Source organism: Cherax quadricarinatus, chromosome 96 (assembly GCF_038502225.1).
Source record: "Cherax quadricarinatus isolate ZL_2023a chromosome 96, ASM3850222v1, whole genome shotgun sequence".
NCBI lineage: Eukaryota > Metazoa > Arthropoda > Malacostraca > Decapoda > Parastacidae > Cherax > Cherax quadricarinatus.
In genome coordinates this window covers 10,577,501-10,649,589 of record NC_091387.1, presented here as the reverse complement: position 1 = coordinate 10,649,589, position 72,089 = coordinate 10,577,501, and the positions used below count along the sequence as shown (strand labels likewise).

The window sequence follows — 72,089 nt, the reverse complement described above, 5'->3', positions numbered from 1 at the left end:
CCTGGGGCAGAGTGCATGGGCATGTCATTTATCGCCTGTTCGAAGTCATTTGGCGTCAGGATAACATCGGATAGGCTTGTGTTAATCAAATTTTGTGGCTCTCTCATAAAAAATTCATTTTGATCTTCGACTCTCAGTCTGGTTAGCGGCTTGCTAAAAACTGAGTCATATTGGGACTTGAGTAGCTCACTAATTTCCTTGCTGTCATCTGTGTAGGACCCATCTTGTTTAAGTAGGGGCCCAATACTGGACGTTGTTCTCGATTTTGATTTGGCATAGGAGAAGAAATACTTTGGGTTTCTTTCGATTTCATTTATGGCTTTTAGTTCTTCCCGCGATTCCTGACTCCTAAAGGATTCTTTTAGCTTAAGTTCGATGCTTGCTATTTCTCTGACCAGTGTCTCCCTACGCATTTCAGATATATTGACCTCTTTTAGCCGCTCTGTTATTCTTTTCCATCACCTGTAAAGGGAGCGCCTCTTTCTATTTTACATCTACTCCTCCTTTTTCTTAGAGGAATAAGCCTTGTGCATACATCGAGTGCCACCGAGTTAATCTGTTCTAGGCATAAGTTGGGGTCTATGTTGCTTAGTATATCTTCCCAGCTTATATCGGTTAGGACTTGGTTTACTTGGTCCCACTTTATGTTTTTGTTATTGAAGTTGAATTTGGTGAATGCTCCCTCGTGACTAGTCTCATTATGTCGGTCCGGGGCTCCACGCATACATGTCTGAACCTCAATTATGTTGTGATCTGAGTATATTGTTTTTGATATGGTGACATTTCTTATCAGATCATCATTGTTAGTGAAGATGAGGTCTAGTGTATTCTCCATTCTAGTAGGCTCTATTATTTGCTGGTTTAAATTGAATTTTGTGCAGGGATTTAAAAGCTCGTGTGAGTGTTAGTTTTCATCAGAGCTGCCTCCTGGTGTTATTACTGCAACAATATTATTTGCTATATTCCTCCATTTTAGGTGCCTTAAGTTGAAATCCCCCAGGAGCAAGATGTTGGGTGCAGGAGCTGGAAGATTTTCCAGACAGTGGTCAATTTTTAACAGCTGTTCCTGGAATTGCTGGGATGTTGCATCCGGAGGCTTGTAGACTACCACAATGACTAGGTTTTGGTTCTCGACCTTTACTGCTAAGACATCCACTACATCATTTGAGGCATTAAGCAGTTCTGTGCAAACAAGTGACTCTGCAATGTACAGGCCAACCCCCCCCCCTTTTGCCTGTTCACTCTGTCACATCTGTACAGGTTGTAACCTGGGATCCATATTTCGTTGTCCAAGTGATCCTTTATGTGGGTCTCAGTGAAAGCCGCGAACATTGCCTTTGCCTCTGCAAGCAGTCCACGGATGAAAGGTATTTTGTTGTTTGTTGCTGGCTTTAGACCCTGTATATTTGCAAAGAAGAATGTTATCGGACTGGTGGTATTGTTGGTACTGGGGGAAATTTTTTTTCCGGCATTAGTATCTGTATCTGTTGGTTTGGAGTGGAGGCCATCGACTGTGGTTCCACTCCAGGAATGACTGGATTTGGTGTACGATTTCTGCCATTTCCTGCCAGTTTTTTTTTTCTTCCTGGCACTAAAAAACCTCTCCCTCTTGAGTGGCTGTTGCTACCCAGGTTTTCCCATGGCCTGGATGTTTTGTATCTTTTTGTCCCCTTTAGATGGTATGCCTGGCAATTTAAGTTATAGCACAGTCTTTCCTGTACTGAAGAGGTACACAGTTCAGGGTGAAAAAGCTTACAGGAAGGGAGTTTGCATTTTCCTGTTGTCATATGGGCATGACATTTTCTAGAGTGGTCATAGTTGCACGTCCCATCTGTTTTTCCAGATTTCCCATGCCAGCAGATACCAAGTGCATAGTATGTGCACAGGCTTGGTTTCCGTTTGCCTTGGGTTTCTGTGACTGTATTCCCTGTTGGTGCTTGTTTCCCTGTCTTACTTCTATCCTCCCTAGCACCAAAAATGGAGCTCCCACCAGTTGTTTTTGGTAATATATCCTCACTATTGCTAGTGGAGTCCTTTTGTTTGCTATTTCTTGCGGTATTTCTAGTTTGCAATATTGGTTTTATCTTATCTTTGACTACACTTGTTTCCCTACTATGGCTCCTGTCCCCTATGAGGTCATTTATATGTATTCCTTCCTGCGTATAATTCCCGACTACCTGGACAAAATCTCCAGCTTCACCATTACTGTCTCCCAGGACAGCATCTCCAGCTTCACCATTACTGTCTCCCAGGACAGCATCTCCAGCTTCACCATTACTGTCTCCCAGGACAGCACCTCCAGCTTCACCATTACTGTCTCCCAGGACAGCACCTCCAGCTTCACCAATACTGTCTCCCAGGACAGCACCTCCAGCTTCACCATTACTGTCTCCCAGGACAGCACTATCAGCCCCACATTTACTGACTACCAGGACTTCATCTCCAGCCTTACAGTTTCTGACTACATGGCCAGTATCAAGGGCAGTACAATTCAGCTCAGACTTTTTATGTTCCCATCTGTTGTAGAAAGCTTCCAGGTTTTCTATGAAAGCAGCTTTGATGTTGTCCTCCCTTGTGATTTTAGTCGACAGATTTATCTCATTTGGGCATACCGAAAAACACTTCCCTGTTTTAGCTTGTAGCTAGGTCTTGGATATCTGCACAAGGTGCGTGACACCAATTTCCACAAAAATGACAATTTACCCATGTGGAAGCCCGTTTGTTTGACTGACCACAGACTACACACAGCTTCATAATGATTTGAATGGTCGATTTACTGCAATTCTACTAGCAACCTCTTGAATATTCTATTAAAAACCTCCTTAAATGAAGCTCTAGCTATTTGTATTTCTGTTTCTAACTGTTTTTGTATATTGGACAGGGGGATTACCAACAGACCCCTGGCAGTCTTCAAGCTGGCACTGGACAAGCACCTAAAGTCGGTTCCTGACCAGCCGGGCTGTTAGGTAAGACACATATGCAACAGTTAGACAACTTTATTCCGAAACGTTTCGCCTACACAATAGGCTTCTTCAGTCGAATACAGAAAGTAGGCAGGAACAGTAGAGATGCGAAGACGATGTAATCAGTCCATCACCCTTGAAGTCGTACAATTTGAGGTTGTCAGTCCCTCAGCCTGGAGAAGTTCAGTTCCATAGTCAGGAACTAACTGAAGATCAAGCGACAGTGCGGAGACTTAAATACTGTCGGAAGGAGAGGTGCAGAGTAGTAGTAGCAGTAGTGAGAATGTAGCCACTGAGAGGTCATGTCCCTCTCAGATCCAACACTTCTCATTTGAAAAACTTGTCCAAGATGTTTTCTGTACCAAGATGCCATGTGTTGCAGTGTCTGACAAGATGAACATCAAAATGGTATACAATACCGACAGGTTGTTAGGTAAGACACATATGCAACTCAGAACTCTAAGGCACGTGCCTGATAACCCTTTGTTGGCACTGTATAATCTCAGTTACATTGAGGGCGTTCTTCCTACTTCCTGGACCAATAGTCTCATTGTGCCTATCCCTAAGCCCCAACAGCCTGATACATTTAGGCCGATCTCCTTAACTAGTTGTCTTTGCAAAACTTTTGAAAGAATGATGCTTAACAGATTGTACTACAGAATCAGACATCAACTTTCCCCCTACCTCTATGGGTTCATGAAAGGTAAAAGTGTGCAGAACTGTATTTCCACCTTTCTCACTGCACACACATCTACTAGTTTTACCACTTTTCTTGATCTAAAATCTGCATTTGATATTGCAAACAGAACCGTTATACTACATGAACTAGCCAAAATGAATATTGGTGGTAGCTTACTCTGCTGGATAATAGGATACCTGTCAAATAGAGTATCCTCTGTCCTTTACCAAGGCTTCAGAAGTGATTCTAAAGAAACGTCTTTAGGTACACCGCAGGGAGGAGTTCTTAGTCCCATGCTATTTAATATTCTGATTAATGATCTCCTAAATGCTCTACCTGCCTCACCTAAACATATAGCTATAAGCTATGCTGATGATATCATGATCCATACAACAGGGCATAAGAAGATGAATACCATTCTTAATGAAGTTCAAGCAATTTGTAATCGACTAGGCCTCATAATATCTTCCTCTAAAACAAAGATCTTAACAAGCAAACGACATCCCCCACCCATCTATTTGCAGGGTGAAATCATTAGCTACGTTAAAACTTACAGATATCTTGGTGTAGATGTACCCTTTAAGAAATCCACTATACCACAACTAAACAAGAAATGTAAAGCTAGGCTAAATGCTCTCAAAGCTTTTGCTGGCTACAATCCCAACTATGGTGCTAATGTGAGAATCGTGAGAATGATGTACATAGCCTATGTTAGGTTCTTAATTGATTATGCTGCTCCCATGTTGATATTAGCTTGAGAAAGTTCCCTCCGACCCTTGGAGCTAATGCAAAATGAAGCTCTCAGGACTATTCTTGGCTGTCCCAGATCTACAAAAGTTCTTAACATGAGGAAGGAGCTTGGTATTTCTAGTATCAGTGATAGGATTGTTGAAATTAACACTGTGCTCGGTATTAGAATGTTGAGAAACGAACCAGACACTGTCACAGTGAATCTTACCAAGTGTCTAGAGGTAAATACACACAGATCTAAATGGATTGTGAAAACGTGCAATTACATTAAGTTTTATAACCTACATGAACTGTATCACTGTAGGGAACAAGAGCATTTCACCCCTCCATGGAAGATGTGTTCATTTAATATCACATACCTACAAGTCCCTCCCAAGAAGCTCATTGCTAGTAATCCCTTCCTTAAATCTCTTGTTAGAGCAACTGCTCAAGAAGAAAATTTTCGCCTAGCTGGTAGTAATAAGTTATCACAAGTTATATACACTGATGGATCTAAACAGGAGTCTTCTGGTAGGGCTGCATCTGCTCTTGTTGCCACCTCCCTAGTTAAGAACGATAATAAATTTGTTGAGTTAGGCATAAGAATTAACAACTGGGCGTCTACACTGCAAACTGAATTGTTTGCAATCCTAATGGCGCTAAAGCTAACCTATGACACTGAGCTTGACTCTATCATCATTACTGATTCTATGTCATCATTGAAGGCTCTTGGCTCATATAATGACTCCAACAACATGCTCATTGGGGAAGCCAGGTATAGATACTCAAAAATTAGGGACAAAGGAATTAATGTACAATTGCTATGGATCCCATCACACATTGGATTACTCCTTCATGATAAAGTTGATATGTTAGCCAAGAAGAGTATCCAGAAGGAGAACGTAGAATATAACTTTGGTATAACTGTGTCTAGCATTAGGAATAATATTAGGAGAGAAGTAAATAATGAAGATGATTGTTATAGGAATGCAGTTAGAAGCCTGAGTAGATCTATAACCCACTATGATAACATGAACGTAGATAAGTATGTTTATGGAGCAACTTGCAATGTGAACAGACTGACTGATGTTGTAGTGGCCAGGCTTAGGCTTGGTTACAAGTACTGACTGGTGTTGTAGTGGCCAGGCTTAGGCTTGGTTACAAGTACTTCTGGTAGTTTGGGAGACACACAGATGATGATCAAACTAAATGTAAATTATGTGATCAGGCATATGGTCACTCTCTTGAACACTATGTGCTTAATTGTCCACTTATTGAGGAATACAGAGACAGACAGTATAATAACCTATGTGACATGTCAAGATATCTTATTAATGAAAATAAGATACCAGATATACTAAGCAAATTTCCTAAATTTGCTTGTAACAGATAAGTGAACTATAGATATGTAGATATAAATCCATATGTATTCCTGTTAACCCTTTGGGGCCTAGTTCCTAGGCCTTTTGTGTATCCACATGCTCTCGCGCTACCGTCCACAGGATGGATATGGGGTGCACACTAAACTAGCCACTTCGGTGGCAAAATCTAAAAAAATATGCAACAGTTAGACAACTTTATTCCGAGACGTTTCGCCTACACAGTAGGCTTCTTCAGTTAGTTCCTGACTATAGAACTGAACTTTTCCAGGCTGAGGGACTGACAACCTCAAATTCTACGACTTCAAGGGTGATGGACTGATTACATCGTCTTCGCATCTCTACTGTTCCTGCCTACTTTCTGTATTCGACTGAAGAAGCCTACTGTGTAGGCGAAACGTTTCGGAATAAAGTTGTCTAACTGTTGCATATGTGTCTTACCTAACAACCTGTCGGTATTTTATACCATTTTGATGTTCATCTTGTCAGACACTGCAACACATGGCATCTTGGTACAGAAAACACCTTGGACAAGTTTTTCAAATGAAAAGTGTTGGATCTGAGAGGGACCTGACCTCTCAGTGGCTACATTCTCACTACTACTACTACTACTACTCTGCACCTCTCCTTCCGACAGTATTTAAGTCTCCGCACTGTCGCTTGATCTTCAGTTAGTTCCTGACTATGGAACTGAACTTCTCCAGGCTGAGGGACTGACAACCTCAAATTGTACGACTTCAAGGGTGATGGACTGATTACATCGTCTTCGCATCTCTACTGTTCCTGCCTACTTTCTGTTTTCGACTGAAGAAGCCTACTGTGTAGGCGAAACGTTTCGGAATAAAGTTGTCTAACTGTTGCATATGTGTCTTACCTAACAACCTGTCGGTATTGTATACCATTTTGATGTTCATCTTGTCAGACACTGCAACACATGGACTCTTGGTACAGAAAACACCTTGGACAAGTTTTTCAAATGAGAAGTGTTGGATCTGAGAAGGACATGACCTCTCAGTGGCTGCATTCTCACTACTACTACTACTACTCTGTAAAGTAAAAGGACACAAGTGCAACTAATGTGACATTTATTGTGGCAACTTTTCGCTCTCCAGGAGCTTTATCAAGCCATTACAAACAATACATGGACAAAGAGGGTATATAAAGGCTCAGAGTGAGGTGCAATACTAGTGAGGTACCACTTCGATGTTCACTAGTGGTAGTAGTAGTAGTAGTAGTGACAAAAGTAATACAATATGGTAGAGCAATTAATTCGTACATGAGTAAAAGGATATAAAAGCTATTACTTGGGTAACATAAAAATAGGTTGGACAAAATTGACTGGAAAGATGCAGTTTGTTTCAGTGTTCACTCTCTGTAGTGTGCTTTGTGTAGTATAACAGGAGAGACTATGTGATGGCAGGGTTTACTGTTTTCAGGAGGATTCTTGCTAAGACTTCGGAGATGGTGAAACTGCCGTTGTTTTGTTTAATTGTATTCGAAACAGCGATCAGTGCTGATTCGAGGCACTTGCGTCTGCGGAAATTAGTTTCTTTGATCACTAATTGGGCGTCTCTGAATTTCATGAGATGATTGGTGGAATTTCGGTGTTGTACACAGGCGTTGTTCAAGTTATCATTCCTACATGCGTGAATGTGTTCATTGAGGCGGGTGTCGAGGTTTCTTGCTGTTTCACCTACGTAAATTTGTCACAGCCTCCACAGGGTATAGTGTATACTCCTGCATTGACTGGTTCGTGGTGCTTGGATTTTGTCCTGGTTAGATCCTTTATTGAAGTGCTAGAAGCGATGGCGACTCTGGTGTTAGCTTGTGAAAGTACTTTTGAGACGTTCAGTGCAACCTGGCTGTTGGGAAGAATTATAACTTTGTTGGGAGTGGTGTTGATGCGTAGAGAGTTAACGATATTAAGAGCTCTTTTCTTGCAGTCTTTGATGAAAAAAGAAGGAAAATGTAACTCAGTGAATGTTTGGTGAATGTATGTACATTCCTCGTCAAGAAACTCAGGACTACAAATTCGGTATGCTCTTAGGAAAAAACCGATGATGATGCCTCTGTTGGTCTTGGTATCTTGACTGGAATAGAAGTGTGTGAGATCATTTTTATTGGTGGGTTTCCGATAAACTTGAAATCTTAGGTTGTTGTCTACTTTGTGAATGAGGACGTCGAGGAAAGGTAGCTTGTCATTGGACTCTTCTTCTAGGGTAAACTGGATCGCCGTTTCAACTGCGGTGAGCCTTGCCTGAAGATCCCGTACATCAAAACGTTCGGGAGTTATTACGAGGACGTCGTCCACGTAACGTAACCAAGTGACGCTTGAAGGGATGATGTTGGCGAAGTGTTCGGACTCTAGGTGTTCCATGTATAAGTTGGCTAGGACGGCACTGATGGGGGACCCCATTCCCATGCCGTAGGTTTGTTTGTAGAGCTTGATATTGAAAGAAAAACAGTTGAAACTAACACAGAGTTCAATCAAGTCAACAAAATCTCCGGTAGGTAGAGGAAGATTAAGGTCCTGATTGAATTTACGTCGTAGAACCTCGATGGCTTTTTTGGTAGGTACTTTTGTGAAGAGGGAAGTCACATCCAAACTGCTTACTTTCTTGTTACGGATGGAGAGGTTACGGATGCGGTTGAAAAGGTCGCCTGAGTATTTAAAATGAGCGGGGCTGATGGTCCCCAGAAGGCAGGAAAGATGTTTGGCAAGAACTCCGGCTAGTTTGTGTGGAGCACTGCCTATTCCTGACGTGATTGGTCTGAGAGGAATATTGTGTTTATGGGTCTTGGGTAAACCATACATGTGTGCTGGTTTAGGGTTGCTTGGTAACAAGTGTAGAAGTTTCTTCCCTTCTCTAGTGCGTTTGAGTATTTGTCTGGTTTTGTATAGAAAATCTTTGGTGAGCGTCTCCCACTGTTGAGTGCTGATGGGTTCGTATGTAGATTGATCATTCAAAAGGTCCATCATTTTAGTGTTGTAGTCACTAGTGTTGAGTATGACGACTCCACCTCCTTTGTCGGCGGTGGTGACGATAATATTGGGGTCGTTGGCGAGGTTCTTAAGGGCAGTGATGTATCGTCTAGGAAGATTAGAAGAAGAAGGTTCACATAAAGCTGCAGTGAGAAGGCCCTGTATATAACCCTTCTGGAAGTTGCTGTCACTGTGTCTATGGTTCCTGGTGACTAGATTGAGTTGATAATTTCCAGTAGGAAGATTAGAAGAAGGTTCACATAAAGCTGCAGTGAGAAGGCCCTGTACATAACCCTTCTGGAAGTTGCTGTCACTGTGTCTATGGTTCCTGGTAACTAGATTGAGTTGATAATTTCCAGTAGATCCTTCATGTGTTAGCTCAAATCACCGACCAGTATGTTTTAAATAAGTGACCCACTGATCAGATCAGATCGACTGGTCCGAACCCTTGACTGGTCCGAACCCTTGACTGGTCCGAACCCTTGACTGGTTTCAAACGGTTTCGTTGGACAATAAAGCAGACTGTAAATGGATGGGTTTGTAGGCGCCCTTATAAACACAAACATCAAATATAAATCAGGAACGTGCACGGTAAGCTGTCCAATATACAAAAACAGTTAGAAACAGAAATACAAATAGCTAGAGCTTCATTTAAGGAGGTTATTAATAGAATATTCAAGAGGTTGCTAGTAGAATTGCAGTAAATCAACCATTCAAATCATTATGAAGCTCTGTGTAGTCTGTGGTCAGTCAAACAAACGGGCTTCCACATGGGTAAATTGTCATTTTTGTGGAAATTGGTGTCACGCCAATTGTGCAGATATCCAAGAATTAGCTATAAGCAGTGTTAAAACAGGGAAGTGTTTTTGGGTATGCCCAAATGAGATAAATCTGTGGACTAAAATCACAAGGGTATTAAAAGAGGACAACATCAAAGCTGCTTTCATAGAAAACCTGGAAGCTTTCTGCAACAGATGGGAACATAAAAAGCCTGGGCTGAATGGTACTGCCCTTGATACTGGCCATGTAGTCAGAAACTGTAAGGCTGGAGGTGATGTCCTGGTAGTCAGTAAATGTGGGGCTGATAGTGCTGTCCTGGGAGACAGTAATGGTGAAGCTGGAGATGCTGTCCTGGGAGACAGTAATGGTGAAGCTGGAGTTTTTGTCCATGTAGTCGGGAATTATACGCAGGAAGGAATACATATAAATGACCTCATAGGGGACAGGAGCCATAGTAGGGAAACAAGTGTAGTCAAAGATAAGATAAAACCAATATTGCAAACTAGAAATACCGCAGGAAATAGCAAACAAGAGGACTCCACTAGCAATAGTGAGGATATATTACCAAAAACAACTGGTGGGAGCTCCATTGTTGGTGCTAGGGAGGATAGAAGTAAAACAGGGAAACAAGCACCAACAGGGAATACAGTCACAGAAACCCAAGGCAAACGGAAACCAAGCCTGTGCACATACTATGCACTTGGTATCTGCTGGCATGGGAAATCTGGAAAAACAGATGGGACGTGCAACTATGACCACCCTAGAAAATGCCATGCCCATATGACAACAGGAAAATGCAAACTCCCTTCCTGTAAGCTTTTTCACCCTGAACTGTGTACCTCTTCAGTACAGGAAAGACTGTGCTATAACTTAAATTGCCAGGCATACCATCTAAAGGGGACAAAAAGATACAAAACATCCAGGCCATGGGAAAACCTGGGTAGCCACAGCCACTCAAGAGGGAGAGGTTTTTTAGTGCCAGGAAGGAAAAAAACTGGCAGGAAATGGCAGAAATCGTACACCAAATCCAGTCATTCCTGGAGTGGAACCACAGTCGATGGCCTCCACTCCAAACCAACAGATACAGATACTAATGCCGGAAAAAAAATTTCCCCCAGTACCAACAATACCACCAGTCTGATAACATTCTTCTTTGCAAATATACAGGGTCTAAAGCCAGCAACAAACAACAAAATACCTTTCATCCGTGGACTGCTTGCAGAGGCAAAGGCAATGTTCGTGGCTTTCACTGAGACCCACATAAAGGATCACTTGGACAACGAAATATGGATCCCAGGTTACAACCTATACAGATGTGACAGAGTGAACAGGCAAAAAGGGGGGGGGGGGTTGGCCTGTACATTGCAGAGTCACTTGTTTGCACAGAACTGCTTAATGCCTCAAATGATGTAGTGGAAGTTTTAGCAGTAAAGGTCGAGAACCAAAACCTGGTCATTGTGGTAGTCTACAAGCCTCCGGATGCAACATCCCAGCAATTCCAGGAACAGCTGTTAAAAATTGACCACTGTCTGGAAAATCTTCCAGCTCCTGCACCCAACATCTTGCTCCTGGGGGATTTCAACTTAAGGCACCTAAAATGGAGGAATATAGCAAATAATATTGTTGCAGTAATAACACCAGGAGGCAGCTCTGATGAAAACTCACACTCACACGAGCTTTTAAATCCCTGCACAAAATTCAATTTAAACCAGCAAATAATAGAGCCTACTAGACTGGAGAATACACTAGACCTCATCTTCACTAACAATGATGATCTGATAAGAAATGTCACCATATCAAAAACAATATACTCAGATCACAACATAATTGAGGTTCAGACATGTATGCGTGGAGCCCCAGACCGACATAATGAGACTAGTCACGAGGGAGCATTCACCAAATTCAACTTCAATAACAAAAACATAAAGTGGGGCCAAGTAAACCAAGTCCTAACCGATATAAGCTGGGAAGATATACTAAGCAACACAGACCCCAACTTATGCCTAGAACAGATTAACTCGGTGGCACTCGATGTATGCACAAGGCTTATTCCTCTAAAAAAAAGGAGGAGTAGATGTAAAATAGATAGAGACAGGCGCTCCCTTTACAGGCGACGGAAAAGAATAACAGAGCGGCTAAAAGAGGTCAATATATCTGAAATGCGAAGGGAGACACTGGTCAGAGAAATAGCAAGCTTCGAACTTAAGCTAAAAGAATCCTTTAGGAGTCAGGAATCGCGGGAAGAACTAAAAGCCATAAATGAAATCGAAAGAAACCCAAAGTATTTCTTCTCCTATGCCAAATCAAAATCGAGAACAACGTCCAGTATTGGGCCCCTACTTAAACAAGATGGGTCCTACACAGATGACAGCAAGGAAATGAGTGAGCTACTCAAGTCCCAATATGACTCAGTTTTTAGCAAGCCGCTAACCAGACTGAGAGTCGAAGATCAAAATGAATTTTTTATGAGAGAGCCACAAAATTTGATTAACACAAGCCTATCCGATGTTATCCTGACGCCAAATGACTTCGAACAGGCGATAAATGACATGCCCATGCACTCTGCCCCAGGGCCAGACTCATGGAACTCTGTGTTCATCAAGAACTGCAAGAAGCCCCTATCACGAGCCTTTTCCATCCTATGGAGAGGGAGCATGGACACGGGGGTCGTCCCACAGTTACTAAAAACAACAGACATAGCCCCACTCCACAAAGGGGGCAGTAAAGCAACAGCAAAGAACTACAGACCAATAACACTAACATCCCATATCATAAAAATCTTTGAAAGGGTCCTAAGAAGCAAGATCACCACCCATCTAGAAACCCATCAGTTACACAACCCAGGGCAACATGGGTTTAGAACAGGTCGCTCCTGTCTGTCTCAACTATTGGATCACTACGACAAGGTCCTAAATGCACTAGAAGACAAAAAAAATGCAGATGTAATATATACAGACTTTGCAAAAGCCTTCGACAAGTGTGACCATGGCGTAATAGCGCACAAAATGCGTGCTAAAGGAATAACAGGAAAAGTCGGTCGATGGATCTATAATTTCCTCACTAACAGAACACAGAGAGTAGTCGTCAACAGAGTAAAGTCCGAGGCAGCTACGGTGAAAAGCTCTGTTCCACAAGGCACAGTACTCGCTCCCATCTTGTTCCTCATCCTCATATCCGACATAGACAAGGATGTCAGCCACAGCACCGTGTCTTCCTTTGCAGATGACACCCGAATCTGCATGACAGTGTCTTCCATTGCAGACACTGCAAGGCTCCAGGCGGACATCAACCAAATCTTTCAGTGGGCTGCAGAAAACAATATGAAGTTCAACGATGAGAAATTTCAATTACTCAGATATGGTAAACATGAGGAAATTAAATCTTCATCAGAGTACAAAACAAATTCTGGCCACAAAATAGAGCGAAACACCAACGTCAAAGACCTGGCAGTGATCATGTCGGAGGATCTCACCTTCAAGGACCATAACATTGTTTCAATCGCATCTGCTAGAAAAACGACAGGATGGATAATGAGAACCTTCAAAACTAGGGAGGCCAAGCCCATGATGACACTCTTCAGGTCACTTGTTCTATCTAGGCTGGAATATTGCTGCACACTAACGGCACCTTTCAAGGCAGGTGAAATTGCCGACCTAGAAAATGTACAGAGAACTTTCACGGCGCGCATAACGGAGATAAAACACCTCAATTACTGGGAACGCTTGAGGTTCCTAAACCTGTATTCCCTGGAACGCAGGAGGGAGAGATACATGATTATATACACCTGGAAAATCCTAGAGGGACTAGTACCGAACTTGCACACGAAAATCACTCACTACGAAAGCAAAAGACTTGGCAGACGATGCACCATCCCCCCAGTGAAAAGCAGGGGTGTCACTAGCACGTTAAGAGACCATACAATAAGTGTCAGGGGCCCGAGACTGTTCAACTGCCTCCCAGCACACATAAGGGGGATTACCAACAGACCCCTGGCAGTCTTCAAGCTGGCATTGGACAAGCACCTAAAGTCAGTTCCTGATCAGCCGGGCTGTGGCTCGTACGTTGGTTTGCGTGCAGCCAGCAGCAACAGCCTGGTTGATCAGGCTCTGATCCACCAGGAGGCCTGGTCACAGACCGGGCCGCGGGGGCGTTGACCCCCGGAACTCTCTCCAGGTCTCTCCAGGTCTCCAGGTCGATAGTTAGGTTTGCGTTTGTTGGTGGTAAATTTGAGTCCCAGACTCAGTGCTTGTTTTTCGTAGTCGGTTAAGGTGCGTGACGATAAGTTGTTTATCAGGGATTCGCGCCCCATTTCCTTCCATCGACTGTTGGTGCAGAGGTACTGAAGTTTGCGATTGAGTTTGATCTTCTGTTGGAGGTAACTGTGGTGACTGTGCTGAGAATATGCTCAGCAGTGTGTTGGTCAATCTGAAGATTGGCCCTCATATTCCTTGCAGTTTCAAAGGTTTCCTTAGCGATGTTAGAAAGTTCTTCGGCACATTCAGTTAAGTAAGCTTGGGTAGCTGGAGAGAAGGGGTGCTTGGAGTTGGAGAGTTGTGCAGGAGTAGACTTATAAACACAATATTCCTCTCAGACCAATCACGTCAGGAATAGGCAGTGCTCCACACAAACTAGCCGGAGTTCTTGCCAAACATCTGTCCTGCCTTCTGGGGACCATCAGCCCCACTCATCTTAAACACTCAGGCGACCTTCTCAACCGCATCCGTAACCTCTCTATCCGTAACAAGAAACTAAGCAGTTTGGATATGACTTCCCTCTTCACAAAAGTACTTACCAAGAAAGCCATCAGGACCTTAATCTTCCTCTTCCTCCCGGAGATTTTGTTGACTTGATTGAACTCTTTGTTAATTTCAACTGTTTTTCTTTCAATAACAAGCTCTACAAACAAACCTACGGCATGGGAATGGGGTCCCCCATCAGTGCCGTCCTAGCCAACTTATACATGGAACACCTAGAGTCCGAACACTTCGCCAACATCATCCCTTCAAGCGTCACTTGGTTACGTTACGTGGACGACGTCCTCGTAATAACTCCCAAACGTTTTGATGTACGGGATCTTCAGGCAAGGCTCAACGCAGTTGAACCTTGAACCGGCGATCCAGTTTACACTAGAAGAAGAGTCCAATGACAAGCTACCTTTCCTCGACGTCCTCATTCACAAAGTAGACAACAACCTAAGATTTCAAGTTTATCGGAAACCCACCAATAAAAATGATCTCACGCACTTCTATTCCAGTCAAGATACCAAGACCAAAAGAGGCATCATCATCGGGTTTTTCCTAAGAGCGTAATACCGAATTTGTAGTCCTGAGTTTCTTGACGAGGAATGTACTTACATTCACCAAACATTCACTGAGTTACATTTTCCTTCTTTTTTCATCAAAGACTGCAAGAAAAGAGCTCTTAATATCATTAATTCTCCACGCATCAACACCACTCCCAACAAAGTTACAATTCTTCCCAACAGCCAGGTTGCACTGAACGTCTCAAAAGTACTTTCACAAGCTAAGACCAGAGTCGCCATCGCTTCTAGCACTTCAATAAAGGATCTAACCAGGACAAAATCCAAGCACCACGAACCAGTCAATGCAGGAGTTTACACTATACCCTGTGGAGACTGTGACAAGATTTACGTAGGTGACACAGCAAGAAACCTCGACACCCGCCTCAATGAACACGTTTACGCATGTAGGAACGATAACTTGAAGAACGCCTGTGTACAGCACCGAAATTCCACCAATCATCTCATGAAATTCAGAGACGCCCAATTAGTGATCAAAGAAACTAATTTCCGCAGACGCAAGTGCCTCGAATCAGCACTGATCGCTGTTTCGAATACAATTAAACAAAACAACGGCAGCTTCACCATCTCCGAAGTCTTAGCAAGAATCCTCCTGAAAACAGTAAACCCTGCCATCACATAGTCTTTCCTGTTATACTACACAAAGCACATTACAGAGAGTGAACACTGAAACAAACTGCATCTTTCCAGTCAATTTTGTCCAACCTATTTTTATGTTACCCAAGTAATAGCTTTTATATCCTTTTACTCATGTACGAATTAATTGCTCTACCATATTGTATTACTTTTGTCACTACTACTACTACTACTACCACTAGTGAACATCGAAGTGGTACCTCACTAGTATTGCACCTCACTCTGAGCCTTTATATACCCTCTTTGTCCATGTATTGTTTGTAATGGCTTGATAAAGCTCCTGGAGAGCGAAACGTTGCCACAATAAATGTCACATTAGTTGCACTTGTGTCCTTTTACTTTACATATTGTCGGTAATTCTACCAACTTTATTACTACTACTCTGCACCTCTCCTTCCGACAGTATTTAAGTCTCCGCACTGTCGCTTGATCTTCAGTTAGTTCTTGACTATGGAACTGAACTTCTCCAGGCTGAGGGACTGACAACCTCAAATTCTACGACTTCAAGGGTGATGGACTGATTACATCGTCTTCGCATCTCTACTGTTCCTGCCTACTTTCTGTATTCGACTGAAGAAGCCTACTGTGTAGGCGAAACGTTTCGGAATAAAGTTGTCTAACTGTTGCATATGTGTCTTGCCTAACAACCTGTCGGTATTGTAGGAGAAACTTGAAGAACAGGAGGAGAATGAGGTAATCAGTCTCTCAACCTTGAGTCGATGTGTTCAGTCCATCAATCTTGAATAGAATACGGCATATGAGCGGAGAAGCAGCTTATAAACCGTATGGCAGGAGAGGAATAACAGGAAAAGTCGGTCGATGGATCTATAATTTCCTCACTAACAGAACACAGAGAGTAGTCGTCAACAGAGTAAAGTCCGAGGCAGCTACGGTGAAAAGCTCTGTTCCACAAGGCACAGTACTCGCTCCCATCTTGTTCCTCATCCTCATATCCGACATAGACAAGGATGTCAGCCACAGCACCGTGTCTTCCTTTGCAGATGACACCCGAATCTGCATGACAGTGTCTTCCATTGCAGACACTGCAAGGCTCCAGGCGGACATCAACCAAATCTTTCAGTGGGCTGCAGAAAACAATATGAAGTTCAACGATGAGAAATTTCAATTACTCAGATATGGTAAACATGAGGAAATTAAATCTTCATCAGAGTATAAAACAAATTCTGGCCACAAAATAGAGCGAAACACCAACGTCAAAGACCTGGGAGTGATCATGTCGGAGGATCTCACCTTCAAGGACCATAACATTGTATCAATCGCATCTGCTAGAAAAACGACAGGATGGATAATGAGAACCTTCAAAACTAGGGAGGCCAAGCCCATGATGACACTCTTCAGGTCACTTGTTCTATCTAGGCTGGAATATTGCTGCACACTAACGGCACCTTTCAAGGCAGGTGAAATTGCCGGCCTAGAGAATGTACAGAGGACTTTCACGGCGCGCATAACGGAGATAAAACACCTCAATCACTGGGAGCGCTTGAGGTTCCTAAACCTGTATTCCCTGGAACGCAGGAGGGAGAGATACATGATTATATTCACCTGGAAAATCCTAGAGGGACTAGTACCGAACTTGCACACGAAAATCACTCACTACGAAAGCAAAAGACTTGGCAGACGATGCACCATCCCCCAATGAAAAGCAGGGGTGTCACTAACACGTTAAGAGACCATACAATAAGTGTCAGGGGCCCGAGACTGCTCAACTGCCTCCCAGCACACATAAGGGGGATTACCAACAGACCCCTGGCAGTCTTCAAGCTGGCACTGGACAAGCACCTAAAGTCAGTTCCTGATCAGCCGGGCTGTGGCTCGTACGTTGGTTTGCGTGCAGCCAGCAGCAACAGCCTGGTTGATCAGCCTCTGATCCACCAGGAGGCCTGGTCACAGACCGGGCCGCGGGGGCGTTGACCCCCGGAACTCTCTCCAGGTAAACTCCAGGTAGAAGTGCAGCAGTCATAGGTGGTGTCACATTTGTTCAATGTGGAAGTAGGTCGTGCCCAAGAATTAGACAAGCGAAGAATTCCTAAGTATTAAGATGTGCAAGACAGGTATACAATACCGACAAGATGAAAGTTAAGACACTTGTGCAACATCTGGTTATCTTTATTGTAAACGTTTCGCCCTCCATTGGCTTTATCAATACAAGTGCACAAGTGTCTTAACTTTCATCTTGTCGGTATTGTATACCTGTCTTGCACAACTTGTCAGGCACTGCAACATCATGGTATCTTGATTCAGAGAACATCTACATGACCTTCTTCACGACTTCTACAACTAGCCCATCAATTTGGGAAGGACCTACTTCCACTGGGGAATCCCGCCTACCAGTGACTATGCCCTCGTCTGCTGCACGTCTCTCTTCACTGACGCCTATATAAGTGCCAGTCTCCTTACCTGTGCTTCAGAACCTCTACAACCACGGTGTTGTAAACACCACCTCCAAGGCTGAGGGACTGATTACCTCATCTTTTGTATATAGTTCTTCTGTTTTCTAATTATGTCCAAGAATTTGTATTGATAAAGCCACTGGATGGCGAAACGTTTACAATAAAGATAACCAGATGTTGCACAAGTGTCTTAACTTTCAAGTATTAAGATCCCAAGAAGTTGCAGTGTCTGACAGCTTTGTAGATGAATGGTTCAGAGAACCGACATGTTGATAAATTAGACACATGTGCAACTCTTGGGTATCTTTATTGAGGAAACGTTTCGCCACACAGTGGCTTCATCAGTCCAATACAAAGTAGAAAAGGCGTTGAGTGGTGATAGGAGTAGCAGGTCCAGCATGGCGAGATGTGGGCGAAACGTTCGGGTTCTATGTGACTTAGATGGATATGGTTATGATAGTAGATGGATATGGATATGATAGTAGGAGATAGGCCGTCAGGAAGTGCTCTTGTAGCCATGTCGATGTTGGAGAAGGTTAGCTTGATCATTGTAGAGGCGTTGGGAATTTTGGTGATATGTTCAGTCGACGCCCAGGTATTTTGTTCCTCGATAGAGGTCTTGAGATCTTCAGCCGATAAAGAAGTGACGAGTTTGTCCAGCCGTTTGACGAAAACGGAACGTTTCGCCAGGAATTAGGTGAAGGGGAGATGGTGGACTGTCGGTCTCTGAGGGTTTTCACAGAGGTGTCGGCCATAAGCTTTGAGGCTTCATAATCGTCAGTACAGACAACAATGAATGAGTCTTTCGTCGATGTATGTATGTACAATGCTCGCCAAGACCAGGGTCCTGGCACGGGTCTTAATCTTGAGATGACCCGTCTCTGGCTCCTGAAGGAGAATTGATTCTTCACTGTTGCAGCATATGCTGCTCAAGCACTGTTCCGGACAGTTCAGCTAGTGTGCCTCATAAGCGACAGAGGTTACTCCATCTCAGCTGTTTCCTGAGCTGGGGACTGGGCTCTGTCTGCTCTGATAATCTGCAGATTCATGGCATCCACTGTTTCCTGCTCTGTCAGTAAGCACACCCTCAGGAGTATTTACCTGGAGTTTACCTGGAGAGAGTTCCGGGGGTAAACGCCCCCGCGGCCCGGTCTGTGGCCAGGCCTCCTGGTGGATCAGAGCCACAGCCCGGCTGGTCAGGAACCGACTTTAGGTGCTTGTCCAGTGCCAGCTTGAAGACTGCCAGGGGTCTGTTGGTAATTCCCCTTATGTATGCTGGGAGGCAGTTGAACAGTCTCGGGCCCCTGACACTTATTGTATGGTCTCTTAACGTGCTAGTGACACCCCTGCTTTTCATTGGGGGGATGTTGCATCGTCTGCCAAGTCTTTTGCTTTCGTAGTGAGTGATTTTCGTGTGCAAGTTCGGTACTAGTCCCTCTAGGATTTTCCAGGTGTATATAATCATGTATCTCTCCCGCCTGCGTTCCAGGGAATACAGGTTCAGGAACCTCAAGCGCTCCCAGTAATTGAGGTGTTTTATCTCCATTATGCACGGCATGAAGGTTCTCTGTACATTTTCTAGGTCAGCAATTTCACCTGCCTTGAAAGGTGCTGTTAGTGTGCAGCAATATTCCAGCCTAGATAGAACAAGTGACCTAAAGAGTGTCATCATGGGCTTGGCATCCCTAGTTTTGAAGGTTCTCATTATCCATCCTGTCATTTTTCTAGCAGCTGCGATTGATACAATGTTATGGTCCTTGAAGGTGAGATCCTCCGACATGATCACTACTCCCAGGTCTTTGACGTTGGTGTTTCGCTCTATTTTGTGGCCAGAATTTGTTTTGTACTCTGATGAAGATTTAATTTCCTCATGTTTACCATATCTGAGTAATTGAAATTTCTCATCGTTGAACTTCATATTGTTTTCTGCAGCCCACTGAAAGATTTGGTTGATGTCTGCCTGGAGCCTTGCAGTGTCTGCAATGGGAGACACTGTCATGCAGATTCGGGTGTCATCTGCAAAGGAAGACACGGTGCTGTAGCTGACATCCTTGTCTATGTCTGATATGAGGATGAGGAACAAGATGGGAGCGAGTACTGTGCCTGTGCTGTAGCTGCCTCGGACTTTACTCTGTTGACTACTACTCTCTGTGTTCTGTTAGTGACGAAATTATAGATCCATCGACCGACTTTTCCTGTTATTCCTTTAGCACGCATTTTGTGCGCTATTACGCCATGGTCACACTTGTCGAAGGCTTTTGCAAAGTCTGTATATATTACATCTGCATTCTTTTTGTCTTCTAGTGCATCTAGGACCTTGTCGTAGTGATCCAATAGTTGAGACAGACAGGAGCGACCTGTTCTAAACCCATGTTGCTTTGGGTTGTGTAACTGATGAGTTTCTAGATGGGTGGTGATCTTGCTTCTTAGGACCCTTTCAAAGATTTTTATGATATGGGATGTTAGTGCTATCGGTCTGTAGTTCTTTGCTATTGCTTTACTGCCCCCTTTGTGGAGTGGGGCTATGTCTGTTGTTTTTAGTAACTGTGGGACGACCCCCGTGTCCATGCTCCCTCTCCATAGGTTGGAAAAGGCTCGTGATAGAGGCTTCTTGCAGTTCATGATGAACACGGAGTTCCATGAGTCTGTGTGTGATAAATTAGACACATGTGCAACACTTGGGTATCTTTATTGAGGAAACGTTTCGCCACACAGTGGCTTCATCAGTCCATACAAAGGAGAATCTTGAAGAACAGGAGGAGAATGAGGTAATCAGTCCCTCAACCTTGAGTCGATGTGGTCAGTCTATCAATCTTGAATAGAATACGGCATACGTGCTAAGAAGGAGCTTATAAACCGTTGGCAGGAGAGGTGTAGCAGTCATAGGTCGTGTAACATTTGTTCAATGTTGAAGTAGGTCGTGCCCAAGAATTAGGCAAGCGAAGAATTCCCAAGTATGTGATGAATGGTTTGAAAAACCGACAAGTTGAAGATTGAGACACTTATGCAGCATATGGGAATCTTTATTCAGGAAACGTTTCGCCACACAGTGGCTTCATCAGTCCAATACAAAGAGGAAGGCGTAAGGAGAGGAGGAGAATGAGGTAATCAGTCCCTCAACCTGGAGTCGATGTGTTCAGTCCATCAATGTTGTAGAATGTACAGCATAGTGCCGTAGACGTGGCTTATATACTGTAGTGAGGTGAGGTGAAGCAGGCGGAGGCGGGGTCATAGTGGTACCATCCACTAGTCGAAGTAGGTCTTCGTCCAAAGGTTGAACAAGTGTTGAAGAATTCTTTGTAACAAGATCCCATGATGCTGCAGTGTCTGACAGTTGTGATGAATGGTTTGAAAAACCATTGAACACTTGTTCAACCTTTGGACGAAGACCTACTTCGACTAGTGGATGGTACCACTATGACCCCGCCTCCGCCTGCTTCACCTCACCTCTCAAATCCAGAGGGACCTGTCCTCCCAACATCTGAGTTCTTACCTCTCCTAGTGACCTACGTCTCAACTCTTGGCGCTATATATAAGGCTCCATCCTGTCGCTTCCTCTCCATATTGTTTCATACCATGGAACAATGCTCTTCTCCAGACTGAGGGACTGACCACCTCAAAACTTTAAGGGTGATGGACTGATTACATCGTCTTCAAGTATCTTCTGCTTCTATCAACTTTTCTGTACTCGACTGAAGAAGCCTACTGTGTAGGCGAAACGTTTCGAAATAAAGATACCTAACTGTTGCATATGTGTCTTACCTAACAACCTGTCGGTATTTTATACCATTTTAATGTTCAATCTGTCTGACACTGCAACACAAGGGTATCTTGGTACAGACCTACAATCAACTTCGACAACCTCTACTAGTGAGAACGGCTGGATTTGAGAGGGACCTGTCCTCTCAACATCTGAGTTCTTACCTCTCCTAGTGACCTACGTCTCAACTCTTGGCGCTATATATAAGGCTCCATCCTGTCGCTTCATCTCCATATTGTTTCATACCATGGAACAATGCTCTTCTCCAGACTGAGGGACTGACCACCTCAAAACTTTAAGGGTGATGGACTGATTACATCGTCTTCAAGTATCTTCTGCTTCTATCAACTTTTCTGTACTCGACTGAAGAAGCCTACTGTGTAGGCGAAACGTTTCGAAATAAAGATACCTAACTGTTGCATATGTGGATTATGTATACCCCTGCAGAGGGTGGAAGCTTGTCCTGTCTATCACTGGTAATGTCCTTGATGGTCGTGGTTGTGGAGGTAGATACTTGGAATGAGGTATTGGAAAAGATGTTGGAAACGTGTTTGGCAATGAAGTTGGTGGGGAGGATTATGTATCTCTTCTCGGCAGTGTCTTCTCTGGGTGTGTTGAAGATGTTTAATGCCCGCCGTCTACAGTCTCTGATGAAGTGACGAGGATAGTGGAGTTTAGAAAATACTTGTTCAATTATCGTGCATTCTTCTTCAAGAAACTCATTGCTGCAGATTCTGAGTGCACGCAGGAAGAAGCCTATAATTACACCACGTTTTGTTTTGGTGTCGTGGCGAGAGTAGAAGTGGAGAAGATCGTTTTGGTTGATGGGTTTTCGATAGACTTTAAAACGAAGTTCGTGGTCAACTTTGCAGAGCAGAACATCAAGGAAAGGAAGAGTGTTGTCGACTTCTTCAAGTGTGAACTGGATTGTAGAAGGTCTGCTCACAAATTTATCCAATCTCATTTCCAAGCTACCCAAGATTTTAGACTCTATAACCCCACTCGGTACATCATCAGATGCAGCATTCTCCACCTGACCTCAGCATTCTGAACCTGACTATAAATACTCGCGTCCCTTCCACCCCAGGAAGATCTGTTTGTGACTTGAGAAAGCCCACTGTGTGGGCGAAACGTAGTCAATAAAGGATCATATTATACTGCATATGTGTTTATATTTCCACCTCCTGAAACATCAGCCCCACCTTCGCCACAACCACGATCAACTAAGCAAGCCTCGACACAACCACCTTTACGTATTGAGTCACCTCAACCTGCAGAAGAGGAACAACCGATCAGATCCACTGGCCCTCTCACCATTTACACAAGTAACCCACTACTCATATCACCGGTTGCCGCCCTGGCAGTCTATCAGATCAAACATGGGACTATGAAATATGTTGTGCAAGAATGGTATATAATACCGACAAGATGAAATTAAGACACATGTGCAACATCTGGGTATCTTTATTGTAGACCTTTCGCCATCCAGTGGTTATGTCCTGTTATGTCCTGGAATTTGTATTGATGAAGCTACTGGATGGCGAAACGTCTACAATAAAGATACCCAGATGTTGCACATGTCTTAATTTCACTATGAAATATACCGTTGCCCCTGGATGTGACCAACAAACTCATACAATCGAGTGTACTCTCGTATCAAAAACTGCATTCCGGCGACTTCAAAGTGGATCCAAGACCGGGCGCTAGGACAAGCAAAAGCCCGCATATCTCAACGTAGATGCCACCTCTCCAACTCACCAGAGTTATCATCGTTTCCTACCTCGTCCTGTGACTAACCTACTGCTACAAGACCAACGCGACTGAGACTATCTGTTCCTGTTCTCAAGTCTGTCCCACGATCGCCTTCGCTGCTGGGTTAAGCTCTGGCTCTATTTCTACGACTAAGAACACTCCTCTCCAGCGCTATTCTTCGTCTGTCCCGTCTTCCCAGCTCATCCCATTGGGATCTTACCTGCACTTGTTCGTTCGTTCGTCCTATGCTGCACTTCTTACAAGAGTGATGGACTGAACACATCGATTCCAGGTTGAGGGACTGATTACCTCAAACTTCTACTCTCCATACCCATTTCTACTTTGTATTGGACTGATGAAGCCACTGTGTGGCGAAACGTTTCTTCAATAAAGATTCCCATGTGTTGCATAAGTGTCTCAATTCTTCACTACTACTACTACTACTACTACTACTACTACTACTACTACTACCACTACCACAACTACTTCCATTACTATCTCCCTGTCGTTTTTCACGTACCTGTGTGTCTGGTGCAGCCTTCATCATGGTACTACACTCTCCTGGACACAATATTAAAAGTGCCGCCATTTTGAACTTCCCGCCTCTGGCCGCCCTGACATTCACAAAATATTTTAAGTCGGAAAATGGAAAATATATCTATTTAACGTAACTTTTAAGCACATAACGTATATAATAAAGTTATTAATAATTCCGAGGCTCATAACAGTGGTTATTGCAGGCCATAATAGAGAATTTTTGAAAATTATTTATGGAGGCCTGAGCAGCTGTTGTAGTGGTCGTGACTTATGTGAAAGTGCAGCTCCTGGGTCACCATTTGGACTCCATACTCCTGTGAGCTGAGTGTGGGCGCCTCCATGGGTTGTGTCACATAATACTGGGTATTATATAGGCACATCTGGGAGGCCTAGACTCCCATAATCAGGCCTACTCAGAATTTTTTTTTTTCCCGTGGAAATTTTTGATTTGGGGGGGGTGAAGATTTTCGTTTTTTTTGGTGATAATGGCGGATAAACTAGGCCTAGATGGTGAAGTGAAGGACCTGAAGCTGGGAGAAACATTTAATAAGAACTACAAGGAAGGAGCCTATCACACCATAAGATGTAAGTCACTCCCACCATCCCGTACGGGTTTACCGCTTTCTTGATCTTCCCTTGGGTTCCCTCGGCGCCGGTGAGGGGGTCTTGATCCGAGGAAGGGGAGGGGGTGGCTTCACACACACTTAATATGTAAGCCCCTAGAACCCCTACGGGTTTACAGCTTTTTTGTTTATGGTCTCCATATGGGTTTGCAGCTTTTTGTTAGTAGTCACCATACGGGTTTACAGCTTTTTGTTAGTAGTCACCATACGGGTTTACAGTTTTTTGTTTGCAACTCCATACGGATTTACAGCATTTTTGTTTGTAGTTTCCATATGGGTTTATAGCTTTTTGTTTGTAGTCACCATACGGGTTTACAGCTTTTTGTCCGTAGTCTCCATACAGGTTTACAGCTTTTTGTCCGTAGTCTCCATACAGGTTTACAGCTTTTTGTCCGTAGTCTCCATACAGGTTTACAGCTTTTTGTCCGTAGTCTCCATACAGGTTTACAGGTTTTGTTATTCTCCATACGGGTTTATCACTTTGGTTATTCCCCATATGGGTTTACAGCCTTCGTTTATCTCGTTCCTCGGTGTTGGTGAGGCTCTTCATCCAAGGAAGGAGATCATACCAAGAAATGTAAGTCATTCGCCTCTGGCACCCCTATGGGTTTACTGCATTTATATTATCCCCTTTAGGCTGCTTGGTGAGGGGCTCTTGGTCCATGGAATGGGAGTCACTCCTTTCTTGGATCAACTCTAACTCATTTCCCAGGTGCTGTTACCCCTGTGGGTTTAGCACTCTGCTGTGAATGTAAAAAAAAATATATTTTACTGCTAGATGGCACCTTAAAAGATTTTTTCGAATTAACCCCAGAGGGATAATGGTCGGGATTTTGGATCATGTCTAGTCTGGGTTTGATCCCAGGAAGGGGAAATGTGTGGCACGTTTTCTTGTTTACGTAACAGGATGTAATGATTGACCGGCGTGGGTCGCATCCTGGGGGAGATGATCACTGGTGCTGCCAAGCAGATAGGCCAGACGTGGTGGATTTTTGGCTTTTTTTAAAAAAACACGTGAGCAAGCACTTGGTAACGCCTGAAACGTTTCATAATAAATATGTCGTAGCATTTATTCACATTTAAATAAATTTCTCGTTATCAATTACCAAGGTTTATCTAGTTTACTGGGTTATCCTGGGTTATTAAACCCAAATGCATTGCATACTAGTGGCTATTTTGTGCGTAATAATACTTTACTGCATGTACAATGAAGGTGCTCCTTGACTTCCGTTATTTCAACTTTACGATGGTGCAAAAGCAATTACAGTGGACCCCCGGTTTACGATCAGCTCCCAGTGCGACCAATTATGTAAGTGTATTTATGTAAGTGTGTTTGTACGTGTATGTTTGGGGGTCTGAAATGGACTAATCTAATTCACAATATTTCTTATGGGAACAAATTCGGTCAGTACTGGCACCTGAACGTACTTCTGGAATGAAATAATGTCGTAAACCCGGGGTCCACTGTACTTTGGAGATGGAACGTGAGATAATTACCCAATATGAAGGCAGAAAGTCCGTAACTTATATTCATTTATTTGCTTTCCACTACTGGTATTTAGTTATAGTAATTTATTTATTTATTCAATGATGGTAGTTATTTAGTTATTTAGATTATAATGTTCATATTCGATTTACGACGTCTTCAACTTATGATGGGTTTGTCGGAGCATAACCTTATTGTAAGTCGAGGACCCCAATGGAAATAAGTCACTTTGTTTTACTTTTTTGGGTTATCCCAGGTTCTCTACATATATGCTGCTATGTATGATAATCTATGTAACTGTATATGTGTATACCTGAATAAACTTGTACACTATATTTGTACCACATAAAAAAACTACAAATTTCATTTTGAATGTGTTTATTTCCTGGTAAGAACTGTGCCAGGAGCTGTGGCACGACCCCTGCAGCCACATGTAGGTGGGCACACTTTCCACAACACACCCACATTCATAATGTGGGTAATGCACTTATCTTTGCTGGAAGTTATTTTTCTGACATGCTGCCCTGATTAAAAACACTGTAAAGGGGAAATTTTGAGATGAAATTAGTGGTGGTAGCGCACGCACGTACAATAACAAACTGATGTGGGTCGAGTTAGTAGCCCTGTTACCCAGGAACAAAGAAAATAGACAAGTCCAGGATAATGCTTGCAAAGTACGAACTTGCGAGTTGGTACAACTGGACTGAATAGTCATTCTGTGTAACATATTTGCTCTGCTTCATGGCTTCTTTAATTGGACATCCCATTAAACATATACAGTGGACCCCCGGTTTACGATCAGCTCCCAATGCGACCAATTATGTAAGTGTATTTATGTAAGTGCATTTGTACGTGTATGTTTGGGATCAGAAATGGACTAATCTAATTCACAATATTCCTTATGGGAACAAATTCGGTCAGTACTGGCACCTGAACATACTTCTGGAATGAAATAATATCGTAAACCCGGGGTCCACTGTATTTGAGCCTATGTCCAGTCAATTTTTTTTTCTTTTGTCCTTTTTGCTGATGTCCACTTTATGAGGTCTGTTTTATCAGACATTTATTTTTCCAGTTTATTGGTTGTCTAAAGATCATTAAGTAGTGGGCTGGTAGACAACAACCGTCTAGGAAGGCTTTACTGTCCTGTCAAATAAGTATGCTATGTAAACCTGTAAATTTTTTTACTGGCAAAATTGCTGATCTTTTTACTGTCTGATAAATGGCTAAGATGACAAGTAATCTTACGAACTTTTACTTGTTTTCAGTATACACATTACAGTATTGTCCAGGGAGCTTGTTAATAGTTATGAATTTTGCAATATTTTCGTTTCATCCTGCCCGATATGTACGAAATGCACTGAAGTATGTTCTAGTGGCACCCTCTGTAATCAGTATTTTACTACATGTAAACCACACAATAACCAAATTCTGTAAACTCAGCATTGTAATCCTTATAGAGAATAAACTTTGAATTTGAATTACAAGTAAACTACATTTTGTATACTGCAGAAAAGAAATAGTTGTATAGGAGGCTTGGTCTCAGACTAGGCTGTGGGGAAGATCATACTCAGAGCCACTAACAAATATATAACGGATCGTGTAGTACATATGTCTGGCAATTGGTGCTCTCAGCACTAAATCAACTTAACCATCAAGACCCACTTGATCAGGAACTACTTGGAGGAACTTTACAATTTCCTTCTTAACCCTTAAATTGTCGAAACGTAGATCTACGTTGATGTGCATAGTGCTCCGAACGTAGATCTATATCCGATTTTGCATGCTTTCAAATGGAGAAAATGAAGGTTGGAGCGCTGCGGACATCAACGTAGATCTACGTTTGGACAGTTCAAGGTTTAAAGACATGGGTGTGTTGGTATTTCTTATATGTGAGAGAGTATTGAAAGTATATTGCACATTTTTGTGTATATTTACATATGTATTTTGACCTGCAAGCTGCTGGCAGTTCAGACCTTGTCAGTCATCACAGAAGTCTTGCTTCATGGTAGGCTGGAAATGTAGAGACATCATTGTAACTGATCTCGAGTACATTATTGGTACAGTTGTATACAGTAAGTCCTCAAATTACAAAAACATTGGTGACCTGAATTGTGTATAATGATATAATAATGATATACAGCCTCTCCTCAATTAACAACGGAGTTCCGGTCCTAAAATCACGTCTGTAAATGAATTCGTTGCTAAGTGAGGAGCATACTATAATGGTAGTGGGTTTGTGTTAACCATCTTTGATATTATTTTAATGTTACCTTTGCATCATTTATAACATTTCTGATATACTTTTAAATGTTTATACAGTAGTGTACTGTATATTGTAATAAACAGAGTAGAGGAAATCAGCTCTAATATACATTATTTAGTCATGCATTCTGGTCAGAGAGCCCGTCGTAAGTCCGAGGCGTTGGTTAACGAGTTTGTCACTAAGTGAGGAGAGGCTGTACACATTATTGATTTAACCCTTAAACTGTCTAAACGTAGATCTACGTTTGCGCGTGTAGCGCTCCGACCTTGATTTTCTCCCTAAGAAAGAATGTAAAAAAAAAAGTAGATCTACGTTTGGAGCGCTACGCGAGCAAACGTAGGTCTTAGTTTGGACAGTTAGAGGGTTAATAATGATATTATACACATTAATGATATACACAGTACAGAAGATTCTCAGTGTGTTTGTAATATGAGGACTTGCGGTACAATTTATTTAAAACATGTTTGACTCTTTGTATTGTATCTCTTCAATGTTTTAATATTTTCAGATGACTTCAAGCCAGCCAGTGTTGACAAACAGAAAATGGGCACGGTGGAAGTGGAAGGAAATCACCAGGTGTCTGTGACTGTGCCGCACGTTGAGGGTTCTGGCACATCCCAGACCGTCTTCAAGGGAAACCATAAGCCCGTTGCCAAAGAATGCATCCTCATCATTGACCACGTCACCGGGGAGATTGTGCTGGAACGCATATCACAAACCATCAGTGTTAAAACCACTAGGTAAGATTTTTCTGTGTTATTCTGGGTTCAGGTTCTGTGATCTGCTTCTTTCACTGGGGTTCCTTGATGCTAATGAAAGGCTTGTCATAAAGGTTCATACTTGATTGCCTCCCATTCCCTAAGTGTTATATACTTGCTCCCTAAAGAATAAAAATTCACAAAACTCTGACTGGAACAATACACAAATAACCCGCACATAGCAGAATGTAACTCATGACATTTCGGTCCAAGTCGGACTGAAACATTATCGTGTTTTATTCTCCTGTGTGCAGGTTATTTGTGTACATGTTCCCTGTAGGTTTTACACTTTCCCTTGAATATAATAATAACAGTAATTATAATAATAATCCTTGAACCACTAAAAGGAATTGTACTGTAACCTGTTAGTACAGCCTCCATAATACAATATAATAGATTTACTGTATTAATGGTAAACAATACAGACAAGTTGATGAATTAAACATATATGCAATACCTGGGTATAAAGATACCCAGGTGTTGCTCATGTCTAATGTGGTAATAGACTTTCTAGTTATCACTGATCAGTAAATTATTTGCCAACTTTTGACAGAGGTTTCTGTCTCCATTTAGTTACAGTACCTTAACCCTTTCAGGGTTTCGGCCGTACTAGTACGGCTTACGCACCAGGGTTTTTGACGTACTAGTACGCCTAAATTCTAGTGCCCTCGAATCTAGTGAGAGAAAGCTGGTAGGCCTACATATGAAAGAATGGGTCTATGTGGTCAGTGTGCACAGTATAAAAAAATCCTGCAGCACACAGTGCGTAATGAGAAAAAAAAAACTTTGACCGTGTTTTTGGATTAAAACAGCGACTTTGCACTGTATTTTCATATGGTAGTTATTGTTGTATTCTAGTTTTCTTGGTCTCATTTTATAGAATGGAAGACATATTACAGAAATTGAGATGATTTTGATTGGTTTCACAATGAAAAGTATCTTGAAATTGAGCTCAAAGTAGCAGAAATGTTATAATTTTACCAAAGATCAAAAGTAAACAAATCGTGCCAAGCGTCCAATACACGTCAACTAGTGAGTCTAATATTCTTTCACAAGTGAGCTGATATTATTTATACCATTTCTACACTAACGCAGTTGTCTGCATAACTGCAAATCTTCTATTTTTTAGTGAGAATAAAAATTCAAAGTGGAAAGAAAAAGAATGTAAGAGGGGCCTGGGGGCGTGACTAATCAACAGAGGAAATGTTATTTTAGTGCCAGGAATGTCTTTCTTGTTTATTCTGGATTCTATTCAAAAATTGGCATCTTTTGAAATTTTTGTGAAATTGGCAAAATTGCTAAATTCTGACCACTGTATTGGATAGTTAAAATCAGTAAATGGGTGGTTTCTTGTACTCATTCGATAGAAAAAATGGAGTTCAAGCGAAATAGTTATGATTTTTGTCGACTAGTACACTGGAATTGGCCGAAAATAGGGCTGAAAGTGGGCAAAATCGCCGATGCCTAAACATCGTCGAGACGGCTAACTTCGCAACAGCATAATTTCGTAAGTTTTCCATCAAATTTCATACTTTTGGTGTCATTATGATCGGAAAAAGATTCTCTATCTTTTCATAAAAAAATTATTTTTTTTTTTTTTGAAATTTGGTCGACCCTGAGAACAAGTCTTGGAGAGGCCCTGTCGACCCTCAAAGGGTTAATACATTCATATCTTTCAACTCTTGTTGAAGAAGCCTACTGTGTACGTTTCGGATTAAAGATACCTAACTGTTGCACATGTCTTACTTATCAACATGTCAGTATTGTATACCATTTTCATGTTCAACCTGCTCCTCCCTTTTGAAGAGCAGCAGTCAAAATTACTTTTGCTGGGCACTTACTGTTCACACACCAGGATGCATTATTCGGTGTATTTACCCAAACTTTGGGTGGATTTTACTGGAGCCTTCTACTCTAACAGTGATGTGAGTCTTGCTATTTTGGTGGGTCACGTGCCGCTTCCTTGCTCCCATCTTGAACTTACTATATTCAGAGGACTTGATTTACACTGTGATTCTTCCAGTCTTTTGTCTTGGCCATCCATTTTATGGCTCTGAATACAGAATATGTATACATAAATAGCCCTCACATGGGAGAGAGAGAAGCATACTAAGTAAATGGTTCAAATCAGACCAAAATGTTGTCATAAGCTTCTCTTGTTTACAGGTTATTTGTGTATTATTCCAGCCACAGTATTTTTTTTTTTTCAGAATATATATAAAGCTTTGGTGTTTGTTAAAGTACTTTCTATGAAGCATTGTGTGTGTGACAGTGTCTGTTACCTTCCATTGTCAGCTGCTTTAAATGGAGGTGATGGCTGGCTGGTGCTTTGGTCAGCAAAGGGTACACAGGTGTCCTGAGAAAATGTACAGTGGTGACTTGTTGTAGAACAGTGTTTCTGGTATTCCATATGGCCAAAAGTGTTTCTTGTTCTAAAATCTAGAGGTTATAGAGAGAGGTTGCTATCTCTATTTTCTTGTAGAAATGCATTGTTACTGCCTCTTTGAGGGTGTGCCTTGATTCTGGTTAAGGGCTCTTGATCCATGGAATTCAAGCTCGCCTTACATTATAGGTTCAGCACTTTTCCATGAATGAAATGACGTTGGCTTGTAGTGATCTAAAAATTGTTGTTGATTATTTTTAACATGCATTTGTTTCCTTTTGTTCTACTTAAAAAATGAATATTTTTTTTTGGCTAATTCTCTCTCCCTCAGACCTGAAGGAAGCAGCAGACTTCCAACACAGCGACCGACAACGCCTCTAGATCCATCGTCACGGAGGAATTCCCCTCCACAGAAATGCTCACCTTCCCACTCCATTTCCCGTGGTTCTTCTAATGCACTTTCAAAACCTTCTCCGTCACATCTAGCATCTCCACATGCCAGATCTCCTCTTCCTAACAAGAGTCCCAACAATAATCACTGCACAGCTCCTGGATCAATGCCAATGTTGGGTCTTGAAGAATCTGATACTGTCACTAAGGTAAGACATGAGGGACGTTTCAGTTCAGAGGGTTTTTTGAGTTGCAATGTATGCATAACTCGGAACAGGTTGGAAGATTCTGGCTGCAAGAGTTTTCTTTCTCTCAATTATTAGATGAAGTATCAAACATCTTCCAGGTCTTGTGCTGAGGCACCCCTTATGGGTTTAGCACTTCATATAATAATAATAATACTGCACTAGTAATAATTATTTTGGGAAGAAAACTAGAGACCAAATGATTGTTAAAGTTACAAAAAGTTTACAGTAATAGAAATTGCTGTAAGAGGAGTACTGTACTTTTATATTTGCCAATATTTTGTATTCTGAGAGCAATAGGCTAGTAACCCCTTCTCCTGTATACATTACTAAAGTTAAAAAGAGAAACATTTGTGTTTCTTTTTGGGTCACCCTGCCTCGGTGGGATATGGCCAGTTTATTGAAAGAAGATTTTGTATTTTGATATACCCAGTAACACCGGGGAGGCAAGTTTTATTGTTGCTTGAGATTTGGCAAATAATCTATGTAATCTCTAACGTGCTGTAGTGCCAGAAACTCCCAGCTGTGAATAATTGGATATGTGGATGATCTACTATGGCTTAACCATTTGGTCCCATTGTTGTACATGATGAGCTCAGCTCCTTCATTTAAACTGTGTGGGGTAAATTTGGGCCTGTACATGAAAGAATGAGTCTCTGTGCACCATATAAAAAAATTGTGCAGCACACTGCATAATGGTAAAAAAATGCGACTTTTTGGTTTAAAACAGCGACTTTGTAGTGTATTTTCGTATGGTTTTTATGGTTGTCTTCTTGGAATGGAATGGAAGATATATTACAGAAATAGAGATGATTTTCATTAGTTTCAGGACTGACAACTTGAAATTGAGCTCTAAGTATCAGAAATATTCGATTTTTGTCAATATCCCAGGGTACACAAATTGTCACTTGCCCAATGTGTCCAACTGGTCAGTCTAATACACGTTTAGGAATGTGCTGACATTATTTATGCAATTATTACAATAATTCAGTTATCTGTGTTACAGTAAATCTATTTTTCTGAATAAAAATTCAAGATGGAAAGCAAGCATAATATAGGTGAACCCTGGGGGAGATAAACAGAGAAAATGTGGTTTTAGTACTAGGAACATTACTATTATTATAATCAAGGGGGAAGCGCTAAACCCGGAGGATTATACAGCACCTGGGGGGGGGGGGATGTGGAAGGCATTCAGGCTTAATTCGGGGAACTGGAGCACAGATCCAATTCCCTAAATCAAGAGCCCCTCACCAACATCAAGGAACCTTCCTTGAGGGGAGTACTAGGAACATCTACTTTGTTTATTCTGGACCCCATTTTTAAATTGGCAATTTTTTAATTTTGTGTGACATTGGGTGAATTGCTGATTTCCAGTCTATTAGGTAACTGAAATAGGTAAATGGGCAGTTTCTTGTACTCAGTCAATAGAATAGAAGTATTTTTTTTTTATTGACACACTGGCCAGTTCCCACCAAGGCAGGGTGGCCCGAAAAAGAAAAACTTTCACCATCATTCACTCCATCACTGTCTTGCCAGAGGGGTGCTTTACACTACAGTTTATAAAACTGCAACATTAACACCCCTCTTTCAGAATAGAAGGAATACTAGCAAAATAGCTGAGTGGTCATCTGGAACAATGGAACTGGCCAAAAACAGGCCTCAAAGTGGGCAAAATCGCCAATGTAAAAATACAGTGGACCCCCCGACCAACGAAGGCATCGTCTAATGATAAATTCGACTAATGAAGTGTTTGAACGTAAAAATTTTGGCCCGACCAACATGATTCATCCCGAATGCATCCATGTGTCCCGTCTGGCCTGAATGCGCCTTAGCTGCCCTGCCTTCAGTTAGTATGCCAGTGTTTACAGGCCAGTGAGGTTGCTTCCACGCATACATTCGGTACATTTTGTATTATTCCACTGTTTTTAGTGCTTGTAACTGCTAAATAAGCCACCATGGGCCCCAAGAAAGCTTCTAGTGCCAACTCTGTGGTAAAAAGGGTGAGAATTACAATTGAAATGGAGGAGATAATTAATAAGTATGAAAGTGGAGTGCGTGTCTCCAAGCTGGCCGGGTTGTGTAACAAACCCCAATCAACCATTGCTACTATCTTGGCCAACAGAAAGGCAATCAAGGAAGCTCTTGTTGCGGAAGGTGCAAATATGTTTTCGAAACACAGATCGCAAGTACTTGAAGATGTTGAGATACTTTTGTTGTTGTGGATAAATGAGAAACAGATATCAGGAGATAGCACCTCTTGGTCAATAATACGTGAAAAGGCAAGGCAGTTGCATGACGATTTAATTAAAAAAATGCCTGCAACTAGTGGTAATGTGAGTGAATTTAAGGCCAGCAGAGGTTGGTGTGAGAGATTTAAGAATCATAGTGGCATACACAGTGTGATAAGGCATGGTGAGGTTCCCAGTTCGGACAAAAAAGTGGCTAAAAAATCTGTGCAGGAATTCCTGCGGTACATAGAGCCTGAAGGATTGCAACCCCAACAAGTGTTTAATTGTGATGAAACATGCTTGTTTTGGAAGAAAATGCCAAACAGGATCTACATTACACAGGAGGAAAAGCACTGCCAGGACACAAGCCTATGAAAGACAGGCTAACCTTAATGTTGTGTAGTAATGCTAGTGGGGATTGCAGAGTGAAGCCTCTACTCATGTATCACTCTGAAACTCCCAGAGTGTTCAGGAAAAGCAGTGTCATCAAGGCTAATTTGTGTGTGATTTGAAGAAGCCTTCTCTGAAGGTGAAGATATCAAGGTATTGCATTTGTTTTATTCCTTTAGTTGGGGCTGTATGTCAGCCACAACCCTCCATAGTGCCAACAGTGGGTTGCTCAGAAAACTAATTTCTGGTAATCTATAGAAATAACACCTGTATCGCTTGTTTGTTTTGTCCCCTTTGACATGTACGGTGGGCCTCATTTTACAGCACGTCGCTGTACAGTGGTTTGTTAATGCAGCAGTTTTCTGTTGTACCCATTCTTTATTCAGACTTCCTACAATAATTATATTCATCAGTCATAAGCTAAGGATGAAAATATTTTAAGGTACGTAATATGTGTGCTGTATATGCATTTTTTAGGCCTGGCTCTATTGCTTACCTAATATGATATGCATTTGAAAGTGAAAAAAGGCTGTTTCACTTTACAGCAATTATTGCTTTACAGCGGTAGCCTGGAACTTAACCTGCTGTGTGAACGGGGCCTTACTATGTTTACAGATACAAATACAGCCTCTCCTCACTTAGCGACGTACAGTGGACCCCCGGCTTGTGATGTTAATCCGTTCCTGAGAGCTCATCGTAAACCAAAATTATCGAAAAGCGAATCAATTTTCCCCATAAGAAATATTTTTTATTATTTTTTTTATTATCACACCGGCCGATTCCCACCAAGGCAGGGTGGCCCGAAAAAGAAAAACTTTCACCATCATTCACTCCATCACTGTCTTGCCAGAAGGGTGCTTTACACTACAGTTTTTAAACTGCAACATTAACACCCCTCCTTCAGAGTGCAGGCACTGTACTTCCCATCTCCAGGACTCAAGTCCGGCCTGCCGGTTTCCCTGAATCCCTTCATAAATGTTACTTTGCTCACACTCCAACAGCACGTCAAGTATTAAAAACCATTTGTCTCCATTCACTCCTATCAAACACGCTCACGCATGCCTGCTGGAAGTCCAAGCCCCTCGCACACAAAACCTCCTTTACCCCCTCCCTCCAACCCTTCCTAGGCCGACCCCTACCCCGCCTTCCTTCCACTACAGACTGATACACTCTTGAAGTCATTCTGTTTCGCTCCATTCTCTCTACATGTCCGAACCACCTCAACAACCCTTCCTCAGCCCTCTGGACAACAGTTTTGGTAATCCCGCACCTCCTCCTAACTTCCAAACTACGAATTCTCTGCATTATATTCACACCACACATTGCCCTCAGACATGACATCTCCACTGCCTCCAGCCTTCTCCTCGCTGCAACATTCATCACCCACGCTTCACACCCATATAAGAGCGTTGGTAAAACTATACTCTCATACATTCCCCTCTTTGCCTCCAAGGACAAAGTTCTTTGTCTCCACAGACTCCTAAGTGCACCACTCACTCTTTTTCCCTCATCAATTCTATGATTCACCTCATCTTTCATAGACCCATCCGCTGACACGTCCACTCCCAAATATCTGAATACATTCACCTCCTCCATACTCTCTCCCTCCAATCTGATATTCAATCTTTCATCACCTAATCTTTTTGTTATCCTCATAACCTTACTCTTTCCTGTATTCACCTTTAATTTTCTTCTTTTGCACACCCTACCAAATTCATCCACCAATCTCTGCAACTTCTCTTCAGAATCTCCCAAGAGCACAGTGTCATCAGCAAAGAGCAGCTGTGACAACTCCCACTTTGTGTGTGATTCTTTATCTTTTAACTCCACGCCTCTTGCCAAGACCCTCGCATTTACTTCTCTTACAACCCCATCTATAAATATATTAAACAACCACGGTGACATCACACATCCTTGTCTAAGGCCTACTTTTACTGGGAAAAAATTTCCTTCTTTCCTACATACTCTAACTTGAGCCTCACTATCCTCGTAAAAACTCTTCACTGCTTTCAGTAACCTACCTCCTACACCATACACTTGCAACATCTGCCACATTGCCCCCCTATCCACCCTGTCATATGCCTTTTCCAAATCCATAAATGCCACAAAGACCTCTTTAGCCTTATCTAAATACTGTTCACTTATATGTTTCACTGTAAACACCTGGTCCACACACCCCCTACCTTTCCTAAAGCCTCCTTGTTCATCTGCTATCCTATTCTCCGTCTTACTCTTAATTCTTTCAATTATAACTCTACCATACACTTTACCAGGTACACTCAACAGACTTATCCCCCTATAATTTTTGCACTCTCTTTTATCCCCTTTGCCTTTATACAAAGGAACTATGCATGCTCTCTGCCAATCCCTAGGTACCTTACCCTCTTCCATACATTTATTAAATAATTGCACCAACCACTCCAAAACTATATCCCCACCTGCTTTTAACATTTCTATCTTTATCCCATCAATCCCGGCTGCCTTACCCCCTTTCATTTTGCCTACTGCCTCACGAACTTCCCCCACACTCACAACTGGCTCTTCCTCACTCCTACAAGATGTTATTCCTCCTTGCCCTATACACGAAATCACAGCTTCCCTATCTTCATCAACATTTAACAATTCCTCAAAATATTCCTTCCATCTTCCCAATACCTCTAACTCTCCATTTAATAACTCTCCTCTCCTATTTTTAACTGACAAATCCATTTGTTCTCTAGGCTTTCTTAACTTGTTAATCTCACTCCAAAACTTTTTCTTATTTTCAACAAAATTTGTTGATAACATCTCACCCACTCTCTCATTTGCTCTCTTTTTACATTGCTTCACCACTCTCTTAACTTCTCTCTTTTTCTCCATATACTCTTCCCTCCTTGCATCACTTCTACTTTGTAAAAACTTCTCATATGCTAACTTTTTCTCCCTTACTACTCTCTTTACATCATCATTCCACCAATCGCTCCTCTTCCCTCCTGCACCCACTTTCCTGTAACCACAAACTTCTGCTGAACACTCTAACACTACATTTTTAAACCTACCCCATACCTCTTCGACCCCATTGCCTATGCTCTCATTAGCCCATCTATCCTCCAATAGCTGTTTATATCTTACCCTAACTGCCTCCTCTTTTAGTTTATAAACCTTCACCTCTCTCTTCCCTGATGCTTCTATTCTCCTTGTATCCCATCTACCTTTTACTCTCAGTGTAGCTACAACTAGAAAGTGATCTGATATATCTGTGGCCCCTCTATAAACATGTACATCCTGAAGTCTACTCAACAGTCTTTTATCTACCAATACATAATCCAACAAACTACTGTCATTTCGCCCTACATCATATCGTGTATACTTATTTATCCTCTTTTTCTTAAAATATGTATTACCTATAACTAAACCCCTTTCTATACAAAGTTCAATCAAAGGGCTCCCATTATCATTTACACCTGGCACCCCAAACTTACCTACCACACCCTCTCTAAAAGTTTCTCCTACTTTAGCATTCAAGTCCCCTACCACAATTACTCTCTCACTTGGTTCAAAGGCTCCTATACATTCACTTAACATCTCCCAAAATCTCTCTCTCTCCTCTGCATTCCTCTCTTCTCCAGGTGCATACACGCTTATTATGACCCACTTCTCGCATCCAACCTTGACTTTAATCCACATAATTCTTGAATTTACACATTCATATTCTCTTTTCTCCTTCCATAACTGATCATTTAACATTACTGCTACCCCTTCCTTTGCTCTAACTCTCTCAGATACTCCAGATTTAATCCCATTTATTTCCCCCCACTGAAACTCTCCTACCCCCTTCAGCTTTGTTTCGCTTAGGGCCAGGACATCCAACTTCTTTTCATTCATAACATCAGCAATCATCTGTTTCTTGTCATCCGCACTACATCCACGCACATTTAAGCAACCCAGTTTTATAAAGTTTTTCTTCTTCTCTTTTTTAGTAATTGTATACAGGAGAAGGGGTTACTAGCCCATTGCTCCCGGCATTTTAGTCGCCTCATACGACACGCATGGCTTACGGAGGAAAGATTCTTTTCCACTTCCCCATGGACAATAGAAGAAATAAAAAAGAACAAGAGCTATTTAGAAAAAGGAGAAAAACCTAGATGTATGTTTATTATTTTTTTATTATCACACCGGCCGATTCCCACCAAGGCAGGGTGGCCCGAAAAAGAAAAACTTTCACCATCATTCACTCCATCACTGTCTTGCCAGAAGGGTGCTTTGCACTACAGTTTTTAAACTGCAACATTAACACCCCTCCTTCAGAGTGCAGGCACTGTACTTCCCATCTCCAGGACTCAAGTCCGGCCTGCCGGTTTCCCTGAATCCCTTCATAAATGTTACTTTGCTCACACTCCAACAGCACGTCAAGTATAAAAAAACCATTTGTCTCCATTCACTCCTATCAAACACGCTCACGCATGCCTGCTGGAAGTCCAAGCCCCTCGCACACAAAACCTCCTTTACCCCCTCCCTCCAACCCTTCCTAGGCCGACCCCTACCCCGCCTTCCTTCCACTACAGACTGATACACTCTTGAAGTCATTCTGTTTCGCTCCATTCTCTCTACATGTCCGAACCACCTCAACAACCCTTCCTCAGCCCTCTGGACAACAGTTTTGGTAATCCCGCACCTCCTCCTAACTTCCAAACTACGAATTCTCTGCATTATATTCACACCACACATTGCCCTCAGACATGACATCTCCACTGCCTCCAGCCTTCTCCTCGCTGCAACATTCATCACCCACGCTTCACACCCATATAAGAGCGTTGGTAAAACTATACGCCTCATACGACACGCATGGCTTACGGAGGAAAGATTCTTTTCCACTTCCCCATGGACAATAGAAGAAATAAAAAAGAACAAGAGCTATTTATAATGGAAATCAAATTAATCCGTGCAAGACACCCAAAAGTATGAAAAAAAAATTTTACCACATGAAATATTAAAAGTTTAATGCACACAAACTGAAGAAGACATGCACAGTTTGTAGTACTCTACTAACAATAGAATACATGACACTTACCTTTAATGAAGATCTGGTGATGATTGATGGGATGGGAGGAGGGGAGAGTGTCGAACTTATTGTTTAGAAGGGGAATCCCCTTCCATTAGGACTTGAGGTGACAGCTTCCTTGATTGCTGTTTTCCTGGTCACTATAGTAGCGATGGTTGATTGGGGTTTTGTATACAACCTGGCCAGCTCCAACACACACACTCCACTTTCGTACTTTGCAATTATCTCTTTCTTCATTTCAATAGTCATTAGCACCCTTTTTCTCGAAGGGTTGGCACTAGAAGCTTTCTTGGGGCCCATGGTGACTTATTTTGCAGAAACAAGCACCAAAAACACTGTGATAATATGGAATGTACCTAATGTATCCTTAGATGCGAGCACACTGGCTGGCTTGTAAACACTCGCTGGCACACACGGGGCAGTTCAGGCCACACGTGGACACGTCTCGGACGAATCGCATGTACCGGATTTTTTAACGGGAACCGAGGCAAAATTTTTGCGTTAAAATGTATCGAATACCGGATTTATCGGATACCGATGCCATCGCAAACCGGGGATCCACTGTACTTGTTTACTGACAACTCAGACTTACGACGGGCTCTCTGACCTATATGCATACCTAAAAATGTATATTAGAGCTGATTTCCTCTATTCTGGAATCGACACCATGCCTAACCCTTCTAGGGTAGGGTAGGTGCCTGAGCCCGAGCCTTTAGCTCATAAGACTGTCATTCCCATTTGCCCCCTTGGGGCGGGGATGGCAGACCAGAGAGGCCTAGCTTGTGGCTAGGCCTGGGGACAGTTGGTCCCAAAGATGAGGAGGTACTTGTGCCTCCTCCCATGGGAGACTTAGGTCTCAGACACTCCCTAAAGAGGGAGCCAAGGCCGGGCCACCACTTGGAAAAGGCCCGGGCCGGGAGAATACCGGCTAATCTTTAATAATAATAATAACTCTATTCTGTTTATTACAATATACAGTGGAACCTCAAAAATCGAACCACATATCGAACCTTTCGAAAATAGGACCATTTTTTCGAACAAACTGTGTCCCTATTATCGAACGCGCCCCTATTTTATGACCGCCGGGTACGGGACCTGTCTGCCGCCCGCTCTGTCCACATCCCCGCACAGGCGCCATGAGCAGTCTAGCTTTGTTTATGCTTGAGTGAACACTAACCTGCGCTCTCATTCACGCATTTTACGATTATTTCGTTGTATTTAGTGCTTGTGGGACTGTGAAATGAGCTGCCATGGGCCCAAAGAAACTTGCTAGTGGTACCCCTGTGGTAAAGAAAGTGAGAAACACCGTAGATGTGAAGAAGGAAATAATACAGAAGTATGAGAGTGGTGCGAGACTTGTTGAGCTTGCCAGGATGTATGGGAAAAACAAGTTGACCATCGGTTCTATCCTGTCAAAGAAAGAACAAATCAAGGAAGCTGATGTTGCAAAAGGTGTTAATATGCAAACCAAAAAAAGACCACAAATAGTTGAAGAGGTTGAGAAGTTGTTGCTGGTGTGGATCAAGGATAAAGAGATTGCAGGTGATAGTGTTTCAGAGACGATTATTTGCGAAAAGGCAAGGAAGTTGCATGCCGATCTGGTACAGAAAACTCCTGGAACCAATGCTGATAGTGAATTTAAGGCCAGCAGAGGCTGGTTTGACAGATTTAAGAAGTGTAGTGGCATACACAATGTTGTAAGACATGGTGAGGCAGCCAGTTCAGACAAACAGGCGGCTGAGAAGTTTGTACAGGAGTTTAAGGGGTACATAGACAGTGAAGAATTGAAACCTGAACAAGTGTTTAATTGTGACGAAACATGCTCGTTTTGGAAGAAAATGTCAAAAGAGGACCTTCATCACACAGGAGGAAAAGGCACTGCCAGGACACAAGCCTATGAAAGACAGGCTTACTCTTTTGTTCTGTGCTAATGCTAGTGGTGATTTTAAAGTGAAGCCTTTACTTGTGTATCATTCAGAAAATCCCAGAGTGTTTAAGAAAAACAACGTCTTTAACCCTTAAACGGTCCAAACGTATATACAGGAAGGCCCCGCTTTACGGCGTTTCACTTTACGGCGTTCCGCTAATACGGACATTTCAAATTATGACCAAAACTCGCTATACGGCTCCCCCCACCTGACTTTCTAATACGGTCACCGTGCCCCACCCTGTTTGTTTACATTCTCCATGAGCTCAGTAAGCACTAAGTCTCTCCATTTTGTCTGGAAACTCCAAAATTTCAAATGTTTTTAAAAGTTATTTCATAATTTATATATACTCTGATAATTATACTTATGTATACCTGTACCTAAATAAACTTACACACTGCTTTCATGTAGGTACACATTAAAATCACTAAGAGTCTCTACTCTTGATGCAATAATAATAATAATAATAATAATAATAATAATAATAATAATAGTAATAATAGTAATAATAATAGTAATAATAATCTCTTGGGCGCATTAATGTCGCATATTACGTTAATATAGACATTTCCCTTAATCTATCTATGATATTTTTTTCAAAATTATATAAGAAACACATTATGTAACACACAAACATGATACATGCACCCACAGTATAAAATTTTATACAAATATATACGAGATGTTTACCAAACGGTTTGTAGAAGTGTCGGAAGAATTACGTTTTCTCTAGCCCGTCACCTGTTACTAGGGATAACTGTAGAAAAATATTCCTTTCGTATGCCTTCACTTTATAGCTATAATTCTGTACTAACTTGTACACAGTGTAAGAGTATTTGTTTCGTGATTTAATTATTATAATAATAATAATAAAAATATTGTAAGGTAAAAGTTTCACAAACGCCTGACCGAGTGATCGTCCACAACCTGTTCAGTTTGTTTACGCTGTCTGAGCGCGGTGTATCTCGTTATCTCTCGTTTGCTCTTCGTTAACTAATTGGCTCTCGTTGACGATGGCATCTAAGCTTAGTTGTGATAAAAAGAAGAGTCGTAAGCCTCTTACTTTAAGTGCCAAGTTAGAAATGATTAAACTTAGTGAACAAGGTATGTCAATGGCTGAGATAGCACGTAAGCTTGGTTTGGCTCGTCAAACAGTTAGTACAGTTGTGAACAATAAGGAGAAAGTGTTGCAGGAAGTTAAAAGTGCTACACCAGTGACCACTAAAGTTATAAGAAAACGTGATAACCTTATTGCTGACATGGAAAAACTTTTAATGGTGTGGATTGATGATCAGACTAGTCACAAGGTGCCTTTAAGCAGAGCCATTATCCAGTCCAAAGCCCTAAGTCTCTTCAATTCTATGAAGGCTGAGAGAGGGGAGGAAGCTGCTGAAGATAAATTCTCAGCTAGCAGAGGCTGGTTTAATAGGTTTAAGGAAAGAAGTCAACTTCACAACATCAGAGTGCAGGGTGAAGCTGCAAGCGCTGACAATTTAGCTGCAGAAAATTATCCACTTGAACTAGCCGAGATAATAGAATGTGGTGGATATACCAAGCAACAGATTTTTAATGTGGATGAGACTGCATTATTTTGGAAGAAGATGCCATCTAGGACATTTATTGCTAAGGAAGAGAAGTCAATGCCTGGCTTCAAAGCTGCAAAAGACAGGCTAACACTCTTGCTAGGAGCTAATGCAGCTGGTGACTGCAAGTTAAAACCTATGATGATTTATCACTCAGAGAATCCTAGGGCCCTAAAGAACTATGCAAAAGGCAGCCTCCCAGTTTATTATAAATCTAATTCGAAAGCTTGGATGACTGCCAATCTTTTCATAAGTTGGTTCACGGACTATTTTAAGCCTACAGTTGAGGCTTACTGCAAGGAAAAGAAAATTCCTTTTAATGTTTTACTTGTTTTAGACAATGCCCCTGCCCACCCTACAGCTCTACATGGTATGTACAGGGAGATAAATGTTGCTTTTATACCTCCAAACACAACTTCATTACTGCAGCCGATGGACCAAGGTGTAATTGCAGCCTTTAAATCTTATTACCTAAGAAGAACTTTCATTAAGGCTGTAAATTTCCTAGACAGTGATAAAATGCCTGGGCCTAAAGAAAATAAATTAAAAACCTTTTGGAAAGGTTTCACAATTTTGGATGGCATTAAAAATATTAGAGATGCATGGAATGAAGTTAATGAAACTACACTCAAAGGTGTTTGGAAGAATCTGATTCCTGAACTTATGGATGATTTTGAAGGTTTTGAGAATCCAGTGGGGGAAGTGTGTGTAAATGTTGTTGATATGGCAAGGGAATTAGAACTGGAAGTGGAGCCTGAGGATGTGGAAGAATTGCTTCTCTCTCATGATGAGGTTCTGACAGACCAAGACCTTCTTCTGATTGAAGAGCAAAGAAAGAAATTTCATGAAGAGGAGATCCATCCTGATGATAGTCCTGTTACCATTAAAGAAATGAAAACCCAGGATTTGGAAGAAGCTATCAACCATATAGAAATAGCAATGGCAATTTTTGAGAAGATTGATCCAAATTTTGAACGAAGTTCAAAAGTGAATGCAACCCTTTCCCATGATGTTACATGCTATAAAGAAATTTTAAGGGAAAGGAAAAAAAAATCCATGAGGCAAAGTTCAATGCTTTCCTACTTTAAGAAAATATCATGCCAACCTTCAACATCAACAGCCAGCATTCAACAGCCTTCAACATCAACAGCTAGCCTTCAACAGCCTTCAACATCAACATACACCCCTTCAAAAGCCTCACACAAGTCTCCAAAACGAATCAAATTAGTTGAAGAATTAGAGGATGATGGTCTGCCATCTCCTGATTTGATTCAATAACTACATTGCCACTCACCTCTCACACATTCATATTAAGTAATTAAAGGTATGTAATAAATGTACTGTGTGTAATTTTACTTTTCATTGTTTTTTTTAATGCTTAGTTCTATTGCTAATTTAATATATGTCAGTGTAAATACGTTATCTAGCATTTATATGCATTTACAAGGAAAATAAAAGGGTGTTCCACTTTACGGCGGTTTCCGCTTTACGGCGGTAGCCTGGAACCTAACCCGCCGTATAAGTGGGGCCTTCCTGTATACGTTTTTTCAACATTTAAAGTATGTAAAAAAATTTAGATCTTCTTTTGTTTTTTACATTTGAAAATGTGTAAAAAACTTTTATCTACATTTTATTTTTTGTTATACAGTGGACCCCCGCATAACGATTACCTCCGAATGCGACCAGTTATGTAAGTGTATTTATGTAAGTGCGTTTGTACGTGTATGTTTGGGGGTCTGAAATGGACTAATCTACTTCACAATATTTCTTATGGGAACAAATTCGGTCAGTACTGGCACCTGAACATACTTCTGGAATGAAAAAATATCGTTAACCGGGGGTCCACTGTATTTGAAAATATGTAAAAAAACGTAGATCTACTTTTGGAGCACTACGGATTTGAACATCGATCTGTTTGGACCGGTTAAGGGTTAAGAACAAGTTATGTGTCTTGTGGAAAGCTAATCATAAGGCATGGGTCACAAGACAAATTTTCAAAGAGTGGGTTCATGAAGTGTTTGGCCCCAGTGTGAAAAAATACCTCCAGGAAAAGAAATTGCCACTCAAGTGCCTCCTGTTAATGGACAATGCTCCTGCTCATCCTCCAAACTTATTAGACCTCTTATTTAAGGACTTCAGTTTTATAAAAGTGAAGTTCTAGCCTCCTAACACCACTCCTCTCCTCCAGCCCATGGACCAGCAGGTCATTTCTAACTTCAAAAAACTCTACACAAAAGCAGTGTTTGAAAAGTGCTTTGAAGTGACCACAGACACTAAGTTGACCCTAAGAGAGTTCTGGAGGAATCACTTCAACATCTACAACTCCATAAGCCTTATAGGTAAGGCTTGGGAGGGAGTGACTTCCAGGACTTTGAACTCTGCTTGGAGACAATTGTGGCCAGATTGTGTCCAAAAGAGGGATTTTGAAGGGTTTGAGGCTGACCCTGACCCAGCTCACCCTCTGCCTGTTGTGGATTCTATTGTGGCATTGGGGAACACCCTGGGGTTGGAGGTGAGTGGTGAGGATGTGGAAGAGTTGGTGGAGGACCACAGGGAAGAGCTATCCACTGAAGAGCTGCAAGAGCTTCATCTGGAGCAGTATCGGGCCACAGCTGAGGAACTTGCTTCAGAGGAGGAGGAAGAGGGAGTGGATGAGGTGCCTTCTTCAAAGATTAAGGAGATTTGTGCCAAGTGGAATGATGTCCAAATGTTTGTGCAAAAGTACCACCCTGAGCAAGCTGAAACAAGCTTTGCAACAAGTTCAGTGACAGAACCATGTCCCATTTTAGGGAAATGTTAAAGAGGCGCCAGAAACAGAGGACTGTGGACAGTTATTTTGTGAGACAGGGGTCCAGTGACTCTCAAGCTGGTCCTAGTGGCATTAAAAGACAGAGAAGGGAAGTAACCCCAGAGAGGGCTTTACCTGAAGTCCTCATGGAGGGGGATTCTCCTTCCAAACACTAACCCCAACTCCCTCTCTCCTCCTCCCTATCTTCCAGATGCCATCACCAATCTTCAATAAAGGTAAGTAAAAATGTTATTTTGTATATACATGTATTACTATACGTAATTAAAAACTATAGTATTTGTTGTATGTAAAACTGTAATTAATCTCTATAAAATGTATTTTTTGTGTTAATATTTTTTGGTTTCTGGAACGGATTAATTGCATTTCCATTATTTCTTATGGGAAATATTGCTTCAAATTTCAGACTTTTCGAATTTAGAACTAGCTCCTGGAATGGATTAAGTTCGATTTTTGAGGTTCCACTGTGCAGTAAACTACTGTATAAACATTTAAAAATATACCAGAAATGTTATAAATGGTGCAAAGGTAACATTAAAACAATATCAAAGATGGTTGACACAAACTCCCTACCATTATAGTATGCTCCTCACTGAGCGATGAATTCGTTTACCAACATGGTCTTAGGAACGGAACTCCGTCGTTAAGTGAGGAGAGGTTGTACTTCATTTCTCTTCTGCAATATAGAGATAGTATAGTTTACATGTAATATATATTGTTAGGCACAAAAAGAAGCCACTAGCATGCATTGTATGTCGGGTAGACTAATACTAATGTTTAAAGACTGCTTAAGAATTCGACAAATTATTAAGTAGGAGTTTTTAAGTGTATGAAAAAAATGAGAGGTAGATAGATGAACAGTTTTGCTTTATCCTATTGTGGATAATAATTTACAAGGTTACAAATACAAACAAATAGAAATTTTTATTTTGTTGCAAGATTACATTGAGCTTATGTAATTACAATAATGAAATGCAGTGTAAAGAGAGCCACTATCATGCCATGGCATTATGGGCAGACTTCTTCTTTCTTTCAACACACCGGCCATATCCCACCAAGGCAGGGTGGCCCAAAAAGAAAAACGAAAGTTTCTCTTTTAAATTTAGTAATTTATACGGGAGAAGTGCCCTTGCTCCCGGCATTTTAGTCGCCTCTTACAACACGCATGGCTTACGGAGGAAGAATTCTGTTCCACTTCCCCATGGAGATGGGCAGACTTACAGACTACTAAATAGTTGACAGTTTGCTTTCGTTTTAACCCTTAAACGGTCCAAACAGATCGACGTTCAAATTCGTAGTGCTCCAAAAGTAGATCTACTTTTTTTACATATTTTCAAATATAACCAAAAAAAAAATGTAGTTAAAAGTTTTTTTACACGTTTTCAAATGTAAAACAAAAAAGATGATCTACATTTTTTTACATACTTTCAGATGTTGAAAAAACGTATATATACGTTTGGACCATTTAAGGGTTAAGGACGATTTTGTTAGTAACCTGTTCTCGACATGTTATTTATTGGTGAATATTTTAATAGGAGATGAGTGATTCTTCGAGCGATTCCGACAGCAACAGCAGTTCCTCCTCCTGTAGCGAGTCCGACTCAGAGTCCGAACCTGAGCAAGATGCGACAGCAAAAAAGACCAATGGGCACGGTAAGTACTTACCTTTGTAATGTAGAACATTCACTGTTATAATTGTGGGAAAGCGTTTAACCCATCAAAATGGCTTGTAATCAATTTTGATCTGTCGTAGGAAAAGTAGCCCCCATTTCTTTGGATCAAGAGCCTGGGACTGCCAGCAGTGTTGTAGATACCACACAAGATAGTGTTACATTTAGAATCTCTAATGTTGAAAGGTTCTTAATTCAAGGAATTTGAGCTGCAGTTCATATCCTCAGATCAAACCTGATGATCTCTGATTCCTCAGGTGCTGCATGACCCCTTTGGGTTTAGTGCTTCATGAAAAAAATAATAACGATAATGTTTAGATGCAGTTCATCCTCCTAAGCATGTGTCTGTATTTTACTGTGACCGAAGATAATCGTTAAATTGACTTGACTCTAAAAATGTTGCGATTTTACCGTTGTGCTTCATAAGTCATCTTCGTATTTTGTGTTTGTTTGTTCATGCAATGAAACAGTCTTGTCGTTATGCATAATTTGCCATTATTCATTCAGTAGCTGTCTTTAAATAAGTGTGCAAACATCACAATTCATATGTACCCTCGTGTATCTTTTCTTTGGTTCTTTGGAGTGGAGTTGTTACACTTCCCACTTTCCAGGACTCAAATCTAGCTAACTGGTTTCCCTGAATCCCTTGATAAATGTTACCCTGCTAACACTTACAGCATGTCCATTGAACACCATTTTATCTCCATTCACTCTTATTGTAACATTGACACAAGCCTGCTGTGTGCTCGGGCTCCTGAAACTCAAAGGCTCCTTTACCCCCTCCAACTATTTCTGGGATAACCCCTACCTGCCACCCCAAATTTATACACCCTTTTCATCATCCTATTCCTCTACACCATCTCTATAAGCCCTCAACAACTTCTCAGCACTCTGAATTACATTTTTGGTGTTCCCTTCATTGCTTTTTAATTTCTACTCTCCGAATTCTCTGCATGATATTCACACCACACTTTGCATGACATCTCCACTGCCTCTATCCTCCTCCTCAGTGCAGCATTCAAATTCATGTCTTACACTCATTTAAAAGTTCTGGTATCACTATACTCTGGTACAATCCCTTTTTTGTATCCTAAATAATATTTTTTCTTCCCACAGATGCCTCAACACATCGTCCACTTTTGTCCTCTCATATTTTTTTATTCACCTCATCTTTCATAGCCCAATCTTCACCCTAGCATTCATTTCCTTTACAACCTCTTCTATAAATGTTAAACAACCATGGTGACATCGCACATCTCTGTCTTAGTTCTATTTTCACTGGAAATCCCTTTTTCCCCCATATTTTAACCTGAGCCTCACCATCCATATAAAAAAAACTTAAATGTTTTTGGTAGCCTACCTCCTGTTCCACACACATGCAAAATCTGCCTCATGACTCCCCTACCCCCACTATCATAGGCCTTTCCTAAATCCACAAATGCAACAAACAGCTTTTTGCCCTTATTTAAGTGCTCCTTATTTATGTTTCAATGGAAAGACTTGGTCTACATATATCCTACCCTTTCTAAATCCTCCCTTCTCCTCGGCAATCCTATGTTCTGTCGTACCCCAGTCCTTTCAATAATAATTCTTAACATAAACTTTACCTGATAGGTAGTAGGTTGGTAGACAGCAACCACCCAGGGAGGTACTACCATCCTGTGGTAGTAGGTTGGTAGACAGCAACCACCCAGGGAGGTACTACCATCCTGCTAAGTGAGTGTACAACAGAAGCCTGTAATTGTTTTACACGATGGTAGGATTGCTGGTGTCTTTTTTTTCTGTCTCATAAACCTGCAAGATTTCAGGTATGTCTTGCTACTTTTACTTACACTTAGGTCACATTACACATACATGTTTTTTATACATGTACAAGCATATATATATATATACACACACCCCTCTGGGTTTTCTATTTTCTTTCTAGTTCTTGTTCTTGTTTATTTCCTCTTATCTCCATGGGGAAGTGGAACAGAATTCTTCCTCCATAAGCCATGCGTGTTGTAAGAGTCAACTAAAATGCTGGGAGCAAGGTGCTAGTAACCCCTTCTCCTGTATATATTACTAAATGTAAAAGGAGAAACTTTAGTTTTTCCTTTTGGGCCACCCTGCCTCGGTGGGATACGGCCGGTGTGTAGAAAGAAACATGAAAGATTTCAGGTACTTCATGCTGCTTCTACTTACACTTATGTTACATTACACATGCATGTACAAACATGTATATATATACATACCCCTCTGGGTTTTCTTCTATTTTCTTATTAGTTCTTATTCTTTTTATATTTCCTCTTATCTCCATGTGGAAGTGGAACAGAATTCTTCCTCCGTAAGCCATGCGTGTCGTACAAGGGGAGCAAGGGGCTAGTAACCCCTTCTCCTGTATACATTACTAAAGTTTAAAAGGGAAGGTCTTGTTTTTCTTCTTAGGCCACCCTGCCTCAGTGGGATACGGCCGGTGCATTGGAAAAAAAAGAAACTTTACCTAATACTATAATCAAAGGCTTATCCCCTACAATTTTTTTCAACACATCGGCCATCTCCCACCAAGGCAAGGCGACCTGAAAAAGAAGAAAGAAGTTATTCTTCCTTTTACATTTAGTAATTATACAGGAGAAGGAGTTGCTACCCCTTTGCTCCCAACTTTTTAGTCGCATTGTACTACACATGTGGCTTATTGAGGAAGGATTCTCCTCCACTTCCTCTTGCAGATCCCCAATAATTCTTTACATTAATCTTTTGTCCTCTTTTTTTCATTTCACAAAAGAACTATACCTGCTCTCTGCCAGTTCATTCATTTATTGAGCAAATACACATGCCAGTTAAACACTATACCACCAACTGCTTCCAATATCTGTCTTTATCCCATCTATCCCAACCACTTAACCCCTACCCCCTTCCCTTCCTGTCATTCTGCCTACTGCCTTTTATACTTTCCTCCAATGACCAATGCATAATTTTTTTTTTCCTTATTAACACACTGGTCATTCCCACCAAGGCAGAGTGACCCGAAAAAAGAAGAAACTCGTCACTCACTTCATTTTTAGATTTAGTTAACCTTAATCTAGCTTAATCTATATAGAAAAGCTTCCTTAAGCATATGAAGTTAATAACCAGTGTTTGTATTAAAAAAGATAGGTTACTGAATGTTAACTCTCAAGTTCAGGAGTGCCCCGCTTTACAGCGCTTCACTTTGTTGTGTTTCACTAATAGAGCAGTTTTCAGTTATATCCATTCTTCATATACAGTGGACCCCCGGTTTACGATATTTCATTCCAGAAGTATTTTTCAGGTGCCAGTACTGAACGAATTTGTTCCCATAAGGAATGTTGTGATTAGATTAGTTCACTTCAGACCCCCAAACATACACGTACAAACGCACTTACATAAATACACTTACATAATTGGTTGCATTGGGAGGTGATCGTAAAGCGGGGGTCCACTGTATTCAGAATTTCTACAATAAATTTATTTGCCACTCACTATAAGCTGAAGACAAAATTATTTTGTGTGTGGTATATATGTATCTTTTAGGCCTAGCTCTATTGTTCACTTAATAGTATATGATACAGGTACAACATCGATTTTCCGGACCTTTGGTTCCCAAGCCTTTCCAGATTATTAATATTTCTGCCTTTAGAGAGCACAGTATTCCTTGGTCTTGGGATTATTGGACACCACTGCCTCATGAAAAACATTTTTCTTTGTCACTAATCAATAATGTGTACAAATCAGGGAACAGGTGGGGTCTGAACCCATGGGAAGTGAACCCTAAAACTCACAGGCCAGTGTGTTAACCACTTGGCAAGCTGGTTCTGAAAAGATTCATTTAATTAGGTATATGTCTGTACACCATAAGGAGGTTAGCATGGGCCACTACTGACCACAAGTACAGGTTTTTACAGATGAATCCCACACCAGCGTGGCTGTGGCATACTCTAGCTCAAGTCCCTTCAAAGCTGTTGTGATTTGTTTGCAATTTTGTTATTATAAATTTGTAAGTAATACAGAGAAAGATCACAGTCAGTGGGATTCGAAATGACTTGTAAGAAGTGGCAAAGCTCCTCTAGATCATTTTTTGTATAGACCTCTACTTACTTCTGTGTGGTGCATCGATAAAAAAAATTGTAAGTAATGTATACAGTACCGTATGATGTCAGAAATTTGGTCTTTTTCAGTGCCTAAATAATTTTTTTTTTTATTTTCAGGTGCCACAGCAAATGGAACCAACGACTTAATCAATGACCTCGCATTGTCTTCTGTTTCGGAAGACAGCGATTAATTTCCTAGCTAGATTTTCAGTCTACCTATAATTAAAGAAGGTAGTAAAAAAATTTCTGTGTATAGATAAAACATATGCCTTTATATTTTTTAGTGACTGAAAGGCAAGCCATAATTTTACTATACTTTTCTAAATGTATAAGTTAATGTTGATAATTGTTGTGGTGGGTGTGGATGGTGTTCTCTTAGCCTTAGTGATCTTGTGCTTCAGACATCCTTAAGGAAACTGTCTGAGGTTTGTGAAAGCTTATTGTGAATTTCAAATTTTGTTGGTGTCGTCGGTAACTTTCAGTGCCTTTTTTTTTTTTTTTTTTTTTTTTTTTTTTGTAATGAAGTTTGCGTTGGTAAGCAATGTTAATTTTTCTGGATATTGTGATTTTGAAGGGATAAAAACTGTTTATTTCAAATCAGTTTTCACACTGTAAATAGAGGTGGTCCTTAATTTACAAACACCCATACTTAACATCCGTACTTAACGACTGTACTTGACATTCACACTTGACATTCACACTTGACATTCACACTTGACATCCGCGCTTGACATCCACATTTACAAATATACACACATAGGAAGCAAATTAAGTTTTACAATTCTTGAACTGCAGAAACAAATAAGTCAAGCCTAACTATCCTTTGTGTTATTGTTTTCCACACCAGGAACACAGTTGTGGGTTGAAACACAGCAAAAGTAACACAAATGTAGGTTGAAACACAAGAAGTGACATTTTTGTAAGTTGAAACACCTGTTTAGTAGCACATAAGTTGACACACAAGGAAAGTTAGAGACCTGCAGTACAGTGGACCCCCGGTTAACGATATTTTTTCACTCCAGAAGTATGTTCAGGTGCCAGTACTGACCGAATTTGTTCCCATAAGAAATATTGTGAAGTAGATTAGTCCATTTCAGACCCCCAAACATACACGTACAAACGCACTTACTTAAATACACTTACATAATTGGTCGCATTTGGAGGTAATCGTTATGCGGGGGTCCACTGTAGTTCTTTTACAGAAAATTTGTTGACATGCCAAGTGACATTTGGTTGTCTTGCTCTTTTCTCTCTCTCTCTCTACCAGTTCTCACTTTTCTCTAATTCTTAGTCTTTCCTCTTTCTTTTTTCTCTCTCTCCTCTATTTCTTGCTTCTAATTTTTACTCTCCTTCATTTCTTGTACTCTTCCTTTTCCTGCTCTTTCCCCTCAGTTCCCTTGATGCTGGTGAGGGGACACGAGCAGAGGAGCTGGACTTGTTTGCCCCCTCTTTGGATCAAACCTGAATGCCTTCCATTCCTCCATATTTTCATTGTCACTTTATCGCTGACATTGGGAATTTTTTGAGGAAGATGGAAGAGTATTGTGTTTGTAATACATGGATGCTAAATTACCAATTATCTTGATGGGTTAATTCCTCAGGGATTGAAGGGTTGGCAAAAATTAGAATATTGCAGTGTTTCAGATTAGCCATGTTGTTTTGGGTTTGTATGCCTGCAGGCTTCTGGCAGCAACAGTCTGGTTAACCAGCACCCAGTAATGATGTCGGGCATCAGAACAGGTTTTGAGAGCAGAATTCTTGGCGAAACTAGCCACAGGTACGTTGGATCGTTGTCTTTTCACTACCATCGTACATTTTAGTGCAGTAGAGAAGAAAAAGGCACAGTACCGTGACTGGAACAATACACAAATAACCCACACATTAGAGAGAAACTTAAGAAGACATTTTGGTCCAACTTGCCCTATTTAAGTCATAAGCTTCTCTCTCCTATGTGCGTGTTATTTATGTGGTGTTTAGTGCTCTAAGATGTGAAGGAACATTTTGAACACTAGTCGCAAAATCTATCGTGCACTTTGCAATTCACATTGCCGCTACTTGATACTGTCAACTGTTACCCCAAACACCTTCATGCAGGGCACATGTAAATTTTATGAACTTAATTGTGCTGTACACACATTCTATTGACCTGTGTGCTTCTTATTAGTTCCTAGTCTTGTTGTAACACTCACTATACTTTACTGTATTGTGTGCTTCTTAATCACATTCTTAATAACACATTCTTAATAACATTCACTATACTTTACTGTCCTATGTGCTTCTTAATAGTTCCTAATCTTAATAACATTACTGTTCTGTCCTATGTGCTTCTTAATAGTTCCTAATCTTAATAACATTACTGTTCTGTCCTATGTGCTTCTTAATAGTTCCTAATCTTAATAACATTACTGTACTGTCCTATGTGCTTCTTAATAGTTCCTAATCTTAACATTCACTATACTTTACTGTCCTATGTGCTTCTTAATAGTTTCTGATCTTAACATTATACTGTCTGGTCTGAGGCACTGTGGAAGAGGTGATCGCGATCATCCTTATCAGAGAACACTAAGAGATATGATTGAAGTGTAATTAACACTTGTCAGTGCTCAGTAATAATCCACATTTAGACAAACTCAGGAGATTAATTGATCTGTATATATCGACCCCTTTCTGCTGAAGAGGATCCCAGGAGAGGGTTGAAATATACAGATCAATTATATCCTGAGTTTGTCTCCATGGGGGTTATTAATCACTAAGATGTGTGATTATTCATGTACATGAGGTCTTCAAACTTTAAAAATACCACAAACTCGACACAACTACAAAGCTTTTGTATCAGCATAGTTGAAAGTACTATTCTTTGTAATATTGTTTTTAAGTTGATTCACCAGGCATGCAGCTTTTTCAAGTTTAAAGTTCAGGAACTTTTTTGTTAGTCGAAACACTAGGCACAACTTGTTTGCAAGTTTAAACACCAGATATCCAATGTGTTTGTAAATTAAAACACCAGAAACACAACATATTTGTAAGTTTAAACTCTTGGAACACAACTTGTTTGCAACTAAAATGATAGGAACACAACTTGTTTGCAACTTAAAATGTTAGGAACACAACTTGTTTGCAACTAAAATGTTAGGAACACAATGTGTTTGCAACTTAAAATGTTAGGAACACAACTTGTTTGCAACTTAAAATGTTAGGAATGCAACTTGTTTGTAAGTTTTGGACCTCTTGTCTGTCTGTGTGTAAAAATTTCCATTTAGTAACTGAAGTTACTAAAGTTTTATCCCCAAAGACCTAAAAATAGGTTATCCACATTCAGTACTTTAGTCAGGCTTATGGGTAAATATTGCTTACTAAACCACCTGGTATTTATTTTTTACACGACTTCATTGCTTATAGAGAATGCTGAACTATTACTGAATTTTCTCATATTTAATAGTCATTTTTTAGTCTCTTGTATGTAAATCAGACGAAACTAAAATCTGTTAATGGATTATGTTATGAAAATAGTTTGAGATGGTATGATTGTTTTTTTAAGTGACAGTGTGTCCATCTTCCTCATGAGGCAAAGGAAATTTAATGTGTATCCTTTCTCAGATTTGCCAAATGCACCAGTAGTAGTTATATCGTAAGCTTTTCAAATTTATTTCAATGTTTTTTAATGAATTATGAATTGTCTCTTGACAGAATTAAGTCGCTCAATGTACAGTGGTGTGCAATATAAAAAAGGAGTATGTAGATAAAAGGTGCAAGGAACAAAAAGGCACAATACCATGACTGGAATAATACACAAATAACCCATACATAGGAGAGAGAGGCTTATGACGTTTCGATCTGACTTGAGCCATTTACAAGTCCAGGTCGGACTGAATCATCTGCCACAGGCTTCTCTACTATGTGTGTGTTATTTGTGCAAGATAAAGGTGTGTTTAGTAACTTTATAATAATTATAATGATGCAATGGAACAGAAATTTGAGTATGTTAAATCCTTACACTGTAGGGAATTCCTCAAAATATATTTGCTGTTTATAGTTTTTTTGATCAGTCACTACATGGAAAATTACATTTATGTAAGTAGGTCTATACACTTCTGTATATAATTAATTGTAATGACAGTATTGTTATTTTAGTGAAAATAATTATAGTTAACATTTCACAACATTAAAATAAAGTCCTGTAATTTTGAAGTCTGGCATTTTAATCCTTTTGTGTAGCGTGTCGTTCAGATTTATTTAACCCTTAAACTGTCCAAACGTAGATTTACATTTGCTCGCGTAGCACTCCGAACATAGATCTACGTTTTTTTACGTGCTTTCAAATGGAGAAAATCGAAGTCGGAGCACTACGCGCATAAATATAGATCTACGTTTGGACAGTTTAAGGGTTAAGATATGCTCCTGAAGGCTCTATCATGTTCAAAAATCATGATAAATGACACTTGAGTCCTGGAAATGGGAAGTACAATGCCTGCACTCTAAAGGAAGGGTTTGGGATATTGGCAGTTTGGAGGGATATGTTGTGTATCTTTATACGTATATGCTTCTAAACTGTTGTATTCTGAGCACCTCTGCAAAAACAGTGATTATGTGTGAGTGAGGTGAAAGTGTTGAATAATGATGAAAGTATTTTCTTTTTGGGGATTTTCTTTCTTTTTGAGTCACCCTGCCTCGGTGGGAGACGGCCAACTTGTTGAAAAAAAAAAAATCATTAATAACACTATGTAACAAAATTTCACTTTTGTCGTGCTCCTGGGAAATAAGCATCATTTCCCAATTCTTTATAACTAAACAAAATTTAAAAAGCAATTTTGATCCCAGAACTTTGCTTTTGTGGTCAGGAAACTTCTGGAACACTTTCGAGAGAGAGTGATGTAAAACTATTATGTTCTAGGGTTTTGCTTTGCTAATATAAAAACAGGGACTCGCAAACCATCATTCAGTTTAGCTCTGCCTACCTGAGAAGACACATCAGAAGTGAAATGGCATCAAGAGGCTGCAGTCATTCTCCAAATGCATTCTGCTACATATGTGGTCAATTCATTAACCCTTAAACGGTCCAAACAGATCAACGTTCAAATTTGTAGTGCTACAAAAGTAGATCTACTTTTTTTTACATTTTTTCAAATATAACAAAAAAAAAAAGTAGATAAAAGGTAAAACAAAAAAGAAGATCTACATTTTTTTATACTTTCAGATGTTGAAAAAACGTATATATACGTTTGGACCATTTAAGGGTTAATTCTGTAACGGCATCAAAAACAATGTGTGAAGCTTACAAAGCATATTTTGTCATGCCAGTTGTGGACCAAGACAAGACCTGGGCACCTCATGTTACTTGTGAACATTGTAAGAAAACATTGGAAGGTAAGAAAGTCATTAGTTATATGAAGGGTAAAATTTTGAATAGGAACAATTTTAAAAGTGGGAGTTGTCACAGTTGCTCTTTGCTGATGACACTGTGCTCTTGGGAGATTCTGAAGAGAAGTTGCAGATGCTGGTGGATGAATTTGGTAGGGTGTGCAAAAGAAGAAAATAAAAAGTGAATACAGGAAAGTGTAAGGTTATGAGGATAACAAAAAGATTAGGTGATGAAAGATTGGATATCAGATTGGAGGGAGAGAGTATGGAGGAGGTGAATATATTCAGATATTTGGGAGTGGACGTGTCAGCGGATGGGTCTATGGAAGATGAGGTGAATCATAGAATTGATGAGGGGAAAAGGGTGAGCGGTGCACTTAGGAGTCTGTGGAGACCAAGAACTTTGTCCTTGGAAGCAAAGAGGGGAATGTATGAGAGTATAGTTTTACCAACGCTCTTATATGGGTGTGAAGCGTGGGTGATGAATGTTGCAGCGAGGAGAAGGCTGGAGGCAGTGGAGATGTCATGTCTGAGGGCAATGTGTGGTGTGAATGTAATGCAGAGAATTCGTAGTTTGGAAGTTAGGAGGAGGTGCGGGATTGCCAAAACTGTTGTCCAGAGGGCTGAGGAAGGGTTGTTGAGGTGGTTCAGACATGTAGAGAGAATGGAGCGAAACAGAATGACTTCAAGAGTGTATCAGTCTGTAGTGGAAGGAAGGCGGGGTAGGGGTTGGCCCAGGAAAGGTTGGAGGGAGGGGGTAAAGGAGGTTTTGTGTGCGAGGGGCTTGGACTTCCAGCGGGCATGCATGAGCGTGTTTGATAGGAGTGAATGGAGACACATGGGTTTTAATACTTGACGTGCTGTTGGAGTGTGAGCAAAGTAACATTTATGAAGGGATTCAGGGACACTGGCAGGCCAGACCTGAGTCCTGGAGATGGGAAGTACAGTGCCTGCACTCTGAAGGAGAGGTGTTAATGTTGCAATTTAAAAACTGTAGTGTAAAGCACCCTTCTGGCAAGACAGTGATGGAGTGAATGATGGTGAAAGTTTTTCTTTTCCGGGTCACCCTGCCTTGGTGGGTATCTGCCAGTGTGTTAATAATAATAATAATAAAAAAAAAATTCTTATCCAGACCTTTCAGGTTCCCATTTAAAGATTTGATTGATGTCCACCTGGTGTCTTGCAGTGTCTTTAATGGAGGACACACTCATGCAAATTTGGGTGACATCTGCAAAGGAAGGCACGGTGCTGTGGTTTACATCACTGTCGACGTTACATATGAGGATGAGGAACAGGCAGGTACTGTGCCTTGTGGAACAGAGCTTTTCACAATAGCTGCCTCGGACTTTACTCTGTTTACTACTACTATTTGTGTTCTATTTGTTAGGAAATTATAGATCCATCTACCAACTTTCCCGTTATTCTTTTATAATGCATTTTATGTGCTATTACACCATGGTCACACTTGTCAAAGGCTTTTGCAAAGTCTGTGTATACTACATCTGCATTTTGTTTGTCTTCTAGAGCATCCAGGACCTTGTCATAGTGGTCCAGAAGTTGGGACAGACAGGAGCGACCTGCTCTAAACCTATGTTGCCCTGGGTTGTGTAACTAATGGGTGTCTAGATGAGTGGCGATCTTTCTTCTTAGAACCCTTTTCAAATATTTTTATGATATGGGATATTAGAGCTATCGGTCTGTAGTTCTTTGCTATTGCTTTACAGCCCCCTTTGTGGAATGGGGCTATGTCTGTTGTTTGTAGCAGCTGTGGGACAACCCGTGTGTCCATGCTCCCTCTCGATAGGATGTTAAAAGAACATGATAGAAGTTTTGTGCAGTTCTTGATGAACACTGAGTTTCATGAGCCTGGGGCAGAGTGCATGGACATGTCATTTATCACCGTTTTGATGTCTTTTGGCATCAGGATAATATTAGATAGGTTTGAGTCAACCAAATTCTGTCTAGCTCAACAGAAATTCATTTAGGTCTTCGAATCTGTCTGGTTAGCGGCTCGCTAAAAACCAAATCATATTGGGACTTGAGTAGCTCACTCATTTCTTTGATGTCATCTGTGTAGGACCCATCTTGTCTAAGTGGGGGCCCAATACTCAATGTTGTTCTTGACTTAGATTTGGCACAAGAAAAGAAGTATTTTGGGTTTCTTTCAATTTCATTTATGGCTTTTAGTTCTTCCCGCTTTTCTGGACTCCTGTAAGATTCCTTTGGCTTTAGTTCGATGTTAGCTACTTCTCTGACCAGTGCCTCCCTTCATATTGCGGATACATTGGCCTCTTTTAGCCTCTCTGTTATTCTTTGCCTTTGCCTGTATAGGGAGTGCCTTTATCTTTCTAGTTTACATCCTCTCCTTTTCCTTAACCCTTTCAGGGTCCGTCCCGTAGATCTACGGCTTTACGTTCAGGGTCCAAACCGTAGATCTACGCCATGAGCTCAGCTCACTCTGATAAACTGTGAGTGGTACATTTGGGCCTAGATATGAGAGAATACATCTATGTGGTATGTGTGCACCACATAAAACAGATCCTGCAGCACACTGTGCATAATGAGAGAAAAAAAATGAAATCATGATTTTTCGATTAAAACAGCAACTTTGCAGTGTTTTTTCGTATGTTTTTTATAGTTGTATTTGCGATTTCTTGGTCTCATTTGATAGAATGGAAGACATATTACAGAAATAGAGATGATTTTGATTGGTTTTAGCATTGGAAATGGCTTGAAACTGAGCTCAAATTAGCGGAAATGTTAAATTTTTGCCGATATTCAAGAGTAAACAAACGACCTCACACGTCTAATACACATCAGCTGGTGGGTCTAATATACATTCACAAATATGGTGATGATATTTATACAATTATTACAGTATTGCATAACAGTAAATCTTCTATTTTTTGGTGTGAATAAAAATTCATTATGTGAATAAAAAATCAAAATGGAATTTATTTGTAAAGCCTCAAAACATAACTAATGAACAGAGGAAATGTTAGTTTAGTGCCAGGAATGCCTACATTGTTCATTCTGGACCCTATTTTGAAATTGGAATATTTTGAACTTTGTGTTAAATTGGCCAAATTAACAATTTCCGATCACTTTATTTTGTAGTTGAAACAGTTGACTTGGCGATTTCTTGTGCTCAATCGATAGAATAGAAGTAATACTAGTGAAATAGCTAAGAATTTGGTTGATTGGAATAATGTAATTGGCCTAAAATGGGAGTCAAAGTCGGCAAAATCGCCGATTCGTAAATATCGCTGACACATCAAAATTCGCGAGAGCATAATTTCGTCAATTTTCCACCAATTTTCGTACTTTTTGTTTTATTACCTTCACAAAAAGATTCTCTACGATTTCATAAGAAAAAATAACAAATTATTTTTTGAAATATCTTGGACACTGGTGCGTGACTCCAGATTTGGGCCTTGGACCCTGAAAGGGTTAAAGGAATATGCCTTGAGCATACCTCGAGTGCCACAGAGTTAATTTGTTTTAGACATAGGTTTGGATCTGTGTTGCTTAGGATATCTTCCCAGTTTATATCATTTAGGACCTGGTTGACTTGGTCTCACCTTATGTTTTTGTTATTAAGGTTGAAGTTGGTGAAGGTTTCCTCGTGACTGATCACATTTTGTTGGTCTGAAGCCCTGCACATACATGTCTGAACCTCTGTTTTGTTATCTGAGTACAGAGTTCCCACAAAAACACTCTGATTTCAAATAGGTATAACATGTAACTTTATTGTAATAATGTTTCGCAGTTAGTAGCTTCAGATGCAGGATTTCACTCAGTTTCATGTGGTATAGGGTAGCATTAAAGGCACTCAATGTGCGCCCCTCTGGTTGCTCGGCAAACATCGATGTGATAGTCCAGTTCGGTCCAGACACTCTGCAGGATATCTGGTGTTATCATGCGAACTGCTTCAGTGATCAAAATTTTCAGCTCCTCCATGGTTGCAGGTGGTGGTGGTATGTAAACTTCGCTCTTCACATACCCCCATAAAAAGAAGTCACAAACAGTTAGGTCCAGTGACCTCACAGGCCACTTGCAGAGGTCACCAGACCTAACTGTGACTTCTTTCTTGAGTGCCTTTAATGCTACCCTATACCACATGAAATTGAATGAAATCTTGCATCTGAAGCTACTAGCTGTGAAATACCTGTTTGAAATCAGGGAGTGTTTGTGGATACCCTGTATATTGTTTTTGATATGGTAATATTTCCTATCAGATCAAAATTGTTAATGAAGATGAGGTCCAGTGTATTCAATCTTGTTGCTTTTATTATTTGCTATTTTAAGGAGAATTTGGTGCAGAGATTTAAAAACCCGTGTGTGTGTGAGTTTTCATCTGAGCTGCCTCCAGGGGTTCTCTTTGCTACACCATTATTTGCTACATTCTTAAATTTTAGGTGCCTTACGTTGAAATTCCCCAGGAGCAAGATGTGTGGGCCAGGAGCTGGAAGATTTTCCAGACGGTAGTCTTTTTTCAGAAGCTGTTCCTGGAATTGTTGGGAAGTTGCATCCGGAGGCTTGTATACAACCACAATGATCAGATTTTGGTTTTCGATCTTTACTGCCAAAGCTTTAACTACATCATTTGAGGCGTTTAGTAGTTCCGAGCATATCAGTGACTCTGTGACGTACAGGCCAACCCCCCCCCTTCCCCATCCTTTTGCCTGTTCACTCTGTCACATCTGTATAGGTTGTAACCCAGGATCCATATTTCATTGTCAAAATGATCCTTTATGTGGGTCTCTGTGAAAGCCACGAACATTGCGTTTGACTCTGGAAGCTGTCCATGGATGAAGGTATTTTGTTCGTTGCTGGCTTTAGACCCTGTATACTATTTGCAAAGATGAATGTCGTTGTATTGGTGTAATGGGGGGGGGGGGATCTTTTTTTCCTGGCACTAATATCTGTTGTTTTGGAGTGGAGGCCATTGACTGTGATTCCACTCCAAAAATGATCGGAGTTGGTGTACGATTTCTGTCATTTCCTGCCAGCTTTTTTCCTTCCTGGTGCTAAAAAACCTCTCCCTCTTGAGTGGCTGTGGCTACCCAGGTTTTCCCGTGGTCTGGATGTTCTGTATCTTCTTGTCCCCTTTAGGTGGTGTGCCTGACAATATAAGTTATAACACTGTCTTTCCTGAACTGAAGAGTGACATATTTCATTGTGCAAAAGCTTACAGGAAGGAAGGTTGCATTTTCCTGTTGTCATATGGGCACAGCATTTTCTGGGGTGGTCAAAGTTGCACGTCCCATCTCTTTTCCAGATATTCCATGCCTGCAGATACCTAATGCATAGAATTTGCATAGGTCTGATTTCTGTTTGCCTTGGTTTTTCATGACTGCATTCCTTACTAGTGCATATTTTTCTGTCACTTTACTATCTTCAGCATTTGTACTAACAATGACGTCTTCACCAGTATTTTCTGGTATTTTATCTTCTCTATTCCTTGGGGCATCCCCTTGTTTACTATCTCCAGTGGTATTGCTAGTTTGTAACTAGCAATACCATTGGTATTGCTAGTTACAAACTAGCAATACCAGTGGTATTGTCCTTGTCTACACCTTGTCTACACCTGTTTCCCCACTAGAGCTGCTGTCTCCCTCCGGGCCACTAACTTTTATTTCTGCATTCTTACAGTTACTGTCTACCAGGACAACATTTGCACCAGGGGCGATAGCACCATCTTGCCCAGTCCTTTTATTTTCCCATCTGTTATAGAATGCTGTCAAGTTTTTAATGAAGGTCATTTTGATATTTCCCTCTTTATTGTGAGCTGAGTGTGCTACCAATCGAGCTATGGGACACAACAGCCCAAAACATCACCGTTAGTTTCTCCTATGTATGGGTTATTTAAGACCACGTATACCATCCCTGGGGAAAACTGCCAGATAATGATTACTTGCCACACGATTTCTTAGAAGAATATATATACATGTATTTAGGTAGGTTTGACCGATGTGGTCTGATTGCAAATAAACTACGGTACGGGTGGGGTTCGAACCCCTACTGTGGTTTAATGTGGGCTGGGTATTTCATGGTATAAACCTTGGAAATAGATACTGACAAATTGGTTTAGGAAGACACATAAGCAAACACTAGGACATATTTATTAGAAAACATTTCTGTCCTTGGACCTTAATCAAGGTCCAATGACCGAAAAGTTTTCTAATAAATATGCCATAACGTTTGCTGGGGAATTTCACCCTTAGGAGGAATCCAAAACACAAACGTTGTTAGTTCAGTGCAAAGTTCTTACATTCCCTTTTCCGACATCGCCTTTTCCTAGTACTTGTATTTGTTTCATTAAAGGGCGGCCATGAGGGCAGCCTTCCTGTTGGGTGAGATAAAGACCTGAGGGAAAAACTTAAGATTGTGGCAGCTTCCTCTAGCCTCTTAACAGAAGTCAATTAAGTAAGAGTGCTTACACAGCAAGAAGGTGATTACCTCGGTGAGAACAGGAGAGAGAGAGAGAGGGGGGGGGGAAGGTAGAAGGATATTGAGCATGTGGCAGAGGAAGGGAGAGAAATAAAAACAGATACATACACTGGAATACAACATGGGAGATACTTCCCTCAGTCTCTCTAATGTGCTCAAACCATGTACAGTACAGTGGACCCTCGCCTAACGATATTAATCCGTTCCTGAGAGCTCAACGTTAGGCGAAATTATCGTTAGGCGAATTAATTATCCCCATAAGAAATAATGGAAATCAATTTAATCCGTTCCTGACACCCCAAAGTATGAAAAAAAAAATTTTTACAACATGAAATATTAATTTTAATACACACAAACTGAAGAAGACATGCACAGTTACATGACACTTACCTTTATTGAAGATCTGGTGATGATTGATGGGATGGGAGGAGGGGAGAGTGTTGATGGTCTTAGTGTTTAAAAGGGGAATCCCCTTCCATTAGGACTTGAGGTAGCAAGTCCTTTTCTGGGGTTACTTCCCTTCTTTTAATGCCACTAGGACCAGCTTGAGAGTCACTGGACTTCTGTCACACAACATATCTGTCTATAGAGGCCTGTACCTCTCGTTCCTTTATTATTTATTATTTTTTTATTATCACACTGGCCGATTCTCACCAAGGCAGGGTGGCCCGAAAAAGAAAAACTTTCACCATCATTCACTCCATCACTGTCTTGCCAGAAGGGTGCTTTACACTACAGTTTTTAAACTGCAACATTAACACCCCTCCTAAAGTGTTTCACAACATTGTCGGTGTAATAGTCACCAGGACAGCTTGCAATAGCTGTGACAGGGTGATTTTCATCCATAAAGGTTTGCACTTCAAGCCACTTTGCACACATTTCCTTAATCTTTGAAGTAAGCAACTTCTTCAATTTCTCTCTCCCCTCCTCTGAAGCAGTTTCCTCAGGTGTGGCCTCTTGCTGTTGAAGATGATCTAGCAGCTCATCAGTGGTTAGTTCTTCATTGTCCTCCTCCATCAACTCTTCCACATCCTCCCCACTAACCTCCAACCCCAAGAACTTCCCCAATGCCACAATTGATTCCTCAACTGGCATACGCTTCTCAGGGTTAGCCTCAAATCCTTCAAAATCCCTTTTGTCTACACATTCTGGCCACAGTTTCTTCCAATCAGAGTTCAAGGTCCTCTTAGTCACTCCCTCCCAAGCCTTACCTATAAGGTTTACACAATTGAGGATATTAAAGTGATCTCTCCAAAGCTCTCTTAGAGTCAATTGAGTTTCTAAGGTCACTACAAAGCACCTTTCAAACAGAGCTTTTGTGTACAGTTTTTTGAAGTTTGCAATGACCTGCTGGTCCATGGGCTGCAGGAGAGGAGTGGTATTAGGAGGCAAAAACTTGATGTTAATGAAGCTCATGTCTGCAGAAAGTTGCTCTGCCATGTCTGAAGGATGACCAGGAGCAATGTCTAATACCAGGAGGCACTTAAGGTCAAATTTATTTTCAATTAGGTAATTTTTCACAGTGGGGGCAAATGCATGGTGTAACCAGTCATAGAAAAAGTCCCTAGTGACCCATGCCTTACTGTTTGCCCTCCACAGCACACACAAATTATCCTTGAGGACATTCTTTTGCCTGAACGCTCTGGGAGTTTCTGAGTGATACACTAATAAAGGCTTCACTTTGCAATCACCAGTAGCATTGGAACACATCAACAGAGTAAGCCTGTCTTTCATAGGCTTATGTCCTGGGAGTGCCTTTTCCTCCTCAGTAATGTAGGTCCTGCTTGGCATTTTCTTCCAAAACAGGCCTGTTTCGTCACAATTAAACACTTGTTCAGGTTTCAATCCTTCAGCCTCTATGTACTCCTTGAATTCATGCACATATTTTTCAGCTGCTTTGTGGTCCGAACTGGCAGCCTCACCATGCCTTATCACACTATGTATGCCACTACAATTCTTAAATCTCTCAAACCAACCTTTGCTGGCCTTAAATTCACTCACATCACCACTAGTTGCAGGCATTTTTCTAATTAAATCCTCATGCAACTTCTTAGCCTTTTCACATATGATCGCTTGAGAGATGCTATCTCCTGCTATCTGTTTTTCGTTTATCCACACCAATCACAGTCTCTCAACATCTTCTATCACTTGCGATCTCTGTTTCAAAAACAAAGTTGCACCTTTGGCAAGAACAGCTTCCTTGATTGCCGTTTTCTTGGCCACAATAGTAGCGATGGTTGATTGGGGTTTACTATATAACCTGACCAGCTCGGAGACACGCACTCCACTTTCATACTTAGCAATGATCTCTTTCTTCATATCCATAGTAATCCTCACCCTTATTCCTGTAGGGTTGGCACTAGAAGCTTTCTTGGGGCCCATGGTCACTTACTTTGCAGGTGAAATCACTAAAAATGCTGTGATAGTACGAAATGTTACGATTGTGTGCTTGGAAGTGACCACGGAGGCTGGCTTGTAAACACTGCCACCCATGGAACAAGTGAGGCTGGCTCAGGCCGCATGTGGACGCGTCTCGGACGAATGGCGTTGAGCGAGTTTTTTAGCACTAGGCGAGGCAAAATTTTTGCGTTAAAATGTATCGCTAGGCGGATTTAACGTTATGCGATGCCATCGTTAGGCGAGGGTCCACTGTACATACTTTGTATTATCATTATGATACTTCCTAATTAGGACTACAGAAGCCACTTGTGGTGAAGTGTTACTCTAATAAATATCCAGAACTGTACATAGTATAATATAATTATTTACTACAAGTACATGTACAAGGTATACAAGTACATGTACAAGGTATACAAGTACATGTACAAGGTATACAGATCATAGCTGACATCAATGACATACTACTATATAGAAAGCTGCTTGTTATGCAGAGCATTTCCCGCAAATTATGTCAGTTTTGTCCCAGGATGCGACTCACACCAGTCCACTAACACTCGGGTAAATATTTTACTGCTATGTGAACATTGATAGCAGGTGTCTTATGGAAACACATCCTAGTGTTTTCCAGCCGTACCAGGGATTCGATTCCCGGACCTCAGTGTGTGAGCTGAGTGCGCTAGTGATCGAGCTACCAGACATCTTTTTCCAGTATCGTCATGTCATTTTTTCCAGTATCATCATGTCATTTTTTCCAGTATCATCATGTCATTTTTTCCAGTATCATCATGTCATTTTTTCCAGTATCATCATGTCATTTTTTCCAGTATCATCATGTCATTTTTTCCAGTATCATCATGTCATTTTTTCCAGTATCATGTCATTTTTTCCAGTATCATCATGTCATCTTTCTTCACAGCTGCAACACAACTCATAGTCGTAATACCTATACAAAAATCTTTCATATTTCCCGTGTCCGTCACAACCTGCGTAAAAACTCAATGTGCATTAAAGGACCTGTGATCTGTAATTCTTTGCCTATTTACAGCTCACTTCTTTGCCTATTCATATGCTCCCAAAAAATTGAGAGAGAATCAAACACTCCTGTCCTGCACTATTTTCACAAAATAATTAACCAGGGAATTAAGATAAGATTTTGTTCAGATGTTTAACCCTGATAGACCCCTGGTTGTCTTCAAGCAGGCACTGGACAATCATCTAAAGTCAGTACCTGACCAACTGGACTGTGGTTCGTACATTGGATTGCATGCGGCCAGCAGTAACAGCCTGGTTGATCAGGCCCTGGCCCACCATGAGTCCTGGTCACAGACCAGGCCACGGGGATGTTGAACCCCGGAATTCTCCAGGTAAACTCCAGGTGAGTTAGCCACCCAGGATAACCCAAGAAAAGCAGTGCGTCATCGAGGACTGTCTTATTTCCACTGGAGTCCTCAATCTTGTCCCGCAGGATGCGACCCACACCAGACGACTAACACCCAGATACCTGTTTGCTGCTAGGTGAACAGGACAACAGGTGTAAGGAAACACGTCGAAATTTTTCCACCCCGCCAGGAATCGAACCCGGGCCCTCCGGGTTCGATGAAGAGTTAGACATTTGCAACATCTGGGTATCTTTATTTGTAGACATTTCACCATCCAGTGGCCTTATCAATACAATAAAAGGACATTCGACACTAGACTGTGTCAACCAGTTATATTCTGCTGCCTCTCCAGCAACTCTTTCTAAACTTGATCCCATCCATCATCGCCAGAGATTACGTTTATCTCTAGGTACTTTTCGTTCCTCACCTATCGAGAGCCTATAAGGAGAGGCAAATGATCCATCCTTGAACGAACAACATGATGCCCATTGCCTTCATTATTTTGTCCACTCTCATGACCTTCACGATCCTTCTACTTACAGGTTAGTAACGGGCATTAAATAGAGGTCCATTATTTATTCACTGCCCCTGTTTACTCTGTCCCTTTTCTCTCTATCTTCACTCTCTCTTGTCTTCTCTTCAGTTGCCCTCTTTATATATTCAACTAGCATCTAACTTTTCTCTTCCTCCACCGCTGTGCGTGACAGCTCAGATACCTACAGTTGTTTCTCAATCTACACTGATAGTTCTAAATCCTCTGACAGTGTCGGGTTTGCAGCACTGTTCCTGGACAGTGTTGTGCAAGGTCATTTATTAGACTCAGATAGCATTTTCAAAGCTGAACTTTATGCAGTTGTCATAGCAAGTTAGTTAGTTAGTTTAATATGTTTATTATGCACCCCATACCCATCCTGTGGGCGGTAGTCACCACATACCCATCCTGTGGGCAGTAGTCACCACATACCCATCCTGTGGGCGGTAGTCACCACATACCCATCCTGTGGGCGGTAGTCACCACATACCCATCCTGTGGGCGGTAGTCACCACATACCCATCCTGTGGGCGGTAGTCAAAAGATAACAGAGGTACATAATTGGTCCAGGGACTGGACTCCAAAGTTTTGATAGCTGAGCAAGTTACAGAGGTAATGAACTCGCAATTTACAAAGGTAATGAACTCACAATTTACAAAGGTAATGAACTCCAGGTAGGTCTGGTTACAATCATGACAAGTTACAAAGGTATTTACAGATTACAGAGGTACGTAATGGGTCCAGGGACTGGGCCCCCAAAGCTTTGATAGCTGAACTAGGTACAAAGGTAATGAACTCACAAGTTACAAAGGTAATGAATTCTGTAAGAATGGTTACTTACATTTATACATGGCTACAATCATGAACAAATTATAGTGTAATGAGCAATTCACACTTCCACACCCAGTCACAACTGTAATGAGTTATTGGTGCAAATATTGATTGAGTCACACACACACACACAAACACACACACACACACACACACACACACACACACACACACACACACACACACACACACACACACATGGAGAGCAAGGATGTTGGACGTGGTGCTGGAAAACCTCATGCACCAACATGTTAAGGACACTACCAGAGTGAGAGGGGAGGATGAACCAGCAAGATTGGACCTTGTGTTCACCCTGGGCAGCTCAGACATTAAGGACATCAAGTATGAGAGTCCCCTAGGAGCTAGCGACCACGTGGTTCTGTGCTTTGAATACATAGTAGAGCTGCAAGTGGAGAGAATAACAGGAGTTGAATGGGAAAAGCCTGACTATAAAAGAAGGGACTACATAGGGTTGAAGAACTTCCTGCGGGAGGTCCAGTGGGACAGAGAACTGGCAGGAAAGCCAGTAAATGAAATGATGGAATATGTAATAACAAAATGCAAGGAGGCAGTGGAAAGGTTTATTCCTAAGGGCAACAGTAACAATGGGAAGACCAGAACGAGCCCCTGGTTTACCCGACGGTGTAAGGAGGCAAAAACAAAGTGCAATAGAGAATGGAAAAAGTACAGAAGGCAGAGAACACACGAAAATAGGGAGATCAGTCGCAGAGCCAGGAATGAGTATGCACAGGTAAGGAGGGAGGCCCAGTGACAGTATGAAAATGACATAGCATCAAGAATCAAGACTGACCCGAAACTGTTGTATAGCCACATCAGGAGGAAGACAACAGTCAAAGACCAGGTGATCAGATTAAGGACAGAAGGTGGAGAACTCACAAGAAATGATCAGGAGGTATGTGAGGAGCTGAACAGGCGATTTAAGGAAGTGTTTACAGTAGACAGGAAGGGCTGTGGGAAGACAGCACAGAAGGGAACATCAAGAGGGAATATACCAACAAGTGTTGGATGACATAAGAACAACTGAGGAGGAGGTGAAGAAGCTCCTAAGTGACCTTGACACCTCAAAGGCGATGGGACCGGACAACATCTCCCCATGGGTCCTTAGAGAAGGAGCAGAGATGCTGTGTGTGCCTCTAACCACAATCTTCAACACATCCATTGAAACTGGGCAACTACCTGAGAAATGGAAGACAGCTAATGTAGTCCCCATATTTAAGAAAGGAAACAGAAACGAGGCACTAAACTACAGACCTGTGTCTCTGACATGTATTGTGTGCAAAGTCATGGAGAAGATTATCAGGAGGAGAGTGGTAGAACACCTGAAAAGGAACAAGATTATAAATGAAAACCAGCGTGGGTTCATGGAAGGCAAATCTTGTATCACAAACCTCCTGGAGTTTTATGACACGGTAACAGAAGTAAGACACGAGAGAGAGGGGTGGGTAGATTGCGTTTTCCTAGACTGCAGGAAGGCCTTTGACACAGTTCCCCACAAGAGATTAGTGCAGAAACTGGAGGATCAGGCTCATGTAAAAGGGAGGGCACTGCAATGGATCAGGGAATACCTGACAGGGAGACAGCAACGAGTCATGGTACGTGAAGAGGTATCAGAGTGGGCGCCTCTTACGAGCGGGGTCCCACAGGGGTCAGTTCTAGGACCAGTGCTATTTTTGATATATATGAACGACATGATGGAAGGAATAGACTCTGAAGTGTCCCTGTTCGCAGATGATGTGAAGTTGATGAGAAGAATTAAATCGGATGAGGATGAGGCAGGACTGCAAAGAGACCTGGACAGGCTGGACATGTGGTCCAGTAACTGGCTTCTCGAATTCAATCCAGCCAAATGCAAAGTCATGAAGATTGGGGAGGGGCAAAGAAGACCGCAGACAGGGTATAGGCTAGGTGGACAAAGACTACAGACCTCACTCAGGGAGAAAGACCTTGGGGTGACCATAACACCGAGCACATCACCGGAGGCACACATCAACCAAATAACTGCTGCAGCATACGGGCACCTGGCAAACCTGAGAATAGCGTTCCGATACCTTAATAAGGAATCGTTCAAGACACTGTACACTGTGTATGTTAGGCCCATACTGGAGTATGCAGCACCAGTCCGGAACCCACACCTGGTCAAGCACGTCAAGAAGTTAGAGAAAGTACAAAGGTTTGCAACAAGGCTAGTCCCAGAGCTCAAGGGAATGTCGTACGAGGAAAGGTTAAGGGAAATCGGACTGACGACACTGGAGGACAGAAGGGTCAGGGGAGACATGATAACGACATACAAGATACTGTGGGGAATAGACAAGGTGGACAGAGATAAGATGTTCCAGAGAGGGGACACAGGGACAAGGGGTCACAACTGGAAGCTGAAGACTCAGACGAGTCACAGGGACGTTAGGAAGTATTTCTTCAGTCATAGAGTTGTCAGCAAGTGGAATAGCCTAGCAAGTGAAGTAGTGGAGGCAGGAACCATACATAGTTTTAAGAAGAGGTATGACAAAGCTCAGGAAGCAGAGAGAGAGAGGACCCAGTAGCGATCAGTGAAGAGGCGGGACCAGGAGCTGAAGAAGTGACGTCACGACAAGTTGTGTGCCATTATACATATAAAGTGAAGTGTATATAATGTGAAGTGTATACTATCATCAGTGAAGAGTGAAATCGCGTGAGGAAGCGGGATGCATGAGAATATATGGTTATAATCATCACGGGTGAAGGATCTCCAAAATAGGGATTTAAGGCCTACGTACGACGACTTCGTCCTCAGCAGCTGGCAACTGTCACCGCAAGTTTATTCGCCTATTTGTGGTTTGCATGTTGATGGCCCTGGCTGGCCTTGCATACTGTTTGATACTGGTTGTGGAAATTTATTTGGTCCCTAAAGTTCCACAGGACAGATCCAGCATGGCCGTACGGGATGGCTGAGCTGGATGGCCCTTATACCCCACCCAAACAAATAGCATTCTCTCTCGTTGGCATGGATTGTTGGTAAGCTTATTTATTTATAGATTTACCCTTCAGGGAAGGAGTAGGTAGTTTTACTGGTAGTACACTAATATTAGGATTATTGAGACAACTGTAGATGATAATAATGTAGACCTAAGACCTTAACATAGGTAGTAATAGGCCGATAATGTAGGCAAACACTAGGATAAGTTAGCTAGGGAGAACTGGCAGCCCTAGTTTGAACGAAGAGACAAGGGTCTGGAAGAGGGACCAGCTCGTTCTTCTTAAGACAGACGCCAACTGGACAAGACGTGCCGTGATCAGCAGACGGCGCCCCCACGTGTCTTCACAT

The 72,089-nt window shown here is 41.4% G+C and overlaps 1 protein-coding gene across 2 annotated transcripts; it reads left to right on the top strand.

Annotated features, from left to right (window-relative positions):
• The first annotated feature begins 24,161 nt into the window (after positions 1-24,161).
• Eaf (ELL-associated factor) lies at positions 24,162-52,320 on the top strand. 2 transcript variants are annotated; one of them, XM_053795682.2, is made up of 5 exons: positions 24,162-24,245; positions 28,813-29,044; positions 31,777-32,044; positions 47,592-47,709; positions 51,932-52,149. In XM_053795682.2, the coding sequence occupies exons 2-5, from the start codon at positions 28,848-28,850 to the stop codon at positions 52,003-52,005; spliced, it is 657 nt and encodes a 218-aa protein (XP_053651657.1). In that variant the 5' UTR covers positions 24,162-24,245; positions 28,813-28,847; the 3' UTR covers positions 52,006-52,149. The 2 variants fall into 2 exon arrangements, with proteins under 2 accessions (XP_053651657.1, XP_053651656.1); XM_053795681.2 differs by having other exon boundaries at positions 24,179-24,514; positions 51,932-52,320.
• Positions 52,321-72,089: the final 19,769 nt, after the last annotated feature.

Excerpts from the sequence above, each read along its gene's own strand:
- Eaf (XM_053795681.2), top strand. The coding sequence starts at position 24,415 with ATGGCGGATAAACTAGGCCTAGATGGTGAAGTGAAGGACCTGAAGCTG. Across the intron at positions 29,045-31,776 it reads ATCAGTGTTAAAACCACTAG|ACCTGAAGGAAGCAGCAGAC; the intron begins GTAAGATTTTTC and ends TCTCTCCCTCAG. Across the intron at positions 47,710-51,931 it reads AAAAAAGACCAATGGGCACG|GTGCCACAGCAAATGGAACC; the intron begins GTAAGTACTTAC and ends TTTTATTTTCAG.